The following is a 72,089-nucleotide window of genomic DNA, read 5'->3' as shown; positions in this document are numbered from 1 at the left end:
TGACTAGGGGGTTCCTGCTCTCTGGGACCAGAAACTATGCACATCCTGGTCGGAGGTGTCATGCCTCCTCCCCCAGGATGGGCTAGTGTTTGAAGAGGGAAATTCAAAAAGCTGCCACCTTTATAGTGTGACCCCCAACCTCTGCTGCTAGCAGCAGATGGCAGCTCCTGGTTCACCCCCCCCCCCACTTAAGGTGGGGAAATCTAGCAGGAATATTCTAAAAGATAGGAGGTGTGCCCACCTCTGCTAACCCCACCCTTGAAGTTGGGGAAGTGAGGTGAAGAACAACTTTCAGTCCCCGCCATCTTGAAGAAGAGACCCCTCCAATCAGAGATAGGACTATACTCCGTCCCATAGGAGGGTGGCATAACAGAGTGTGTAGTCACCACAGGTAAGGTGGCCATTGCCCCTACCTGCTACTCCTCTAAGACACCTCGTACATTTAGCATATAGGTGGCTCCTACAGACCTGGAGGTCAGATCTGTGATGACCTAAGAAGAGAAAAGACACCCTGCAGCAGAAGCCAGAACATGACAACTGGGTTGGCCCCAACCCTCCCACCTGTCTTGCAACAATGACCTCAAAAACCCATGAGGACTGTTCCCTTTAATAAAGACTCCATTTTCCTGAGGACAGTGGATCTGTTGAGAAAAATCCAGATGTGGTGGATCCGCGTCTCCAGCCCACTCTGCACCTGAAACCCAGGGCCCGAGTCTGAGTGGCTCACCTGTGCAGTAAAGTCTCCCCGGTGATAGTGACCTCATATCTAGCTTTGGTTGACCTTTCCTGCCCTCCATGAAGGCGTCTGCAGTGTGAATCCAGAGGCTTCCATCGACCGCGACCTGCTCCGTTAAGAAGACTCTGATGTCGAAAGGCACCTCTGCAACTGAAGCCCCTGGGCCTTGGTGAGCTGAATCAACTGTTTCCCTATGACCCCCTACATCCCAACTTACCCCCCATGTTCCTCATCTTCCTCCTGCAACCTCTGGTACCATGCCTGCAGCTTCTTTACGGTCAAGAAGATCCTCATTAAAAAGCATTGGGGGCCCGATATCGAATTTGCACCCTTTACCCAACTGCCCCTGTGCTGCTGGTGGTACATGTTTGAGACTGCCTTGTGGCTGCCCCCTGTGTTTAACCTAACCCCCAAAGCTTGGTCCCTGCAACCGATCTACATATCACTAAGCAGTGTGGCAAAAGGCACCCCCTGTCTCCTTTGGTAAGGCATTGGGCCAAACTTTAATTTTGACCTCAGCATTCTGGCGCCCCTATGCCGCTGATGGTGCTGTCTTGGTACTTCCCTGGCCCTGGTCCTTGCTGGATTTGTGCCTCAAATACTGAAATTATAAGCTTGATACTTACTGGTTTAATCGCAATATTGTTTTCCCTGTAGGATAACATTGGACAATGTGAAAAAGTTTCTAAGTGTCTATTTTTTAAAGTGAAAGATATTTTTAATTAAAAGCGTACGTACCTTATTAAGAAGACCTGGTCTTCCAATAAAGTACAACCAAAGTATAATTTTATAAAATTGGTCTGGATCTCCTTCTTGAGTCATATGTCCATTATTGATCATGTGTGAGCAATAAGTACCTTACACTCCTCGAAGTTAGGCCTAGGGTTGCTCGCCAACACTACCACTAATAGAGCACTTTGGGTTTTATATTAAGCCCTGTATATTTCTGGGAAAACCCTGAACTCTGTGCATAGTATTAATACCTAGTGGCAACATCCTATACAGAGCCAGGTTCCTACTGGCTGTTTGTGCATTCACTCTAGTCAGTCACAAAAGGGAGCTGAGGTGTGCCCTGCCTACCTGATTGTTAGAATGCACTGTTTCCCTCGAGACCAGTGTCTCTCCAGGGCACTCCAAAAAATAGTTCCACTGGGCCACTGGCATGAACATTATGAATTCAATAATGTGAAGATTTGAAATAAAAAAGAATAAGTTTAATTACAAAAGAGAACTTCGATTAACTTTTTTCTTTGAATAAATCAAAGAACTATTTTTGGAGTGCCCTGGAGGGACACTGGTCTCGAGGGAAACAGTGCATTCTAACGTATCTCTTCACCCCAAGTACAGGGGGCGTTGCTCCACGGGCACCACCTAACCGTATGGACATCTAGGTAACATTCCACACTGGTGTGCGATTCCTACAAGCCGCAATTGGATAGTTCCTGCCTACCTGATTGCCCATCACCAAGCTGATGGAACTTCCTGAGCCAGAGTGGTGGGAAGAGTTGTCACCAACACCTTATTTGGGATGTTCCTGTCCTCTCACAATGCTGTTTCCACCCCCTTGTAGTGTGTCTGGAGCTAGGACAAGGCAAGGCAGGATCTGCGCACTAGAAAGACTATCCTTTGAAGCATGACTATTTCAAATGCCAAAAGGGGTATAAGTGTTGGACCTGTAAACCCACATTTTAGAACACTTCTGAACTGGGGACTCTGCCAAGAAGAAGAGCTGAAGAAGTGTCAGGAGTAGGTTTGCCCCTTTGCTGTGTTGATTTGCTGGGTTGGTCTGCAGTTGCTGCTTCTGTCTTTGAGCAGTGAAAGAACTGTACTCCATGTTCTCCAAGGGCTTGTGTGTGCTTGACTCCTATTGGAAGTCGCAGGGCCATGAAATATTTCATCTGCATCCCCCCTGAACTCCTCTGCAATGAGTACTGACCTGACAAGTGGCGCCCTCTGAAGTTCTGAGACCTTGGAGGTGGGTTTGCTGCTTTAAGAGCTGAAAATTCACGCATTGTACTTCAGCTCTGTTTTTCCCGCCTCAAGTTCGACGCATCGGCTGTTCCTGGTTTGAAGAACCGCCGCAGCCTGTGTCCAGAGCACCGTGTCTCTGACGTCTGATACTCTCACTCCGACTCTGACTCAGGCCCTGCTGTGCAACTGGAGACTTCAACGCGTCGCCTGTGTGCGGCTAGAAGAATCGACGCAGAGCCTGTTGTGTCGCCGCCACATCGGCCTAAGCGCATCTAGATTATGTGCGCATTGTACCTGAGTGCCAAGTTTGCAACGCATTACCCCACAGAAAGGAAGTGCATTTGGAATTTGATGCATCACTTCTCCTCGCAGTAAGGACTCGCCTAACACTTCTCTAGGGTGCAGAAGAACTGACGCCTCCATTTCCCTGGGTCTCAAGATTAGATGCATTGCTTGTGTTTTATGACACTTCTCTCTTTTGCAGCTGTTTTTTATTTTGGATTTTGACGCATCAAAAATACGTTGTGCTAAAATCAATGCATTCATAGAGTTCTATGGACTGAATTGCTTAGATATTTAACAAGTGATATCTTGAATTTTGCATGTTGGATCTTTGTATTTTTGGTCTTGTTTTGTTTAGATTAGGATTGGTTATTTTCCTAAACTGGCGTGGTGTCCATTTGTAGTGTATTCACTGTGTTACTGTGTGTTTTATGTACAAATGCTCTACACATTGCCTCTTAGATAGGTCACACTACTCATGCCAAGCTACCAAGGGGGTGAGCAGGGCCTATGTTGGGTGTGTAACTCTGTTACCATGACTAGAAAGAAGGGTCCCTACTTGGACAGGCTGCATACCACTGCCAACTAGAGACCCCCATTCCTAACAGTTGGCCTCCTGATCAGAGCCTCATGGACAGAAAAGGCCCAAACCACCTTGAACCCAGAATGTGAACTCTGTCTGCCCAAAGTCCCACTACCCCCTAAGTAGTGCCATTCCAGTCCTGGACCTTGGAAGTGGGCCGGAAAGGTGCTCTGCTGGCCCAGCTGTGCTCCAGTGGGAAGAACTGACACTGATTGTTGCATCTCTTTGCAGCACCACCACAGCATGATGCATCCCCAATGCATAGCATTGCACCCTAACCTGCAGCCTCGGAAACACCACTGTGCGAAACATCCTCAACTCAGTCCCTCTCATCGAAAGCCCCAAGACGATGACATCCTCATTGACGATGCAGGACTCTGCATGGCAGGCCCGCAGCTTCTTCTTCATTTTTACTTTGTTACTGTTTGAAGTGTTGCATAAATACTTGCCTCTAAATTAAACCTGACTGTTTTTATGCCAAGCTATCAGAAGGTTAAGCACAGGTAAATTAGGGGTTTGCTTATGTTTCAACCTGCTAGATATTGTGGTTGCTGCTTGAGTAGAGTTTCACCCCCTCAACCAGTAACCCGATTTCCTACACTATCCTTTTCAATTCTTTCATTTTACTGCTCCGATTATAAGCCAGCTCCTCTTTCATGCAAATCTCTTTCTTACAGATGTTTTCTCTTTCAATTCTAATCCCAATCCAAGAGAAATGTTCACAGTCAGCAAATGGTTTAGAAGACAGTGACAGAATAGATGCTGGCCTCAGGTGGGAAACCATATACATGCCTTGAAGAAAGTGGACATATTTCACTTTCTTGTACAGATATTTGGAGTCAACTGCTACCTAGCATCCTACATCAACCAATAGCCTTGTACTTGAGTCAATATTCAAAAGGCTCCTCCTTTTGAAAAATGTTAAACAGTATACAAAGCAAGATGCCCCTAAAAGTGAATAACCAACAGACTGCACAATACAGATCGTAAACACCTATCCTTAAATAACTATCTCCTGACAAAAATGTTGACCTGTATTTCATTTGAAAATGTAGCCAAACTCCGTTCCCACATACTTACATAACTCAATTTATTTACTATCTGAATGTTAGTGCTAGCATATTTGGGAGCCTCTACTTGCTAGTGGGGATTACACGCAAATCGATCTTTTTCTTTTTTGTAGGGGAAAGTCGGGGTTTTACTATTCTTTGTGGGGAAGATTTAATAATACTTAGGCTTTCCTGTTTTCAGTTTCTATTTTTGGTAAATTCTGGTGGTTTTTTTTCTCCAGTTTTTTCAATACCTTAAAAAGACAGTGTTCATCAGTAGTTACACATTTTTGCGCCATTAAAAAGTACAGAAACAGTGTTTTCCGGTGTTCATGGAATTTTTATTTAATTCTAATTATTGCTTGCTTCCTGCACAGATAGTGCATGTGTCTAGATAGCGTGTGCACAGGGTATATGGGGTCCAAATACATTTTACTGCACCAGAATAGACTACAAAGTCAATAGCATTCTTCATTAACTCTGAAGATTGTAAAGATGCTTTCAGCATACCATCTAGCAAGTGACAAGGATCTCCTTCAGGGAAGCACTTATCAATCAATCAATCAATCAATCAATCATAACACTTGTATAGCGCGCTACTCACCCGGAAGGGTCTCAAGGCGCTTGGGGAAGGGGTCCGCTACTGCTCGAACAGCCAGGTTTTGAGTTGTCTCCTGAAGGCGAGGTGGTCCTGGGTCAGCCGAAGGTGGATGGGGAGGGAGTTCCATGTCTTGGCCGCCAGGTAGGAGAAGGATCTGCCTCCGGCGGTGGCTCTTCGGATGCGTGGTACGACGGCAAGGGCGAGGCTGGCAGACCGTAGCTGGCGGGTGGGCGTGTGGAAGGTCAGGCGGTCATTGAGGTACTTGGGGCCAGGTCTTGGAGAGACTTGTGTGCGTGGGTGAGGAGCCTGAACGTGATCCTCTTGTTGACGGGGAGCCAGTGCAGGTCCCTCAGGTGGCCGGAGATGTGGATGCGTCGGGGGATCTCCAGGATGAATGGGGCGGAGGCGTTCTGGATGCATTGGAGTCTTTTCTGTAGCTTGGCTGTGGTTCCGGCGTAGAGGGTATTTCCGTAGTCCAGTTGGCTGGTGACGAGGGCCTGGGTGACCGTCTTCCTGGTTTTGGGCGGGATCCATCGGAAGATCTTGTGGAGCATGCGGAGGGTGTGAAAGCATGAAGCGGAGACAACGTTGACTTGTCTGGTCATCGAGAGGGAGGAGTCCAGGATGAAGCCCAGGTTGCGTGCGTGGTCTGTAGGCTTTGGGGTGGTGCCCAGGGCTGGGGGCCACCAGGAGTCACCCAGGCGGAGGATGATGGTCCCAGGATGAGGACTTCCGTCTTGTCTGAGTTCAGTTTCAGGCGGCTGTTCTTCATCCACTCGGCGACGTCTTTCATCCCTTCATGGAGGCTGGTTCTGGCGGTGTCGGGGTCTCTGGTGAGGGAGAGGATCAGCTGGGTGTCGTCGGCGTAGGAGATGATATTGAGGTTGTGTTGGCGTGCGATGGTGGCGAGAGGTCTCATGTAGATGTTGAAGAGGGTGGGGCTGAGTGATGATCCTTGCGGGACGCCGCAGATGACTTTGGTTGCCTCGGATCGAAACGGGGGGAGGCGGACTCTCTGTGTTCTTCCGGCGAGGAACGAGATGATCCACTTCAGTGCCTTCTCTTGGATGCCGGTGTTGCTGAGGCGTTGGACTAGGGTGCGGTGGCAGACAGTGTCGAACGCTGTGGAGAGGTCCAAGAGGATGAGTGCCGCTGTTTCCCCGTTGTCGAGAAGGGCTTGAATGTCGTCGGTGGCTGCGATGAGGGCGGTCTCGGTGCTGTGGTTGGCTCTGAAACCGGACTGCGAGGGGTCGAGGGATCCATTCGTCTCGAGGAAGGCGGCAAGTTGTCTGTTGGCGATCTTCTCGATGACTTTGGCAGGAAAAGGGAGGAGCGAGATGGGGCGGAAGTTTTTGAGGTCGGTGGGGTCCGCTGTTGGTTTCTTCAGTAGGACGCTGAGCTCGGCATGCTTCCAGCTCTCCAGGAAGGTGGCGGTGTCGAAGGAGGTGTTGATGACGTCTCGGAGTTGGGGTGCGATGGTGAAGTCGGCCTTGTTGAAGACGTGGTGGGGGCAGGGGGCATTCGGAGATCCGGAGTGGATGGTGTTCATCGCGCGGGCTGTGTCTTCGGTGGTCACCGTGGTCCAGGTGCGGAGGGTGGCGGTGGGGTGCGTTGGTTCGACGGTTGGGTGCGTGGATGGTGCGCCGAAGCTGTTGTGGATGTCGGCAATCTTGCGGTGGAAGAATGAGGCGAGGGAGTCGCAGAGATCTTGTGAAGGGGTGATGTCGTTGTTGCCGGTGCTGGGGTTGGAGAACTCCTTGACGATGCTGAAGAGTTCCTTGCTGTCGTGGGCATTGTTGTTCAGTCAATCCTTCAGTGATTTCTTCTTGGTGGTGCGGATGAGCTGGTGGTGCCTGCGGGTTGCGTGTTTGAGGGTAGTCATGTTGTCAGTGGTCCGGTCGAGGAGCCAGGCTTTCTCAAGGGTGCGGCAGGTCTTCTTGGAGTCCTTGAGTTCGTCGGTGAACCAGGGGGCCTTCTTGCTTCTGGGTTTGCTGGGAGGGTTCTTCAGTGGTGCAAGGTTGTCGGCGCAGGCTGTCAGCCACTGCGCGAAGTTGCGGCTGCTTCGTTGGGGTCAAGTGTGCTGGCAGGTGGGTTCTGGCTGGGGGAGGTGGTGAGCTGGTCGGCGGTGATCTTGCTCCGGCTTCTGTGAGGGACCTGTTGCGGGTGGGTGGTGGTTTTTCTGAAGCTGAAGTGGACGCAGCTGTGGTCGGTCCAGTGAAGTCCGGTGGAGTGGCTGAAGGCGATGTGCTTGCTGGATGAGAAGACGGGATCAAGCGTGTGGCCGGCGTAGTGGGTGGGGGTGTTGACCAGTTGCTTGAGTCCGAGGTTGGTGAGGTTGTCCAGCAGGGTGACGGTGTTGCGGTCCTTGTTTTTCTCCAGGTGGAAGTTGAGGTCCCCTAGGAGGATGTAGTCGGTGGAGGGGCGGGCGTGTGGGCTGATGAAATCCGTGATGTCTTTGCTGAATTGTGTGCATGGTCCCGGGGGTCTGTAGATGAGGGTGCCTCTGAGGGTCGTCTTTGGGTCAGTGTGAATCTGGAAGTGGAGGTGTTCGGCGGCGGCGTAGGTGTTGTCGGCGTCGGCCGTGATGTGGATGGTGTTCTTGTGGACGATGGCGATGCCTCCTCCGGTCTGGTTAACGCGGTCCCTCCTGATGATCTTGTATCCATCCGTGATGGCGATGGCGATGTCGGGGGCTGAGGAGGCGTTCATTCATGTTTCAGTGAGGAAGGCTGTGTCTGGTGAGGTTGTGTCGAGGAGGTTCCAGAGTTCGATGGCGTGTCTGTGGACGGAGCGGGTGTTGAGCAGGATGCACTTGAGGTCGCTGCTGAAGTTTGGTTTGGCGGGCGCGGTGCCTGTTCCGAGGCAGGTGAACTTGCAGGTTGTGCAGGTGAGGGGTTTGTGGAAGCGTTTTGGGGCGGCCCGGCAGCAGGTGGGCTTCCGGCCGGTATTGAGTGCGTTGAGGGCCGCAGCGTCGTAGGTTTGTCGGGTTGTCTTGCGTTGGTGGGGGCCAGGGGTCCTGGCGCTGGGCGCGGTCCAGGCGCGGACGGGCGCAGACAGGCTTGCCTTTGACGCGCCTTAGGCGCACAATCGGCGCGCCCGCTGCGCATGACCGCTGCGCGTACGCGCTGTTGCCATTTATGGCTAAGTGGGAGGCAGGAGCAGCTGGGAGGCGGGAGCGGGGAGGACACGAAAACGAAAAGGCAGCGTGGCTGCGTGGACATCGGCGGGAAGCGGGGAGCGGGGCGGGCAGGGCACAGGGGGACTGTAGTAAACAAAATACAATAGGCTAATTCAACAATGTGCACAGGGGACAACAGCAGTGATAACAAAAAAAGGCAATGAAAAGAAATAAGGAAAAGAAATAAACACACGCAAACACGACGGAGGGGCAGGGATCAGCGAGGCAAGCAGCTAGGGCGGAGAGGCAGGCACAACGAGGCTGCGAGCAGCAGTGAGGGGCGAGGGGCACACACACAGCTGGTGGCTGTGCCGCGCGGGGGTGTCCTGAGAACAGGTCACACTCACCGGCGCCGCGCGGTCGCCATTTATGGACAAGTGGGAGGGAGGAGCAGCTGGGAGGCGGGAGCGGGGAGGACACAAAACGAAAAGGGGGCATGGCCGCGTGGACGGCGGCGGGAAGCGGGGAGCGGGGCGGGCAGGGCACAGGGGGACTGTAGTAAACAAAATACAATAGGCTAATTCAATAACGTGCACAGGGGACAACAGCAGTGATAACAAAAAAAGGCATTGAAAAGAAATAAGAAAAAGAAATAAACACACGCAAACACGGCGGAGGGGCAGGGATCAGCGAGGCAGGCAGCCAGGGTGGAGAGGCAGGCACAACGAGGGTGCGAGCAGCATCGAGGGGCACACACACAGCTGGTGGCCGTGCGGCGCGGGGGTGTCCTGAGAACAGGTCACTTATCAGGTATCGATTTTGACAGGCCATCATACAACGTTTTCATATACGTAGCTGAATTACTGCAAATACAAACAATATCACTCCAATCTTTATTGAACTTGGTAGGAACTTTTTTTAGCAGCGTTCCAAGTGACACTGCATTCCATGTTTACCAAACGTCTGGTGTCATGTTTTCACCACCATCTCAAATGTGTTAGTGACAACATTCTTTTCACAAACACCTTTTTTATTTCGTCTTGCATTGAATGTTTCAAGCCTGGGGTGTTTGGCAATTCACTTATAATCAATACTGACTCGCTAGAAAAGGGGACTGATGTATAAAAGGATTTCACCCATTCTCCATCTGTAGGTAAATGTGAGGGTACATATTAGGAAAGATTCTTATGAAGCCAGCCATTTTACCTATCAGTGAAATCAAATGTAGCCAAAATATCAAATAGGATTTTGATATTTCCCGATTCTCTACAGTTTATAAAATAACTAAATAAGACTAAAAGCATGCTTCTAAACACTGCATCTTTAGACCAAAGACCACAAAACTGAAAAAAGCAGAAGGAAGAAGAGACAATGTTTTAGTGACATCCCTAACAACAAAATACAAGCAGAATAATGTTAGCCGAGTCTTTCTTTATTCTACCTTGTATAACAAAGTTACATTGCATTGGCCCCTTCAGGAAGAAATAAAAATGACTCTCACTCATCTTTTTCTTTCTTTGAATGGCAATTGGTTTGTGGTTGCAAAGGTGTTTTTTCAGTGTTTATATGTTTACACCAGTGATGGATATTTTCCTTTCGATGGGGTTTTATCAGTTATTATAGGTTTAAACCTAAAACCAGATAGCCTATTAATACTTAACATTGGGTGTGCATCACACAACTAGAGCAAAAAGATGCTTGAGGACTTCCTGATTTGTGTTGGAAAGAAGCCCTAAAGTAATACTAAGAAATTATTTTCCTTTGTGTTACTTTACGCTATAATGCTTCATAGGGCCATTTATGGGTGAATAATGAAGATTCCCATGCAAAAACAACAGTTAATGGACAGAATGCAAAACAATTTCATACATTCACCCCAGTACAGGGATCTGGGTCTAAATCCATTGTTTTTTTGTTCACCATGCCATTTCAGTTTGAGCCCAGCCATATGCAAATCAGTCTCAACCCTGTGCCCCATGGGAACAGTCCAGCCTGAACTGCCAAGCCAGGTCCTCCCTGGACTGGAAACAAGCATCCTAGGACCAGTTTTGGGATTTCAGCCCTAATCAGCCAGGCTAGATTGATTCCAGTGGCAAGGAGAGCACGGGACTCACTTCTGAGCATACCCGTCCCACTCAGGGTGACTAACGCAAAAACAACAGTTGATGGACAGAATGCAGAACAATGTCATACATTCACCCCAGTACAGAGATCTGGGCCTAAATCCATTGTTTTTTTGCTCACCATGCCATTTCAGTTTGAGCCCAGCCATAAGCAAATCAGCCTTGACCCGGGGTCCCAGGGGAACAGTCCAGCCCGAACTGCCAAGGCAGGTCCTCCCTGGACTGGAAACAAGCATCCTTGGACCGGTTTCGGGCTTTCAGCCCTAATCAGCCAGGCTAGATTAATTCCAGTGGCAAGGAGAGCACGGGACTCACTTCTGAGCATACCCGTCCCACTCAGGGTGACTAACGCAAAAACAACAGTTGATGGACAGAATGCAGAACAATGTCATACATTCACCCCAGTACAGAGACCTGGGCCTAAATCCATCATTTTTTTGCTCACCATGCCATTTCAGTTTGAACCCAGCCATATGCAAATAGGTCTTGACCCTGTGCCTCATGGGAACAGGCCAGCCCGAACTGCCAAGTCAGGTCCTCCCTGGACTGGAAAAAAGCATCCTAGGACCAGTTTCGGGCTTTCAGCCCTCATCAGCCAGGATAGCTTGATTCCAGTGGCATGGAGAGCACGGGACTCACGTCTAAGCATACCCGTCCCACTGAGGGTGACAAATGCGAAAACAACAGTTGATGGACAGAATGCAAAACAATGTCATGCATTCACCCCAGCCCTCACCAGCCAGGATAGCTTGATTCCAGTGGCATGGAGAGCACGGGACTCACGTCTGAGCATACCCATCCCACTCGGGGTGACAAATGCAAAAACAACAGTTGATGGACAGAATGCAAAACAATGTCATACCTTCACCCCAGTACAGAGATCTGGGCCTAAATCCATTGTTTTTTTTGTTCACCATGCCATTCCAGTTTGAACCCAGCCATAAGCAAATCAGTCTTGACCCTGTGTCCCATGGGAACAGTCCAGCCCGAACTGCCAAGCCAGGTCCTCCCTGAACTGCAAACAAGCATCCTTGGAGCGGTTTAGGGATTTTAGCCCTCATCAGCCAGGCTAGCTTGATTCCAGTGGCATGGAGAGCATGGGACTCACGTCTGAGCATACCCGTCCCCCTCAGGGTGACAAACGCAAAAACAACAGTTGAGGGATAGAATGCAGAACAATGTCATACATTCACCCCAGTACAGAGACCTGGGCCTAAATCCATTGTTTGTTTGCTCACCATGGGCCAGATGTATCAAGATTCCTTTTTGCGAATCCTAAATAGCGATTTTTTGCGAATCGCTATTTAGAATTCGCAAAACGGAATGTATGTACAAAATTGCTATTTTTTAGCGATTCCTTATTATTCTTTTTTTGCGAATTCACATTTTGCGAATTTGCAAATAAAGAATCATTTCCAATGGATTCCTATGGGCCAGGAGGCTCATAGGAATGATAGTGCAATAATTTTCATATTGCGAATTTGCAATTTGAGAATTATTTCAACGGTGCAGGGGTGTCTCAAAGACACCCTGCTGCACCCCTGAAATTTACATGTGTGTGCATGTGGCACACATACATGCCCTATGTGCATGTATGTGTGTCACATGCCACCCTCACAAATGCCAAATAGGGCATTTTTAGGAGAAATCGCAAATTACCACCAACTACAAGTTGGTGGTAATTTGCGCTTTCTTAACACAAAATCGCAATTTCCAAATGGTTCATACATGTCATTTAAGGAATCGCAAAATTTGTGATTCCTTAAATGCTATGGCAAAATAAGGAATCGCAAATGATTGCGATTCCTTAAATTGCAATTTTTTCATACATATGAAAAAATGCAATACGGCCGTTTGCGAGTCGCAAAGGCCGAAATTCTGCAAATTTTGGCCTTTGCGAGTCGCAAAAGCCTTGATACCTCTGGCCCCATGCCATTTCAGTTTGAACCCAGCCATAAGCAAATAAGTCTTGACCCTGTGTCCCATGGGAACAGTCCAGCCCAAACTGCCAAGCCAGGTCCTCCCTGGACTGCAAACAAGCATCCTTGGATCCGGTTTCGGGATTTCAGCCCTCATCAGCCAGGATAGCTTGATTCCAGTGGCATGGAGAGCATGGGACTCACGTCTGAGCATACCTGTCCCACTCAGGGTGACAAACGCAAAAACAACAGTTGATGGATAGAATGCAGAACAATGTCATACATTCACCCCGGTAGAGATATCAGGGCCTAAATCCATTGTTTGTTTGCTCACAATGCCATTCCAGTTTGAACCCACCCATATACAAATCAGTCTTGACCCTGTGCCCCATGGGAACAGTCCAGACCGAACTGCCAAGCTAGGTCGTCCCTGGACTGGAAACAAGCATCCTAGGACCGGCTTCGGGCTTTCAGCCCTCATCAGCCAGGATAGCTTGATTCCAGTGGCATGGAGAGCACAGGACTAACGTCGGAGCAAACCTGCTAGGGACTATGGTAGCTGTTCGAGTTGGGGTTCACCCCCCTGAACCAGTAACCCAACTTCCTGCACTATCCTTTTCAATTCTTTCCTTTGACTGCTCTGATTTTAAGCCTGCTCCTCTTTCATGCACATCTCTTTCTCACAGATATTTTCTCTTTCAATTCTAAATCCAATCCAAGAGAAATGTTCACAGTCAGCAATAGGTTTAGAATACAGTCACAGAATAGACGCTGGCCTCCGGTGGGAAACCAGATACATGCCTTGAAGAAAGAGGATAAGTTCACTTTCTTGCACAGATATTTGGAGTCAACTGCCACCTAGCATCCTACTCGAACAAATAGCCTTGTACTTGAGTCAATATTCAAAAGGCTTCTCCTTTTGAAATTTTTTAAACAGTATACTAAGCGAGATGTCCCAAAAAGTGAATAACCAACAGACTGCACAATACAGATTGTAAAAACCTATCCTTATTAACTATCCTCGACAAACATGTTTACCTGTATTTCATCTGTAAATCTAGCCAAACTCAGTTCCCACATACTTGCACAGCTAAATTTATTTACTATTTAAAAGTTAGTGCTAGCATATTTGGGAGCCTCTACTTGCTAGTGGAGTTTACACGCAAGTCAATCTTTTTCTTTTTTGGGGGGGAATGTCGGGGTTTTACTAGACTTTGTGGGGAAGATTTACTAATACTTTACATTGGGTGTGCATCACACAACTAGAGCAAAAAGTTGCTTTAGGACTTTCAGATTTGTGTTGGATAGAAGCCTTAAAGTAATACTAAGAAATGCTTTTGCTTTGTATTACTTTACGCCATATTGTTTCATAGGGCGATTTATGGGTGAATAATGAAGATTCCATGCATAGACCCATGGATTTTGAGGCAAATCACTATCTACTAAAATGTTAGATGGGACTTTGTGCCAAAAATGAATGCCTAATTGAGGTAGGCATAACGTTTTCCTTTCTTAAAATGTTTTAAACTTTGTACAAAAAAGTGTTAAACTATTTTTAAATATAGTATTTTGTACTGGAAGCGTCCACTATCACTACAAAAGCTATGCTTGCTATCATGTGCACAGCCTTGTATTATGATATCGATTTTTGTTTTTGATTTTGTGTTGTATTTCTATCTAGGACCCTAATTCGATATTCCCGATTCATGCCCTTATGTGGTTATAACTAATAATATCCTTATAAAGGAAAAGGAATCATATCCCTATTCAGTAATAGCCCATGCAGTCCAAAACACAGCACGGCTACTCCCATAGACTCCTAGAAAGCACAACGCGTTCTTTAAACAAACCAAGCCTCCAGCAGCCTGGGAAAACCCCCTGCTCTTGTTTTGATTTGCACAAGAACTCCTAGAGTTCAGAAAGAACTGTTAGTTCTTAGTGACGTCTTATGTCCAGCCTTACGTCAAAACCGGCACCTTTCAGGTATAAATATACCAACGTTGCCTTAAGCAAACACACTGTGGTTGGGAGCAGAGCGACGTTCTACTTGCCTGGGAGCCCAGCTGTTATGAGAGCTGACGGAGACCGCCCCTCCCCTTGACGCACTGAGAGAGACGCTGTCTTTTTCTCCAGCCGAGAAAATCCAGCTCCCATGTTCCCAAGTCACCCTCGCGGGTTGCTGGGAGATCGAGTCCTGAGAAGCGAGATACAAGACCTCCTCCATTCTATAACCAAGGTACGGAACTGATTACAACCTTAGAGAGAATTCTTGATTCCGAAACTTGGCAAAACTTAACTTAACTTAAAACTGCAACTTACTTACTCCTTCCCACGTATTAGGCTTAGGTCAGGTACACTGGGGTAGGCGTATCCTAGAAGCACCAGTTGAGTTCATTAGTCAATGTTTTTATGTATGTATATATTTTATCCATTTTAAAGTATCATATAGCTTTTACAGTATAATTTCATAATACTACTGACTGAGTGAAATAGCTGTCTATTGTTTCACACAACTCTGACGATACACTCTTTATTCTGGGGGAGCAAAGTCGTCATGTTTATGCGGTTGTCAGAGGCTAATCCCTTCTTGTCTAAATCAGGACGGTTAACCATTTCCTGAACATCTGAGAACGTTTCTAGTGACCTCTGAGCTAGCTGGCAAAACTAATTAAGTCTAACATAGTCAGTAGAGTTCTAGATGACCTCAGTCCTACGTCTACACTGCTGTTTATGTTATTCCAATGCGCAGAGCCTATTGGGAATATAGGAACTACACTACATTTAGACCTCCATCGGGGTGACTACAGACATAGGCACATGTTCCAGCCTGGTTACTTAGGCCTCACGTACAATGATTCAAAATAATACATCTTTAAACCTTAAATGGCTACTAATGAAGAATCACAGTTTGTGTTTCATTATTTGGAATATGCTAAAATGGTTTCAGTGAAAGTGGTCACAATCTGCGCACTGACTTCTATCAAATGCATTGGTATTTGTGAACTGACCTATGTACTAATTCGTTAGTTCTCAAAATACTGAATTGTAATGGGTCACAATTAGACCTACCTCATTATTACATATCAGGAAAGTTGAACGCAGTCACAGGGCTGGTGGCGTGCTTGGGTCAGCAGACCACCATGTCTTTGATTGCGTTTAAATAGAGCAATCATTTTTTTTGTAAAGGCAGCCCGTTTTAGTTGAAGGAAAATGATATGTATTTACAAATGAAAAGTTACACAAACCTTTTTTTAGGACCACTTCCTATTCACAAGTTCACAAAGGAGGAGGGGTCACTGTTTGCGAATGGCACACCACTTCCTTCCAGTTGGTGCTATAATGTTAATGTTTTGCAATAGGATTTTGGTCGCAACACATTCATACATCACTAATCGGTGTTTGGAAAGGGCGCCCTAAACATGCCCCTTCAAAATAACAACTGGCTAGTCTTTGCTTAACCGATTGAATGATTTGGAAAACCTTTTCCAAATTGTTAATTGTGTTTAAGGCACTTCAATAAGTGTTTTAGCGATTGCAAACCCTCAGATTTAGCATTAAAACACTTACGGCCAAATGTACAAAAAGTCAGCTTGCTAATTTGTTATGATTCGTAATTAGGAAATCACAAACAGCTATGTACTACTGTTTCTCAGACACTGTTTGCAATTCCCAATGGGTAGCAAATGGACCTGTCTTATAAATATTCATGAGGCAGGTCACAATTTGCAAACCACTTGGAATGGATGCAATCACAGGGATGGTGGCAGACCACCATGTCTGTGATTGTTTTTTAAATAAACCAATATTTTTTTGTAATGCATTCCGGGCTGCATTAGAAAAGCTAAAAATGCGAAGTTTTCTTTACACGTTTTAAGTGCAGGCAATGCTCCCACCCACATTCACATAGGGGAAGGGGTCCTGTTTGCAAATGAGTTACCGCCCCTCTACTACAGTCGGTAAATTATGAATGTTTTGGGACCATATTCTGGTTGCAAAACATTCATACACATCAGTGCTATAGGTATTTGGAAGGGATGCCCTAAACACGCCCCTTCCTAATACTGAATCGCAAAAGCAAAATGCGATTTGGTAATAAGTTACTGAGTTATATTATGTCTTTTGTACATTGGAAAACAAATTTTACTGGTCGCAAATGGCATGATGGGCCATTCCAACTGGTAGAAGGCTTCGTACATCTGGCCCATAGTGCTCGATGTCTTTAGTTGCAGTTTGTGTAGACACTCTTCTTTTCATCTACCTTTAATTCCCACGTCCAAGAATATTGCTGGAAGCTTTTGTCGCAAAGAGAAGAAAACACTTATCTAAAGGAGAACTTTCTCTTGTTTATTTTTGTCAAGGTTAAAAAAAACAAAAAAATGCACTGAACAATAAACTCCATCATGACAGATGTGCTCTTACATTAGAATCGTGCTTCAAGATAACATCGTTCATAGCTCAGGAAAGTCTGAATGCGATGCAAACTGTACATATCTTGTTTATTTTTAATTTACCCACTTTTATGACATTTATACAAAATATATAATTTTGATTAGCAGCTCAACTGGTAACTTCACATTATTCTAAATCATACATAAAAGAGTGTACATGTACAGACACTGAGGCAAGATCAGTATATACAGTTTCGACAAATAGGTACAGCTAATCGTAGATAGTGATACATTGAAGGTTCACTCACGGCCAAAAAGTCAGTTATTTGTTTTCTGGATAAACAATCATTTCGGGCAAGACCCACATTTCAGATATCTTTCCGGAGAAACACTATAGTCGAATCTCTTCTGTTGAAGCTGCTGACTGCTATTGCAATGTCAATACTGCTGGAAAAAGGATACTGAATGGCGATCCTTTTAACAAATAGGTAACCACACTGTGGAGGCGGACCTTGCAATATTGTGGTAGCAAAAAAAATGAGCAGTTTTTTTTTTATTTCTTGGGCACAAGACTTTTATTTTTTTCCCTCTGATATGGTTAGAAATCTAACAAAAGTAGAAATGTACAGCTGAATAAAAATATGTATAATAAAATATTGCACATTAAGAAATCAGGACATAGGTTAAGGCTCTTGAATTATATTATTCAAAAGCGAAAAACAGTCCCATGCATACAAAAAGTATTACAAAGCAAGCTTGCTTGGTCATGTAATTTGTACAATAGAAAACATGAAATGCCTTAAAAATACATTCACGTAGTTTGCAATACATAAACGATTCACTGTGTTGTAAAATGAATGGCTGCGAAGTGAGAGGATGCCACGTAGTTTTTCAAGTTTTAATTGGCAATGTTTATTCCTGGATGTAAGCACGGTTCACAAAATGTCTGTAGTCTGTGTGGGTAACGAGGAACTTAGTTATGCCACAATTCTAAAGCACCAAACTCTTCTTAATGAGCATGGCTTGCAGGCTCATTGGCTACTGCGGAAATGAGAGAAACTCTGTAGATGTATTCCTTGATTACTAGAGCTTCCATGTTGATACATGAACAACAAGGACTTAAGTCACATGCCACTGCGCAACCTCGAGAAATGCATATACTTTTAGAAAAAAAATAAGTTAGGACATAACAATGCAGCGGCGAAGGCTTCCGTGAAGTTCACCATATTTTACAAATCCCTCTGCATACATTTGTGCTCCTTTGCTTCAGTGTTGTGCCCCCTTTTTACTTTGCAAAGCATGCTCTAGCATTTGCTTTTGTCTTCCCACACAGGTCACTTTTCCCACAGCCTTATCTCTGACTTCCTGCCTCCAACGCAAATCTTCTCTCACTCTTCTTCACACATCCCATTGGGACTCTGACCATACAGCTACACCAGTTTTTGTAATAGTTTATTGGGAGCAATATCATATCCACAAGATGTTCAATATGAATGTGAACATGATAAATGTAAAATATAATGATAATCAGAGATGTAAGAAGGAGAGCGGAAGGTCGGCAGAGAGGGGGGTATAAAGCCGCATTTGAATACCTTAAAACATCAGAAAACTACAGAAAATATGCTTTTCATTGAATGTGGGAGACAAACAGCGGTCTTATTTTAAGCTAAGGCTCAGCCCCCTGAGTGCTAAAATCAGAACTACCCTCAGTGGTAAGTAGTGGAAGCAGCGCTGGGTCTCATAGGGTAGGTTGATCTGATCAGCAAAGTAACCCTCACAGGAAATGCATGTAGGGGTTGTGTACACAGGTATCCAAAAGTACAATAAGTAACAAAAGATTTGTAATTTGCACATCAAGTTCAAGTAATAGAGAAAATTGTGAGAAAATGGAAAAAACTATGGAATGGACAACAAATGCTGCTACAAAAAGAAGGGAACCCCTCATGAAACTGTGCAGAAAAAAACACTTCATTAAAGTATGCTGCTGGCTGTCATCTTCCTTTGGGATGCTGTAGATCACAGAGACACATTTATGTATGTGTCATGGAATCTAGTATGCCTGCATTTAAGTTACAAATAAGTTAGTTTTGTACACCCCTGCTGGCAGATTAATGATAGGGCACCCCTAAAGTATGGTAAGCTGCTCTAGACCGTAAGCAAAATGTGCATAGAACATTCAGTGACTATGATCTGTGTAAAAGGCCTCAGACCACAACGGAGATCACAATCTGGGAGTAGAAACAAAAGTGAAAGAACTGTAATATGTTAGTGGGCGATGGAATTTTCCACATATGTCAGATAGAAAATAGCCAGGAGGTTGAATCATCTTAAATGATTTTGTGTACATTCTCAGTTGGAAACCTGCTCCAGTGGTAGACCAAAGAGTGAAGTTAATAGGTTAATAATTTAGTCTAACGTCTGTTTATGTGTTGTCCTAATACTGTTAACCAGGTTGGAGCATCCATAAGGCAAGCTATCTACTAGGGAAGCCATCTATTAGTTGCATCAAACTCCAACAAAAGACCTCAAACCCAAAGTTTTTTATTGTATGCTGCACACAAAATTCTACTTTACCTGGAACAATAAACATTAAATACCGCTAAAGACTGTTAAACATCGGATTCTGTAGTCATATTAAACAGTTTTCTTTGGAGTGATCTGAATATATGAACTACACACAGCATGTCACTCACAATTACAGTATATGGACAATAATGAAGCACATTGGCTGAAAAGAGGCAGACAGATGCAATAGGAAAAGAGAGATAACAAAGAAACAGAAAATGTGACATTAGAAACAAGAGAAATATCAAAAAAAAAGGCTGGAATAAGAAAGTGACAATAAATACCCAAGGGACTTGATTAAAAGCATAGGCCGTTTGAAGATTAACAAGAGATAAATATGGTAAATGAAGAAAAAAACAAGTAAAGGACAATGGGCCCGATTCACAGAACTAACTTACGGCAAAATCCTAAACTTACTACTTTTGGTATTCAGTGAAGGCATTTAGTAGTCTTAAATTAGGATTTTGTCTTAAATTATGATTTTGTCCTAAATTATGATTTTGTCTTAAGTTAGGATTTTGTCCTGAATTAGGATTTTGTCTTAAATTAGGATTTTGTCTTAAAATAAACTTAAATCAACTTAAGATTGTCTTAAATTTAATTTAAGACAAAATCCTAATTTAAGACAAAATGATTTCATTTAAAAAAAGTCTTTATTGCGATTATTCATCTTAAAAGGCAGAGAATAAAATAAAATACACAATGCATATGGGCACGGCCCTAATTACAGTATAAAAACTGTCGAAACAAATTTGCCTTTTGTAATAAAAATATAAATACCTATATTTACATTTTAAAACAATTCATTAAGACAGAATCAAATGTATCACACGCACAAGACTTTTCATTTAAATACAATCAACATAAGATAAAAATCAATACCTTCCTATTTCATACCATGCCATACTCAGGAATATCTATAGCTAGCTATAAGGACCCCCTGTTTTTCTCCTGAAGGGCCCAGGACCAACTGCAACCCCTAGGCGACCCCTATAACTGCAATGTCATTACAACCAGTTTTTAATAGCCATTTGGCAACCAGTGCAGAACTGGTACCCAAAGATCTACACAAGGGTTTAAGCCACATATTTCGAGGTTGCTGATAGGCAGGACAAACGTAAAGGAGATGACCAATGTCTTCGATATGATCAGGACAAAACGGACATTTATCTCCCGTGCCTGTTATCTATTTACATGTGAACTTCCTAAGTGGGAGTGACTCCACTCGGAACTGGTGATAAAGCTTGCGATCTCTAGGCTTCGTTATTAGATCCCAATAGCTTTCCATACAGGGTTAATCTTTAAGCTCACAAAACTCTCTAGACAGGGATGAGCTAGTCACAGCGGAGTAGCTCCTGATTTTAATGAGGTTCAAGTAAGCAGTTCTATAAATTACTTTAGATGGAAATTCTGCAGACGCTGGACTATCCCACAAATCCCTTATCCCCATGTCAATGAGCAAATATTTAATACTAGATAACCATGTGATTTTGTTCGAACAGTCCAGTCCCATGACTTCTGTCAGGCCCCTTGCAAATAAATGTAATTCTGGCGTGATCCAGAGCCTTCTCCAGAAGGCCAGCATCCTATACCGTGCAATATCCTCTATTGCATGGCAACCAAGGTCCAACAGAACAGGAGGGGGATACACGGAGTGGATTTGGGGAGGCCCACAATTGATCTTAGAAATTTGTTCTGGGCTAATGCTAGATCATATAAGTTACATGCACCCCATATCTCAGCCCGGTACAAAATTGCGGGAATAATTTTAGGAGTCCATTTTGACAACATGAACTATCGGCTTGGTATGTGACTGCCTATGTTCCTTTATCAATGCTCCTGCTAGCTGAGAGTGTTTTAACGCCAGTAACTTTAATTGTGGAGACCAGCTCAATTTATCGCCAAAGGTAACCCCCAAGTAGGTGAAGACGTTAGTATGCTTCAAGAGTTTTCCACTCATGAAAACTCTTGATGTTATGGGTCTAGCCCCATGGAGAACCATAAACGTAGTCTTCTCTAGATTGACCACCAATTCATGATTGCAGCAGAACTCCTCAAAACGAGACAGAGCCAACTGTAGCCCCTGTCTCGTTTTGGATAATATCAGGGTGTCATCCGCAAACATGAGCAGGAGCACCCTTTGGCCAGCTAGCATAGGCGCGTCCGTAGGGAGGTTGTCGAAGTACTGCACCACCCCATTTATAAAAAGTGAAAATAGGGTGGGAGCCAGGACGCACCCTTGGCGGACGCCCTTCCCCACTGCAAATTTCTTTGTGACCTCCCCTGGTTTCCCCCAGTGGACCAGGGCATAATTGAAACTGTGAAGTCTTACCTCAAGGGAAACTAGTTCCTTGGGCATCCCCAGTCCTAGCAAAACGTCCCACAGTTTGGATCTTGGAACTAGGTCGAAAGCAGCGAAGATCATACCTTTTCCCACCAATAAAGCATGACAAATCTAAAGACTTGGTCCAGGGTCCCCATATGGGCCCGGAACCCTGCCTGTAGTGGGGTGAGGATGTCCTCTTCAAGCATCCAACACTGGATCCTGCGCAATATAACTTTTGCTACGATTTTCTGCAGGGCATCGATAAGGCTTATAGGCCTGTAGTTAGCCGGCACGGAGCGATCGCCCTTCTTATGAATCGGAATGATTTCTGCCCCGCACCATGATGCGGGAATTGGAGCTCCCCCAGCTAAAGGGTTCATTCGGTTTGTAATGTATGGGATCCAGAGATCGGGGTCCTGCTTAAATAAATCTGCTAGGATACAATCTGGCCCAGGAGCCTTGCCACGTGGGATAATCTTCAAAACTGCCTCAACCTCTTTGGTGCTAAATAACAAGGGGGTTTGTAAGATAATGTGCGGGGCATGGGCATCACTTTCTGTGCCCTTCTGAAATTGGGCTTCAAAAAAGGCAACCCACTGCTTGTGTTCCACATTGTTATTTGGGATAATAGACCTTTGCCCATTTCCCCATTTTATCAAATCCCAAAACTGGGTCATGTTCCTACCTTGGCATGCTAGCAGCAGGTCCTGCCAGCGCCCCTCATCCCAATCTCTCTTTGCCTTTCTTAGGGTAGATTTGTAAGCTACTCTAGACAGTTGGATAATACAGTGGTTCCTTGATTTAATGGCTACCACTAAAGCCTTGTGAGCAAGCCTACACGATTCGTTGTACCATGAGTTGGATTTAAGGTTGGAGATCTTCCTTATTGGCTTGGTATTATTAAAAAAGTTTTTCAACCCAGTAAAAAGCTCATTGTGGATCCCTGCTAATTTGTCATTAAGAACCTCTTGTGTTCCACATTCATTAAGTTCCTTTAATGACCCTGAGACTAGTGAAAGATTCCTAGCCTCTTCCTTTCATCAAGGGCCACCTTGGCCCATCGGACCCTTCTCAGATCGTTAGCCAAGATTACTTGGATAGGACAGGTATCAGCCTCCATAGAAAGCGTACTACAAAAGCTCCTGTCATTCAGAGTGAGGACCAAAGGATTATGGTCACTTCCGGGGCGACTTTGAACTTCCATGTCGAAAACTAGAGACCATATCTCCACTTTCACTAGAATGTAGTCTATGCGGCTTTGAGATCGCCCATTATCAAAGGTCGCCGCACCACTGGCGTCGGACGGTGTCCTTCCGTTAACCGCCCTGAGATCCCATTCCAGACACAACCCTTTAACTTGGAGGGCCACCTAAGTCCATTTTTTAATAGGCTGGAGGTCCAACTGTGGCACACCCCAGAGCGCATCCACCCCGTAACTGAGCCTACCATCTTCCTCGTCCAGGGGCTCAAAGCAGGTATTAAAATCTCCTGCAATTAATAAATTTGCATTATGTGCTCCTTCTACTAGATAAGTCCCTAGGGCAGCAATAACCTGTGAGCACTTACCACCCGGTTGGCCCCTTGAATAAACATTAAACAAGAGTAAGTCAAGGTCCTTTGTAGATGTAACTCTAATGACCAGAATGTCTGGACTATCAAGGTAGATCTCCTCTACGGTTATCCCCTCAATTTGCCTTACCCAACAGGTTAACCCCCCCATTGGTGTCTCTCTAAGGCCCCTAGTTGCTGGTTTGGTTTAATTTAAATAACCAGCGTGAAACACGGGGACAATTGACCAAGTTTCTTGGAATGCCCAGATGTCAACACCTTCAATATAAGATGACCAGTCGGCTGAAACAGCCTTTGACTCCAGCCCCGCTATGTTCCAAGAAGATATAGCCATGGGAGTCTTCTGGGGGCAGAGTCAAAACGCCCAGAGGTGGCTACTTTTGCCAATAAGAGTTTATCGGCACCAATGCCACGGGAATTTGGGAGGGGGTAGGTGCTTTACACACTGCTGGAATAAGGGGGTCAGACGACATAGTGACCTCTGCCAATTCCTCAATACCTCCGTTCGCTAAACCCCCCTGTGCGTCCACCCCCAGTCAATCAATTTCTTCAATTGTAGAAAAAACCTCAAAGCGGTTATTAAGCTGGATGGAGAAGTCAGGCCTGAGGCAGTCACCCTCTAGGGCACGGGCATCCCTCAGTCTAGAAAAAGCGATTTGCTTGTAAAAGAAACCAAGGGAAAGAATACCAATGGCAGCCCTATCTAGTGGGTCGTGACCAACCATCTCAAGGATGCGACGGACCAGACCTGGAGACCTGAAGCTCAAAACCACACAGTCTCCTGGCATGGTTTTTGTGGCATGTCCGACCCACTCAATACGTCTTACCATTTTAAACTCTTGAAATAAGGCATCCCCTAAACCAGTCTTTTTATTTAAGAAATGGAGGGCCTTATTTTTAAGGGTTGACCAGTGCTCGTATGAGCCCTGGGTAAGGGGGGGAACATTCGCTAATATTACTGTGTAGGGAATTGCTTCAGATGGTAAGTGGAGGTGGGGGCCTCTCTGTCCAGCCATCATTTCCATTATTTTCCTGCCTCCGGGATCCCTCTGTCTCTTGTGGCCTTCGATCGGGCAAAATCTTGTCAGCACTTGTGCCCAGAGTGGGTGTGCTTCTGGTCCTCCCTTCTTGGTGCTCCCCTCCCGCCAGTATCTGGGCATTCGCCTTTACACCACCCTGGTCCCTGTGAATTTCCCCAAGTCTAACTGGAATAGTGCCTGTTAAGGCCTGGTTACTAGGATATGCCGGGGTCACTTGGGGCGGTCGTGCCAGTGCCACTTCAATCTTTGATAATCTAATATCAACCAAGTCTAATCTTTTTAGAATCGGCTCAAGAAAGGCTGCCAAATGCTCTTTTAATAAAGTACAAATGTCACCTTTACTCAGCGGAGGATTATTAGTAACCGTGGGAGGGTTAGCTGTGGATTTAGTATTTGGATTACCAAAGACAAATACCCCGCCTATACCGCTGGGTACTGTAGGCGATTTTTGTATCTTGGCGCCTCGCCCCTTTCTTTTTTTATTTGGGGGATCTTTATTAGTGGCACCCAACGCCTTCATCCCTCTTGTTGTTACCATGGCTGGACTACTCACATTACTCCGAGACTGAAGTGTAGGCTGTTCTGGACTACTGGGGAACACACTTGGTGATCTGGGCAAAGAATGGATAGTAGAAGCAACTGCATCTGGGGTTATATGGGTGATGGGGCGCTGGGCACATAGTAATGATCCCCTCCTTAAGAGAGTGGGATCAAGGGAGAGTCTACGTTCGGTAGCCTCAATCTCATGGATTAATACTGATTCTGCTCTTACAAGTAAGGCATCAAGTGTACCCACCACCCTGTCCCCCACTTTCCTTTTGTCCATAGTAGAAGAAGATGAATAGGAATTAATTCAATCAAAATTTAATGTCCTGCTATCACGCCCCCTGCAGCCAAGTGTGGCAGTCCAAATTTAAAGAGTCTTACTGTTCAGAAGTTGAAATGTCAGAGGGGTGGCCCAGCCCAGCCTCGTCTGGCCTTGTCCCGGGCTTAACCCGGTGCGACACGCACGCGATCCCGTGACGCGGGGGCTCAGCTCAAATTTATGCGCCTCCGGGCGAGGTAACGACGGTGGCGGCTTCCGCCGCAAAGGCTCTCTGGACTTGTAGTCCCCCCTCTCCACGCTGGCCACGCTGTATTGGTGAGAGACTGCGGCAGCGGGGGGGACCAAGGTGACCAGCGGCAGGGCAAGAAGGGCAGCAGCAACAGGGTGGGTGGCCCCACAAGCAAGTTTTCCTTTGAGTGAAATTATGACAAAATCATAATTTAGGACAAAATCATAATTTAGGAAAAAATCCTAATTTAAGACAATATCCTTATTTCGGACAAAATACTAATTTAAGGCAAAATACTAATTTATGACAAAATCCTAATTTAAGACAACTAAATGCCTTTTCTGAATACCAAAAGTAGTAAGTTTAGGATTTTGTCGTAAGTTAGTTCTGTGAATCGGACCCAATGATAGACTTCGTAAGGGGTTTATAGGGCCTTAGTATAACAGTAGCTAAACACATCATTGGCAATTATCACAAGATCCTGCCTTCTTGCAGTTTAACCTTGATTCATTCTTGCATGGCGATACCATTCTATTATTATGTTGCTCTACAATACAACAGACATTATGTTTTGTGGTGAAATTGCCTGATTTTCATTTGTTTATTTATACTTATGACAAGTAACTAATTACTTTATTATTAGGATAAGCTACACTTTTGTTTTTGGAAATATGATAATAATCACATGAGTAAACTGTGCATTATCAACACAGTTTGGTACAATAATCTGCATTTCCCACTTTTTTTAACTGTTGGATTATTTTCACACTGGAGCACCTATGGCTAACACACTTTTTCAACCATTGTACCACACTCTTAATCAGATGTCAAGTTATAATTGTGAGTTCTGCATGCCTATTTTATAGGAACTGAATTGTTATTAATCATGTGATTTATGTTGCGTTAATTTATACAATATAATGGGAGACTACTTATTGTGCACTACTGAAATGACATGGCTTTTTTCCCCTTTTTTATTTTTAATGATTGTAAATGTATAAACATTTGGAGATAACATCATCTGAATTAAATAATATGTAACCCATAACTTAATATGATATCAAATATAATATTCATGTTACGTAAGCTGATTTGAGCTGTAGTGAGAGATATTGAAATTTTAGAAACATTCGGACTATCATTTATACACTTCCATCTATTTTATATCCATTTATTTATTCTGTTTCTCATACAATACTCAGGTTGCCTGATGATTACTTACAGCTGTTAAAGGAAAAGGAAATTCAGGGTACATACTGAGTAATGTTACTGTGGGAACTGTTTTAATGGTGACTGTGGATGATGAATCTTTTGAAACAACAATACATGAAAATAGAACTTTAAATATTAAGCAACAAAAATATCAAAGCAAAAATACTGATGAACAAAATACTGACATGGTAAGTAGAAAGTGGCACATATAGGTTTACTATGCTTAACTCTCTGTCCCTATATATAAAGAATTCAGGAGAAGAGTAACCAAATACCAGGATCGGGGTTGTATTTTAGTTGGTGCACTGATAACTAGTTAACCACATTGGAAAAGCAGGATTTAATAGTTCTTCCTTCTGAATCGTTCCCCTTCTCGCATGTAAAGAGCGATTATTCCGCATATTATTTCACATATAACTGAGAATTAACAATCAGGAGCAATGGTAAAGCTCATATGTAATACTTTTAGTTGGAAGAAACAGCTCTTTGATAAATTCTGTATTTGACCTGAGCAAGGAAGCCTATTAGCAAATATCATGCCAAGAATGTTCATTTGATCCACCACTGGATATTACACTGGATTCAAATATTGTCATGCATCCAGTGAGATGCTGAGGCCAAACATGATGATAAATTCTTTTGATTAGTCCTCTTCTTCCTATTCAATCTTAGGATCATTTGTGTGGAGTATTTGTACATTGTCTCCAAATGAGTGATTTGATTACTTTAATCAGAAGGGTCACATAGATATTAAATAAGACTGGGTCTAGCGAGTGCTTCTTCCCAAATAGTGATCTAGATTTGAGAGATTGAAGGTGACATAAAGACTGCCGGACTGTAATACTGTGCATATGACATAAGCCAGTGAAGTTCTTTGCCAATAATGCCAATGTATTGAAACTGTTATGATAGCAGAGTATGAGACGCTGTGCCTTCAGTTAAATTTTCTAATTTTAGAGGTAGTACATTGAAAAATGTAGTCTTACATGCATGAATATTTTGAATCTGTGGCAGGAGCATTGGTGGCACACTTAAACTCATCATATGTCCCATCAGTCTTCTCAAAGAAGATTGAAAGTAATTGGATGCAAAATGTTTGTGATGTCATCATAGGCTTTTTTCAAACTTCAGGATCCACAGGTTCTGATATAATTTTAAATAATTCCTGAGAGCTCTTTTTGCCTGCTAGTATCCTATTCAAATAGCATTGTGATTTCACAGCTTTGCAATCTGCATCGTGTACGCATCAAAGACTATTGGATCTTTATGTCTTGCCGCTGACTTTACGTTGGAGAGTCCATATTTTTGAAAATAATTTTTTAACGGAAAATTGCATTATTTTACCTTTGTAGTTTGGTTTTAGCCTTTTGTTTCAAGAAACAAAGGGCTTTTCTAAAGATTCACATTTCTGAGCTCATGAAATTGTCACTGTTCTGAACCAGAACTTCTGGCTGCAGTTCCAAGGCTCAGACATCGCTTAGGCCCATATGTAAAACTGTCTTCAGCATATTTTTTGACCAGAGTGATATCAGAGCCTCGTAATTGAAGCCTGAGTATTTGGTGTACACCAACATGGATGCCTAGGTGGATGAAGAAGAAAGCCTTGTGGGTGGATGTATGAAAGCCCTCTTCAGAAAGTGGGTTACCCACCAAAGGCGGGTGAGTTTATAAGTATGCATCTTTGTCCTTTGCTTCTGCCTTGTGAAATTTCATACAAAGATATCTGACAACATTCTTATGACCAACCTACAGAAAGTGGAGCTCCTCCTGATTTTTAAATCCAAAAAATAAATAGTTTCTCAACTAGCTTAGTGAGAAAGGTTTTTTGTCATCACTTTCTCCTAGAGTGAAATCTCTGGACTCCACATTAGTTCAAACTCTATTTGACTCCTAAGTTTATCAAAATAGCTAAATCTTCCAGCTTTCACCTCCAAGCTCTCAAAAGAACACAAAACCTTCTCTCATCTGAATCCCTGAGAAGAGCAGCTCATTGTTTAGTTACTGCTCATCTGGGAAGTGCCCTGTAATTCCAATGTGCTCCTATAAATACTGTCCTCCATGCAACACCAGATTTGTATCATGCACAAGAACATTTGAAGACATGTCCTCAGTTCTAATCAGCCTGCACTGTGCACAGAGCATTCAGTGACTTCAAAATCTTCCGCCTTGTGTAGAAAACCGTTCAGCAAATTCAAGCACCCTTTCTGGACATTTGACTCACAATCACAGGTGGACAAAAAAGACTCAAAAACAGTTTATATGTTGACTCCTGGAGATTCAAAACCTCAGTAGCTCAAAAACGAATCTTTCACGTGTTTTAATTGCCTCTTGGAACTCTTTTCCCAGAATTAAACGTTGGTATTATGTCTAGTTTCCCTTACTATTGTGGATTCTTTTTAATTCTTTGCAGCGCTTTAATGAAAAAGGTGATACAAAAGCGCTATGTAAGATTAATAATTAAAAGTAAATTAGTAAGTAATCTAGAAGTGAGGTGGCAGTGAACATCAGGTTCATCCTAGGAGGCAGTTACAAAAAGGATCAACAATGACCTTAGCCTGTTATGTACATGACATGTAAACCGGAAAGAAATGTTAATAGGAAGAAGTAACGTAAGGGCATATTACCAACAACTAGCGATATTTATCGCTAAATGGGCTTAGCGAGTTTTTTTTATCACCAAGCATCGCCGGATATTATCGCAGAGATAACTTGCTATTAGCAACATTTATCTCTAAAGCGATAAAATATCCGGCGATAGCGGCGAAATTCGTGAATATTGCTGAGATTACAGCGATATTAACAAAAATGGAAGGGAGTTAGAGGAACTGTAGCTAGGCTCGCCCTCCAAATACTAAGTTAAACAAATGGTCTCTGTTTCCAGATACCTAAGAGCCTTGCTAGATTTTTCAGATAACAACCGACACACACTGGGGTCGATTGTGGAAATATGATATTGTGTACAAAAAAGGGAGAAATGCTCCTCTTTTAGGTGTCCCCTCACTCACCAGGGTTGCCCCACGGTGACATGCTTCATCATTGGGGCCATCCCAGTCCTCTACGGGCTGGGGCGTGCTGCGACTTGCGACAGTTACGTAGGAGCACTTTATTAGACTATGTGTGGTGCATGTGTATTTGAGGAGTGGACTATGTGATGTGTGTTAAAAATACCTGCCCAGTAGGTTTACAATAAACTTTATTCTTGCCTCTAGGTGGTAATATTAAAAACGGGGTGGAAAGATAGGCTGCCCTAAACGTAATGTGTCCAGATGTACCTATCAACTCCTATCGTCGACATGTTTCGTGCATACCCCAAGCACTTCTTCGGGACTACACAGGGACCAGCCCTGTGTTCGCCACTCCTTAGCAAATATTTCCATCGCTACGCCTGCGTTGATAATAGGCGAAAGCGATGTTAGCGACTGTTTTTAGTCGCTAACAGGTTGGATATGCCCACTTTGCATGTTATTAGCGATAAATATCGCTGACATGCAAAGCGGGCCCCAAACCGGTTGCTATCACCTTAAACTGATGTTAGCGACAGCTTGCTAATAGGGCGATAAAATTATAGCCGCTTAGCGGCCGAAAACGGCCGCTAAAGTGGCGATAATTTCATTTTGCCCGCCTTGATAATTTGCCCCTCAGTCCTTTAGCCACGCCTCAGCTTACTTTGTCCTAAAATACTTTAATACATGTGTTTACGACCCAGTTAAAGACGGTTCCCTTTTTAAAATTATTTGAAACAAATTCATTTACGTAATTCTTATGTGTCTTTACATAGTGGAAAAGAGAAACATGAAACAATTTAGGAATGGGAGCTTCCAAATTAGTTTAGATGTCAGCGTGTTGTGGTAACTGAAATTTTCAGAAGATTTCTGAGGCTAGTGGTTTTCATTATCTTTCAAACCCTTCAGGGATTCTGCAAATAGGAATGAGCTGCCCTTGCTGGGAAAAATTAGTAAATTAATCCAAAAACTCTCTTTTAAGGAAGAGATATTTTGGACCTGATTATAAATAGGGCCGAATTAGCTGGGGAATTTACCACTCGGGGTCTAAAACATTAGCCCAGGGTCGGGCATTTCCATTAAATGGTAAATACCCCCTATTCCGTGTTCTCATCTTTTTCCAAGAAGTTCCCCCCAATAAAATCTGGCTGGTTTGACTTGCCTGAATCTATCACTGAAAACTGTGATGGTGGTAACAAAAATATCATGATACAACTGGTAATTCGGATTGCACAGGGATTAGTATTTAACCCTTACCTTATAATAAGTACCCATTTCAGGGGGGTTGGGAGATGGGGGCATTCAGATATAAACTAATTGGTTCTTGAGGAAAGAGGATGAGATGGGAATGGAATGCACAAGGAACTCACAGACCCCCTAGTCATCCCAGAAGAGAATGACAGTGTGTTCTAGTTGGACGGTTGCCTTACTAACACCTGATGTAACATGCTTCGCCTGAAAATATATGACAACATAAACATACTCATTCTTGCTGTGATATGTCCACCAGCATTATGACACAACATAGATCGATCAGAAGTCCACATATTGGTTAATATTCGGACAGTCACAGTATGCGGAGGAAAATTTGATAGAAACAAGATTGAACACTGTTTTTGAAGAGGACAAACATTATAGAATAATAACTGTCACATTCCAAGGGTGTTATCATCAATCGTTCAGTACATTTCCTAAACTTTCTCTGTAAGCGAACCAGGGGCCATGTCCGTGAAAAGGTGCGCTGCTTCAAAGCACTCAAAATCTGGTTTGCATGTGTTTGAACTGTCTTAAGTACATATATGTAATTTTTTCGAGGCAATGCATGAACTGCAGCAACTCAACTCGGAAAACATGGAGAATCGTGGCTCAGTGGTTAGAGGCGGCAGACCCGGAAGCTGAGATCGCCCGTGGACCAGGGTTCGATTCCCCGCCTCGGCGGGTCTCGGGCTCAAAATTCCACGGAGTTGACAATTCTCGCTCTGGTGCCTACTCGACTCACGGGGTCACACTCTGCGACTCTGGGCAATAGCTTGCTTAATCTCCACTACGGCCCCTCGCGGCGGGATGCCTGGCTTTCACCTTGTGGATACCCGGCTGGGGTATCTCACAGGGGAATACCAGGATGGGTTCCCTAAGCAAGCGCCTTGAGACCCCTGGGTTAAAGTGTTGCGCTATATAAATCGAAACACATTTACATTTACATTTGATTACCTCTCGCTGTTTCAGCCATGGGCCATTGCTTGTAATAATTCAGAGAAAGACAGAATTATATGCATGCACTTTAGACAGGGCAAACACATAAAAACAGGCCCTCGGCACACCTGTTAATAATGAGACACCACAAGACAACACAATGTCACATGTTTTGCTGATGACTGAGCGCCCATACTTTCTATCTCATTCAAGTCATTGCCTCTTATGGACCCCAACCAAACCTTGACTTGAAAATGATCATTAGAATATTCATCCCACTGTGGCACACGCTCCACGTGTGCACAGGCATTGCATTGAAAACACTGTGCCTTTCCATTTAGTGAGCATGTTGTCATGGCATGATATAAATAGTAGCTGTAGCATCTTTGTACAGCATGTAACATTCCTTTAAAAATGGCGCCAACTTTGTAAAACACTGAGGATCAAAACTTGATGCAAGAAACAAAAGCTCGTTAACTTACTTAGCAAATGTTTTTTCCCCGACTAGATAAAAAAAACAGTAAAAGTTCCTCTATCTAAAGTGAACAAAGGTATTTACAGTTGTAAAAATCTTAACATCTGAGATGTTTCTTGCTTGACATGTCATTCCAAATTCTGTGCATTTCCTCCGGGCCTATCTGGTGCACTGTTATCACTCTCCGATACCTGCACAAGCTGTACGCCATCTTCCAGTGGTTGAAGCCGCTGTTTTGAAATGGGTGAATGCCAAGCTTACGAAGGCAAAGTCCCACGTACACATCTTCCAGATGAAGAAGTCTAGTGTGTAGGGATGTTTTGTAAATAAGTTCTGCTACATCGGCGGAGAAAATGTAGCCTGTGCCTGAACAAAATGGCGGGTAATTGCTGTCAGGGTACAAGTCTCTAGGCATGTACCATTTACTTCGAACATCCCTTATTGGTCCTCCATTGATCACATACCCAGTGAAGTATCTTCTTCTTGGTTTTGTGGTTGGCTTGAGCAATTTATAAATGAGGTTGTCCATATTTACAAAAATGTCACTGTCTGTTTTCATGACATATTTTGCTTTTGAGCAGAATGTGGCCACCCACCTCATGCCCATTAACGTTTTGAGGGTAAGATTGTGATAAGAATCAATGAAGTCCTCCACTACGATATCATGAAATATTTGACTTTCTTGCTCCACCATCTGATTCAGGACAGGGTCTGTATTTTTGCCCAGAAGGAACAAGGTGACAATCTCAATTCCTTTGAAGTTACTTTCGTCTCCCCAGGTTTCCCGGATCGCTTGTCTTGCATCAAATTCTTTGTGGGTTGTGCTTATCAAGATCACCAAGAAAGGAGGGGTCTTCTCACATTTATCCGGCTCATTGATGAGGAACTCAAAAGAATGTGGGTTTATGGGTCGAGTTCTAATATTTCCAAAAGAAACATTCTTCCGCACAATTGCTATGCTACCAAATGACCGGTGGCCGGTGTAGGATGAAGAGGGCCGGGTTACGCTCAGGTACCAAAGAGCACTTGCCCAGCAAACAACCGTCAACACATACAAGCAAGAGACCTTAGAAGGCATTGTCAGAGCCGATCTTCTAAGCCATATGCTGACAGAGTCACCTGCTGATGATGGGCATTTCCACCTCGAACCATAGAGGCATATTACAAAAGTTTCTTAAAGTTCGACATTGGCAGGTGTCTGTCAGAATGTTCATGGATCATCACCTAGGCATTAACCCTTTTTCTTCTTCTTCCAAATATGTCTGCTGTCTTGCACGACATCTCCTTCTGCAAAATACAGAAAAAATACATGTTATATAATATTACAAGAAGACCTTATTTAATTGAATTATTTTTTTCTTGTAAAACATAAGAGGCTACTCAATTTTCTTCTAAAATGTTAAGCTAATGCCCTCATTAAAGCACATTTTTCAAATTACACTTAGTCAGATATTGTATCAAAAAACCTGGAAGAAAATAAGAATTTGATTAACGTCTTGCTCAGCACATACATTATCAGGGCTGGGTTTAGGGCAGTGCAACTGGTGCTGCCTCACTGGGTGCTGACCTGGGGAGGAGGGTGCTGACCTTTGGGGAGGGCGCTGTGTTTAGCAATAACTTACTATTTAAAAACACCTTTAGTAGAGTTCCTTGTGCTCTAGTTTTCAGGCAGCATTAAAAATGCCAAGATAAACTCGCGCACACGTGATTTACCTAATTGTGGCATTAGTGGTGGCCAAGAGGGATGTGGCTCGGGCCTGGGGTGCTCCTATACCCCCGAGCCTAGATGAATGGAGGAGGGGTATGGACATCTACATGGCAGGGGAGAGGGTCACATATAGAGCTAGAGGTTGCCCCAAGAAGTTTAGTAGAGTGTGGGGGAAATGGAGACGATACTATGGTCTAGACGGGGGGCTCTGATAGGGAGGGGAATGTCCTTCCTGCTGTCCCGACACTTGAGGGGGAGATATGGATGACTATGTGTGACACAGCGTTGGGAGGTACATCTCTGTATCCACAAGAAGTGTTATGTTCTGTGAACCTCTGGGGAGGGTGGGAGGTAGGTGGGGGTGGGGCAGGGTATGGTGAACGATCTTATGTGACATGCTTGATATGTTTATATGCTTCTAAAAATGCAAATACAAATTATTTAAACAAAAATCAAAATGCCAAGATAACTCTTGCTCCTGCTACAGAGAGATCAGAGTTTTGTCTAGGGACAGTTTTGACTCACCATATAGTAGCGCACGGAGTTAATATGACTGTTTCAAAGAATGGTAAGCATGTAGATCACAGATCTGTATTTTATGTGGATAGCTGAGTAGATTACTGCTTTTATCACAGAGATCCTTTTGTTACAGCAGTTCATAAGATACAACCCTAATATAGAACAGTGACTGTGCAGAACTGTCATCAAAGAACTGCATGCAAACTGCATAACATAGGTTAGTTTTTTTTTTTTAATTCTTTTTATTAACAGCTTTTTACAAATTATTTTTCCCCCCTTGCACCGGGGGAGAGGAACAGTTTACTATATCAATTCAATCGTATTTCCACACAGAGAAAGTAAAAACAGTATATAAAATAAAAATAAAAAAGAAGAACACCTTATACTACAATGCACATAGAAGGACATATACATCATGGGGAGCTTAGGTTTAGAAGTTGTTCAATCCAACCGTGTGGGGCACATGAGAATTACCAAAAAATCATATAACACATCATATAACACATTATTTCTTGTAAGACACCTGAGACTCCTCCCTCCTGCCCTAATACACTTTTACAAGCCTATACATCACATATACAATATATACATTATACTTCTTCTATTTACATAACAATAAATCATACATCACATTATTTCTTGTTGATCACTTGTGTCCCTCCCTCATAACCCAATAATCTTTACAGCCTTATATACATTATATACATTATATTTCTTCCTTCCATTTTATTATTGGCTCCCATATTTTCAATCCTAGCTTCCTCCCATTCTTTCCCTTTCTAGAGTATATTGCCTTTTCCAAACTGTATATACTTAGAACCTTAGCTAACCATTGCTGAAATACTGGTGCTGACTGCTCAAGCCAAGCTGAGGCAATACATAATCTAAAAACTGCCATAGCAACAAAGATAAAGTAGCTACCCTCTCCATACTCATTGCCCGAATCTACTCCCAATAACACAATCGTAGGAGTTAAGTTGACAGTTAATTTCAATGCCCTTTGAAGAAACTTTTCTATTTCATTCAGTATTGTTGATAGACATGGACATATTGCAAAAATATGAATTATATCTGCCTCTAGACTTCTACATCTAGGGCAATTTATGCCAGTAGTCGCCCCCCAATGTGCAAGTTTTGCTGGAGTATAATATAGCCGGTATATAGTTTTATAATGCTGAGCCTGCAATGATGCAGAGCACAGAATATTGTTTCCTAGTTCTACTGACATATTAAAACATTCCATTTCTATATCCAATTTAGCCGACCAGCTTTCCCCCCACTTAACCATATCATCCGGTTTTGATTCGATTAACTCTGCATAAAACCTTTTAATAGTGCAGTCTAGTCCATTATGTATCGCCTCAAGTATATGATTTTTCTCAAATCCTCTCAGGCCCCCCCTTTTGTTTTGCAAAAAACTTCTTACTTGTAAATATTTAAAAAAATGCCTTGTTGCCAAATCATATTTCTCCTGTAATTGCACAAATTGTTTCATCCCCTGTGCACCCATCAAGTCCCCCACTTTTATTATCCCCTTCCGGTACCATTCTATATACACTAGATCAGAAAATATATCTTCAGGGAATACTGTATTATCTTTTACTCTCGTATATCTATTAATTTTCCCCAGACCATATTTCTTAGTAAAAGCCTTCCAAATATTATACACTCCCAAAATGGTCTTGAATCGTGTTCTTTTAAAGTAAGCTGTGTCAAAGTGTTTCAAAAATATATTTTTAACCTCTTCCCCCATCAATAAACCATATATTGCTAATGAACCTAAATCACCTTCTCCTTCTACTTCTGCTCCACCTATCAATCCAGCCATATATTGTAAAGCTGCAGCCCAGTAATAAGATTTGAGATCCGGTAAAGCCCACCCTCCTCTCTCTCTTGGGAGTACCATATATCTTGCTGCTCTCCTAGTTTTACTTTTAGACCAGATAAATCTATTGATCATTCCTTCGATCTTTTTGAACCAGAGGTTATCAAACCATAACGGGATTGTCTTGAAAATATATTAAAAATTCGGTAATATTAACATTTTAATGATATTTACTCTACCGACTATTGTAAGGTGTAAATTGTTAAGTCTATCTAAATCTTTCCCCACCTTTCTTATGATAGGATCTATGTTTAATTCTACTAATTTTCCTAACTCTGCAGTGATCGTTATGCCCAAATATATTCCTGTCTGCACCACTCTTGAATCTTGACACACTGCCTTACTATTTTTTATGATTTGTGTTTTCCCAGTATTTAAGGAGTATCCTGACACTTTTCCAAATTTTATAGCCTCCAGTTCCACATATCTAATAGCCTCTGTGGGTATTGGTGTTACAACAGCCACGTCATCGGCATAAGCAAGTATCTTACAATCCCCCGTAGGTGTGGCAACTGGAGGTATATTCCCATTTACTTCCATTCTGCGTATTAGTGGATCCAGATATATAGCAAAAAGTAGCGGGGAACACGGACATCCCTGTCTAGTACCCCTGTTGATTTTCACTTCCTCAGTTGTTCCCGAATTTATTCTTATCATAGCCACTGGATCTCTATACGAAGTCTTTATTGCCGTAAGGAAGCCATTTCCAAAACCCATCCTTTCTAAGACATTCCACAAATACGCCCAGGATACACGGTCAAATGCTTTCTCAGCATCTAACAATAAGACCGAAAATGGTTCCCCAGTAACTTCCATTTTATCAATAAGGGTTATTAATTTCCTTGTGTGGTGCGTAGTTCCTCGTCCAGGTATAAATCCGTGCTGACTAATAGTAACTAGTGATGTTATTACGCTAGCGAATCTTATTGCCAGTGCTTTTGAATAGATCTTTGTGTCAGTGTTCATTAGCGTAATTGGTCTGTACGATCCCGGATCTATGGGTGGCTTTCCTTTCTTTAAAATGACAACTATTTCTGCCCCGGACCAAGAGTTTGGTACTGATAATCCCGTCTGTGCCTGTTGCATAGTGCATGCCATATCCTTCCCTAACTCCTCCCAGAACACCTTATAGAATTCTAGCGGAATCTTGTCCGGCCCAGCTGCTTTGCCAGATGGAAGATTCTTCAAAGCACTTCCTATCTCCTGTTGATCTAGTGGGTTATCTAGCCTCTTTCTCTCTGATTCATCCAACTCAGCCCCTTCGTAATCATTCAAATAGGCCGCTATCTCTTCAGGATCTTTTACATAGTTTTCTTCGTATAGGTTCATATAAAATTTCCTAAAGACTTCTCTGATTTGTTGCACACTTGTTACCACCTTTCCTGAACTGTCTTTTATTGCCTTTATCTCCCCAAGCGATACTTTTTGTCTTGCTCTGATTGCGAGCATTTTACCAACTCGTTCACTCAACTCATAACAATTTTCTCTATTAACCACATATTGTTTTGCTGCCTTCGCTGTTATATATTCTTCTGCTTCCATTCGCAGTTTTGCTAGTTTCATAAAGGCGGGATTTAATACACCTCCATTACTATTGGGTGGATCTGGACTCTTGCTCACTTCTTCCTCTGCTGAAAGTATCTCCCTCTTTAAGGCATCACTTCTCTCTTTCTCCTGCTTCCTTCTCCTAGCTCCAAAACGTATAGTCTCTCCCCTCACCCCAGCCTTAAAACTATCCCATACCATCCCTACAGTTGCTGTGTCTCTATTTATTGTCAGGAATTCTGTTATCCAACTCTTCATATGCTGGATATATGCCTCATCTTCCAGCAGTGCTCTTTCAAAGGTCCACACCGAAACCCCCCTTGCCACTACCAATCCCTTTAAGGTAACAATTAAAGGATTATGATCCGCCAATAATCTTGGCAGTCTCTCAATACATGCACCATCAAGACCCTGACTACTGACCAAAAAATAGTCTAATCTTGCACTTACTTTATGCGGTGCTGAATAGTACGTATATCCATCCTCTCCTGACTTAAGAGTATCCCAAACGTCCAATAACCCATTATTCCTGGCTAAGGAACAAACTGCCTGAAACACTCTTCTTTTCCTTCCTTTGTATTTAACTGGGGGTCCTAACCCCAATCCCAGGCCACCTACGCCATTGATGTTAAAATCCCCTCCTATTACTACATATGGGGCCCAAGTTGCCAACTCAATATCAACCTGTTCAAAGATTTCCGCATCGTCTCCTGTAGAACCATATATAGAACCGAGATTTACCCATTGTTCTCCTACCAGGCATTCTATCAGAGCCCATCTCCCCCAGGCATCCTCCCATTTTTTCCTGGTAGTAATGTCTCTCTGTCTTGCCATTACTGCCACCCCCCTATTCCTAGCCCCCTGTCTTGAATACGCTAATACAGTAAGTCCTAATTGTTCAAGTAGATGGACTGGATGTGTGTTTCTTGCAGTATTAGAAAGTCTAGTCTAAGACTCTTAATCAAAATAGCCACCTTCTGCCTCTTTAATCTATCATTTAGCCCACAGACGTTCCACGTCATTATTCGAGTATTCATCCAGGGTTCTTAAGTAGATCAACATTTCTTATACCAATGCGCAACTCATTACTTATACATAATGGACTAACAGCCATATAAAACTCGTACATTTTCCTTGTTCTACTGGTCCTTATCTTCCGGGTTACTTCCTTTATTCCTCTACAATAATTCTAATTTTTTTGCTGTTCCTCACCCCTCCCCCACCCCTGCCCCCCCTGAGTCCCCACCCTGACTGCCCCCCCCCTACAGGCAAATAGGTCCATAGGACCTATGTGTGACAGCTGTGACTGTGTGGGACCACCGTGCCCCCCACTCCCCCTTTCTTAATAGCAACCTGTACAAACAAGGTGATAACATCCTATATATATACAAATTTCTTGAATTACTTTACTCTAATCTTTTGTACTCTTATCCATTTTATATACATTTATGGCTTCTTACTTCCTTTCGCAACCAAAGCTACTGCTCGTTCTCTATCAGTCTGTGTCTGAGACTGTGGGTTATTCTCTTTCAGCCATGTCAGAAACTCATATGCTTTAATTTCAGAATAAAAAATGTTAAACTGACCATCCCTTACCACTTTCAGCCTGCTAGGAAACATCAGATACGTCTCACATCCCATTTTTTGAAATGGTGCAATCAACTCCCGTAGTCTCCACCTCCTTTCTACAGTTGTATGGCAGAAGTCAGGCCTAGCAAAAAACTCAACATCTTTATATCTACACTTAGTCTGTGGTTTTGCCTTCGCCATTATCTCCTCTCTCAATAGGTAATTTCCGACATATATAAGTATTGCTCTAGGTTTATTTGAAACATCCCCCTTTCTCTGTGTAAATGGAAATCTATGTGCACGCTGTATCTCTGATTCCCAATCCCAGCCTTTTATATCGGGAAGTGCACCCTTAAGTAGCTCTATAACATAGGATCTCACATCCTGCCCCTCTCTACCCTCCGCAATACCCAAAAGTCTGATATTGTTTCTGCGTTGTCTGTTCTCAAATTCTTCCAATTTCCATAACACATCTGTTGTAGTCTTCTCTTGCTCCTGCCTAAATTCCTGCCATCTCTTCATTTCATCTTCCAACACCCCAGTTCTTTCTTCTACCTCTGTAACTCTCCCTGACAAATCTGCATATAATTTATTTACTTTACGAAGAGATCCTTGTATCTTTTTGCTTTCCTGCCTAGCTCTGCGGCTTTCCACTCTCGCCTCGGTTTGTATCTGCTTCAACATTGAAAACATCATTTCGAACCCCTTTGGTGATGATTGCCCTTGAGATTGACTCTGATTCTGGCTCTGACTTTGACTTTGACTCTGCCTAGGTCTTTGTTCCACACTTTGCTCTAATATTCCTAAAGTACCCATGTTTTTATCTGCTGACCCCCCAATGGTCTCTTGGTACATCTGTGACGTAGCCGAGTAGTCCCAATCAAGTCTCTTTGCAATATCGGCATTTATAGGACTTACAATGCTTTTTGATTTCCTTCGTTTTTTTGTCAAGATTTTGGATTTGCGCTTGGGCTGATCCTTCTCCAGATTCTGATGTGGCTACTGTCTCTGTTACTATTCCTGACATTGTTTGATCGCTCTCTGTCTCCACAGCACTAGAGGAGGTTTCAGATTCCCCCTCCCCCAGCTCTTCTTCTCCGACCACCACCTCCTCCTCTTCCTCATTCTCATCCTCCTCACCCTCATTTACAGAAAAAAAACATTCATCAGATGGAGAGCCTGGAATTACCAAAGGGCCATCAGTATCTACAATCGCCATATCTTTCACTACTATCATAGAGCCAAAATTATTAAGTTCTTGATTAGTCTCTCCCGTAGTAGCTTCCAGATTTTGGACCACAGCTTCATCCGGGATATCAGCTCTCTGTTTCTCTGTTAACACCTCTGTCAATACCTCTGTTAATACAGTAATCTTGCCGGTGCCTGCAGACACAGTACCCTCCACGTCCTGACAGTTATCATTGCCAGCATTATTTACCGCCCTTTTTTCCTGCAGAGCCAGTGCTAATTCAGCTCGAGCTATACTGTTCGTTTGCCTTAGATTCACAGTCTGTTTCTCCCCCCCGTGAATCAGTCTCTTTCCCGATCTTCCCTTGCTCTACATCCTCCGCCTGCTGCTCCTGCAGCGTTACCCCTCCTGGCAGCTCTACTTCCGCATGTCCCGCCCCTTGCTCGTTCACTGCACCGGTTGACTCAATGTTTGCCTCGTTGCTTACCGATACTGGGTCTGTAGCTACGAACCCGTCTTGGACCGAATGTTGGGCTGCAAGAGCGGCGAGGGCGGCGGCGGTTGACTCACTCACAGCAAGGTCTGCAGAGGACGGCGTGGCTGCTGATATCCCACGTGTGCCGGCAACAGGTAAGAACGCCTCGTACACCGTGGGCTGTCTCATAGTTGCCTGCTCAGAAGTTTTACTCCCTGCATAGCATTTCTTGGTGGATACCGCCTTACTTTTTTCTTTTTTCTTCCTTTTTTCCGTCGTATTGTCAGTTGCATCGCTTCTGCCAGCGCTCTTTCCTTGTTCAGCAATATGCAGATTATCCTGTTCTTCCTGACTCCGCAGCAGTTTCTTCGCTCTGAGATTAGCCGCCGGAGCATCCGAATCGCTCCAGGCAGCTCTCTCTTTCTCCTCTCTCACATTCTTAGCAATCTTCGGGGCCATCATCCCCCAGAAGCTGGACGATGTGGCTACCGCTCTTTGATAGCGCAGTCGAGTCCAACCAGTAACCTTAACTATCAGCTGACTTGTGCGAGTCAATGTCCACGCCAGCGCTGATCTCACCATCAGGGAGGTTAGTTCTTTTCCATGCAGCTTGTATTCAGTTGCAGTTGAAATAAAATCCTCCTTATTTTCCTGTACAAATATGTACACCATATCCTCATTCCTCTCAAGTACATCAAAGAAATTTGTCTGCCGGATAACATACACGTATCATCCTTTCTCACAAAACAGCTTCAGGGAGCGAGGGGAGAACACGTCCTCTCCCTACAGTCTGTCAGCGGCCATCTTGCCCTCTGTCACTACATAGGTTAGTTTGTTATGTTATTTTCCCCCTAATGTTTCATTATCTAGTCCTAATGTTACTGAAAAGGGTTTATTTGGGTAGAAATACATTCTTATTAGTAAAGTCAGTCTTTACCAGTGTTTTAAAACAAATTAAATGTATGTGAAAGAGTGTCTATGGAGAAGTGAGGGGTACCTTTGCCAGGTGGTAGTGAGGGAATCTGAAAAGGTGGTCATGTGGGAGGTGGGGTAAAAATGATTGTCGCACGGGGCGCCAACAATGCTAAAGCCTGACCTGTACATTACTGTCATAAAATACCTAGCAAAGATGTGCTAGTTTTGAGCCTTTGATTGGAATGCATTTACTTTATAATGTGTAGTAATTTAAATGCTCCTCAAATTATAAAGGAAAACTTTATTCATAAAATATAACCTTGTAATTATTCCCGTACATTATCTGAAACATATTTTGTTTTTACGAAAAAATGGCATACATCATTTCTGAATACACTGTTGGAAAGAAAACTGAAGATAGCATGCAAATAAAGTATGAGGTCCAGAACATGCACCAATATCGATGTGTAAGAGGTTTAAGTGCGGTGTCCTTGTATCAGTTCTCATTCAATACTATTACAGAACTAACCGCGGGTACTGTATTAGCTGCATGCTATCATTTTGTGCTCCTGACAGTTATCGTGGAAAAGTGATTCAACTTTGAGGAGTCTTACAAACACCCACCCTTTTTAGTTTGGCTGGGGTCTTCTTGCATCCAAGTAGACTAGGCAGCCCCACATATTGTGTTTGGATAAAGTTCTATAAAGGCCCAGTTTGACTTTAAGAAGTTACAAAGTCTGTGATTGTACTCCCTTGGGGATTCACAGATCTTCCATTAAACTCTTGTTGCTTCCAATCAAATCCCAATTCCCTTCTACCTTCTGCACCCTCCTGAAGAATTCCACTGACCCAGTGGGAGCATGCTCTGGGAGTACAAGTATTCGCAAGTTTACACATATCTTGTGCCATTAATCAGATGACCTGCTACTTATGGTAAAGAACTGTGGTGCAACAGCAAATCCAGGGGCATATTTACAAGGAGCAAGTGCCACCACAGAATCATTTTTGTGACGCACTAGTGGCACAATCAGTGCCCCACACTACTCCATATTTACAAACAGATGCATTGGACCCAATTTGTCATCTTATAGAGGCCAACATCACATTACACCAGAACCAGGTATAATGCAGTTGCATAATACAGGCCCCAGCAGCCCCTGCAGTGCAGGGCCCCCCAAATCTCCAGGGGCCCCCTCAGCACAATACTCTGACCAGGGAGCTCAGAGGAGGCCTCTCTACGAATCTTACAGGGGTCCGCTCAAGTTTTGTTACGCCAGTTGTATAATGTATACAGGGTCGAAGTTCCCACATTAAAAGCAACCTAGAACTGAGTCCGTGAAATTTAGACCTTTTCACTGCATCACTCTATGACTTGTCTGCTTTCTTCACCCAGGCATAAGGATTGACACAGGGGTTTTAACATAGGACTCGCCTCTGTGTTCTGATGCATTGCTGTAGTTGGGTCAGTCTTATGACCAACTTCAGCTATGCTTCTCTTTAGTGCCAAAAGATGCATCAAAATCTCGGACTCATTGGTGAATCCAACTAATTAGCCAGCCTTGCACCATGGATCACTGTATAGTAAATACTGAGCATCCATGGCATCAGTAGGCCATATGCGTGAGGCACAAGAAATCTGACGTATCACTGCCGATGCTTCAGTTCTTATAAATATGCCACATAGTTTGTTACCGAAGGAAGGAACAGATGTAAGGCTTCTTCTATAATGCTGCCATGGCTGAAAATGACGGAATTTGGCAGATATGCAGCAATTCAGCTATGTTGCTGGACATGCTTTTTTATGTAATAGGCATACTGATCTATTCTGGAATACTTGATATGTTTTTCTTCACCTGATCTATTTCAGCATGCAAATTTAATTTTGTCTAAAAGGTATGTGTAAATCAATATTTAGAGTCTGTGAAATTTTAAGAATCTTTAAATATCTTCACTCATTGAAATTGGAGCAATTCAGTTTGATGTTGAAAGTGTTTCTTTAACCAAAGGCTTTTTTTAACCGACACATATTTCTCTTCAGGGAATTAGCCAATAAACTTTTTTATAAGTCAACATTCAAGATCACAGTCAAGAGTTGTTGAAGGTTTTTTCCAGACTAATAAATAATCAGTCTTATTGGTCATTCTGTGTAGTTTGACTGGTCAGGTTTCACAATGTAAAGACTGCAGTGTCTGCGTGCAGTCTCTACAGCCATGTCGACCAGACAAGTGCACCGTCTTGCCAGGCCCTAATCTTCCCTTTTATTACTTGTGAGTCCTCTCTAAGGTAGGTCCAAGGTACCCCTGTGGGCAGGGTGCAGTGTATGTCAAAGGTAAGACATGTCCTGGTGTGTGTGGCATGTCCCGATAGTGAAATACAGTGTAATTTTTTTGACTATGAAAAGACTATCTGTCCCATAGGGTAGATTGGGATTTTATTTATAACACCTTATAAGTATAACTTTCCACTGGGACAAGGTGGGAAGATGGATTTTAGTATACCTGAACTTAGACTATAAAAATGCATCTTTTAGTAAAGATGATTTTTATATTGTGTGTTTAAAATCCTACTATGGAAAGTGGGTATTTTTTTTCGTAGCCATCCTGGGTGCCTCTGCTGGTTTATGGATTGAGTGTCTGGCTTTAGAGTAACATGGGCTGGAGATGTGCACTCTCTCAGACAGTCACTGGGGGTGTTGATGTAAGTCCTGCATTCCCTAAATGAGTCAGGGCTGGGCTGAATAGATCTGGGCTGCATTTAGAGTAGTTGGAGGAGATTACACACCCCGCACCTGAATAGGCCTGGTCTGCCTTACACCATGCTGTCTCCACCTCCTGCCAGGCAGCTGGAGCGGAGAGAAAAAACACTCTCTGCCACAAGAGACCCCAGAACTATAGATTACTTCTGGATTCAAGAGGAACCTCTGCCAAGGAGAAGACCTGAGAAGTACTGCCCCTTTACTGTGTGATGTGTGGGGTTGGCCTGCAGTGGATGTTTCTGTCAAGGAGAGGACCAAGACTTTGCTGTGTGCAGTATATCCTGCTTGAAGAAGATCTCCAAGGGCTTGGTGTAGAACTTCCCTCCTGTTCCGAAGTCTCAGGGACAAAAATCCTCAATTTCCTCTGTCCTCATGCAGCTGCAACTGCTGTTTCAGCTGCCACAGAGGGAAATAGCAACGTGTGATGCTGCGACCTGCAACAAAGCAGAGAGCACCGCTCGTGCTTCTCAATACACACCGCTCTGACTCGCACCGTAGCCCCGACCTCCTCGACACCGGTGCTTAAACATCACGGTGTTGACACTAGACATGGGTGACTTTCTGAATGCAATGACACTGCACCATCGTAAGGAACCGCTGCCTCACGGCCTCCGCAACATCCCCTCCCCAGTAACAGTAAGGAACCGACGCCTCACCGCCACTGCATCGCAGTAAAGAACCAAGGCCTCACCTCCCCTGGGGTCATAAGGAACTGATGCATGACCTCCCCTGTGGTCATCTTGAACCGACGCCACCCGGCCCCAATGAAGCATCACCTCCCTGACGCTGTACACTATCTTTGCTTTTATTGTTTGACAAAGTACTTTTCTGTGTGACTCCACAGCTGCGCACCTCGAGTTCGGCGAGGTACTTTGGATTTTCATCTGTCACGACGGCGTGATAGATCCAGGTGGAGTTATTTGTTGCGACAACCTTTATTTGTGTGTATAACCTATTTTTAAGGAAATCTTGGTGTATGTATTGTGGATTTTTGTTATTTTGGTCTTCTTTGGTTTAGATAAAGATTACTTATTTTTCTAAGCTGGTGTGGTGTCCATTTGTAGTGTTTTCACTGTATTACTGTATGTGTGCACACATGCTTCACACACTGCCTCTGAGATAAGCCTGCCTACTTGTGCCAAGCTACCAAGGTGGTGAGCAAGGGTTGTCTAATGGTGTAACTCCCATAGCCTGACTAGAAGCACGGGTCCTCACTTGGACAAAGGTGCAGACCATTGCCAACTAGAGACCCCCATTTTTAACACTTCCATTATACCCATAACCAAATAATCAATGAACAGCAGTGCCAGTCATTTGATCAGTTTGAAGACCATTTTCAATAAAAATATTTAGATTCTATCGTAAAAATCTGAGTAGTGATATCTAAGTGTTCATATATAGGATGAGATATGAACATAAGCACTTCTATTCTTTCTGTTGTATAGATGATATCCGTAGCAGGGGTGACCTTTATGAGATCGTTCGATGCAGACAGAGGCAATCCATATTACAGTGAGGCCTCTTTGAAATGACTATTATTCTTCAGACCTCAAGTGCCATTGGAGAAGGTAACCTTGGCCTCAAGTAAAAAGCCAGTTTGTGATCAGAACTCCTTTTATTTGCAACATCATAGGGTTTTCAAGTACAAAAGGTCTTTTATTTATGAACAAGAAGCCTTTTGTGAGTTGTAAAATTCTGTGTAATGTGTACAAAGGCTTTTGCAACTCTGTCTGAAACTCAAATAGAAGGGCGAGTGAAAGGGCTATCTCTCCTATTTACGAGTTGGAGAGGAATGTATTAATGGTTTGCGACTGCAATTGCGACTCCTCAAGCGGGTTAGTATCTGTTTTGTAAAAGGAGAAGGGGTCCACTTTGAACCCTTTTCCTTTTGTGAATCTTGAAAAATGATTCAGGGAGAGTTGGCTGTAATCCTGTGGACCACTGCCAACAGCCACTAAAACTATTTTTTTTAAACCAAAGCTCTTTTTTTTATATGCAATCCTGTTTCTTTCAGGAAAACAGGCTGCATTTGAAGAAAGTTTTCTTTATGTAAATACAATTTCATACATGGAGGTCTGCTGACAGTTGTAGGCCACCATCCCTGTGATAGTGGATAATCGCAGGTGGTAACAAATTGCGGACTACCTAATGAATATTATTATGGGAAGTTGCTCTGAGTCCACCTGCAATTCGGTATTTTGTGAACAGACCTGTTTGGAGTTAGGTCAGTTCGCAAATTCAGAACCTGTTAGCAAAAAGTCGGTGTGCAATTTGCAACCGCTTTTTGTGCATCAATTTTAAGTGCATGTCGCACCCTGTGCACAGTTTGCAGACCACTCAGGTGTGATAAATATATTTGTCACTGAGGGTAAAATTCAATTTTCAGACCCAACCAAAGAGCCAAGGAATTTTGGGGCATATTACCAAGCAATAGCGATAATTATCGCTATTGCCTGGTTAGAGACAAAAATTTACCGCTGAGCTGCGGCGATTTGTATCGCAGATAAACCTTGCTATTACCAAGGTTTATCGCAAATGCGATAAAAATCGGCCGCAATGCATGAATATCGCTGAAAAGTCAGCGATATTCATGCATTACCGAGCTAATGCTCTTAGCCATGTTATCCACCTCCCATTGGATAACATGGCTAAGAACTGCTCAGGGCAGGTGTTAACTTTTGGAGATATTCACACTTAGCGCGAATATCTCCAAAAGTTGGTAATAGAAGATAGCGATGTTAGCGATTGTTTCCAGTCGCTAACATCTTGGCACGCCCACTTTGCATGTCATTAGTGATAAATATCACTGACAAGCAAAGTGGGGCCCAAGATGGTCGCTATCTCCCACTAGCTGTCGCTAACTGGTGTTAGCGACAGCTTGGTAATAGGGAGATAATTTTATCTCCGCTTTCTTGGCTTTTAAAGCCAAAAAAGCGGAGATAAAGCCCCTTGATAATATGCCCCTTTGTTTGTAAAGTGCATTCAGCATTTGAAAGATTGTTGCACTGGTCCTTCGATGCCTTTTGCTAAGTCCTTTGAAAAGTCTAAACTCAATTCACAAAGACTTTTCCCTGCCAGTTTCCTCAATTAAATTGACATTTAGAACCTGATTTAGAGTACGGAAGCCAGGTTACTCAGCCACAACAGGAGGACAATCGTGTATTCCCTACTCCAAGTACATTATATCCTTTGCACTTCTAATTAGGCCGATGGAATATTCACCATGTGATGATGTAAACCAACTGCCAAACTCAAAATGATGCATGTATAGAAATGGCATAATTTATTAGTATACATTTTTGCTTAATGTTCCAGAAACGTGAGCTGACATTTAATATTACACTCCCATGATGAACTCTTAGGTGCAAGATAGTCCCCATACAGAGATTGGACTCTTTGGGAAGAAAATACCTTTAAGAGAAGATGAATAGTAACAAAGTTTGTGAGTAATTATAATACACAACACATCTATCGTATTCTGAGCAAAAATTATTTAAATAATTTTGGGGTTGCAGAGCACTTTCAAAAATGCAATTAAAAAAACATTTTTTTAGGTGGAGAGAACACGATTTGATCAGGTTGTATTTCAGAATATTGTTGATGACAATATGGTATAACAAAAATATTGAGACATAAATATCATTTACACATTGATCATCCGATTGGGTGTAGATTTTCTATAATTTACTTCATCAGGGTGATGTTTTTGTAAACAATATTCAGTCCACGTTACCATATCTTTCTTCAACACTAAAGTACAAGTTCAGAAAAACAGTCGGATTAGTGAGTATGTGTGTGCAATGGACTTTTAAAAGAGGTAGCACTTAAATCATATGAGAATGAAGAAATTACATCTTATATCCACAGTAATTATGTCTGTACAGATTTTTAAATTCATGGGGTGCATTAACAACCTGCTAGGTCAAGCAATTTAAAAGGAAGGAGGACAGCAAGAAAATAAATTGGTGAATCTCAGTGCTTCACAGACGTTGACTAGCTTAGCTTAGCTCAGGACAATCTAAACTTATAGCTGAGCTTCTAATGAAGAATGAATTAAAAAATAAGGAAGCACAGCTACTCAAGCACAGCCAGTGTTCTAAGAATGATACTGATTTGACTGAACGTTGATGCCTCTCCCAAAAATTCCTTTTCATTGATACCCAAAGAGGAAGGCTGTTATTGTACTGAGACAAAAGAAATAACAGAGGCATTCATGTCATTCTGCAAGACCCTGACACTAGGAGGTCCATTAGGATGGCGGGCGGATCGCCCCCGCCAGGCCGGCGTTAGCCACTGCGGCCTGGCTGGGGCGATCCGCCCGCCATCCTTGCAGGAATGACCCCCCACCATATTATTATGGCTGGGTGGTCCGCGGCGGATGGAAAGACCGTCTGCCGCATTTCCGCCCCGGTCGCCTTGCGACCGGGCCGGAAAAGGCTGCATTATGGTGGCGGTGTCTGTTTGACACCGCCAGCCATATTACAATGTGCACCGGGTAATGCCTTTCTGTGGCATGCAAAGTCTACCTGCGGGGGCCCGTTGCAGCCCTCCAAGGACTCCGTGGGGGGTAGGGGGTGCACATGGGAGTACCTATGGTACCCTCCAACATTTTAAAGAACAACGTGGCAGGCGCCGCGCGGTGCCTGTCACGTTGTGCTTTGAAATGCACAACATGTATTCTTAGCATTGCGGCGGGCGGTGCATTCATCACCGCACGCTGCAATGTTAAAAATACAGGATGCCCTCCCTCCCCCCCACGGTTGCGGGTGCATTCTAATTTCCCCCACGGGACCCCCACCCTTATGGCGGGCGGTCCCTTTCTACGATGGGATGGCGGGCGGACAAAGTCCACCCGTCATCCTAATGGGCCCCTAGGTTTGGCATACGAATCTTGATAAGATATCTGTACTATTTGGGAGAATCTGAGCCACGCAGCTTATCAACTAAGAAATTAGGGAACGTAATATAGAAAGTATCTAATAGTAACCCAGAGGAAGAGGATGTATTTTTCATTTGTATAAGATTGTTTTTCAATGAGACAGGAGCATTGATGATAGAAGTTGTTCAGAATGCACTCCCAACTGCCCATACTCTTGCTCCTCTACGTTTATCTCATTGTTCAATATGACAACCTTTATAAAGCAGGGTTGTACAATGGTACAACGCATGCACTTACTTTGCATGCCTTTGACTCACATTTTTTACTTGAATATTTTTACCACAAATATGTATTTAAAACGCATGCCAACACCAGGCATTGCTTTTAGATTTAAAAAAGTATATTTATGCGGGGAGACGCCCCACTCCCCTATCCTTACTTAAATGCATTGTATTGGCATGCGTTTTAAATACATATTCAGGGTAAAAACATGTGCGTAAAAAAATGTGTGGTAAAGGCACAACAAGGTAAAAACCTCGTTGTAAAGGCTGTTTTCCCTTTATAAAACACAAGTATATATTTGCCAAAATACTAGCAGTGGGTTTGCCCCTTCATTGTCTTAATTGATGTTGACTGAACAGCATAGTGTGCATCCTTGCTAAAGACAAAACAAAACACACTAAGCTCACGTCTGTTTAGTATTGTAACCAACATTAACAATCACCACTCATTGATTTGTTTGATGCCAAGAAGGTATTTGAGAAGTCAACTTGGAGTTTCTCTCTGCTTTGCTAGATAGGTTCACTGCCCATTATGTAAGCATGATTAGAAGGTCTTCTTGCTTTAAAGAGGCACCCACCAAGCTGTCACTCTCAATATCCTTTCTTGCCTTATATTTGGACCTTTAATCCAAAGAATAAAGTTATACCCAATTCTCTTTTTTGTTAACATATTTGTTTTCTGCATTTTTACTGGGCAACATATCTAGGCCCAAAAGCACTAAAACAGAGTTCAAATTCGTAGACCTGGTGTTACTACTAGCCTAGCTAAAGATTTACAGAAACTGGAGCTCTTCATCTACTTTAAAGTGGAAAGAGGAATAACAGGATCAAACACATTGGTGGAGGCTGAAATTACTGCACCTGGGTCATAAGTTAGAAAATTGGCACCTCGGGAGGAGCGCGGATGAGATGTTAGGGCAGTTCCCCAATGGAAAGTCTCACCCACTCTAGAATACATGTGCTGGCAATTGCTGTAAAGATAGGTCTATTAGATAAAGAACAAAACAATTGGTGGCGGGAGCATTGCGTGTTTGACAATATGGACAAAACGCAGCTACGGCCGAAGCAGACAAGAGGATTTGCATAATGGGCAGGTAAGCCCCCTGGGAACATGCAGTGAGAGTCAACTGAGACTAGAACTGATAGTAAACGAGTACAGGGCTGGAAGTGTGAGGGAGACATTTTGGTAATATGCACGTTCATTTAAAATGTCAAAAAGCATAATTGAGAAAAACAGAATTATTTTCTGCATTATGGTATTTGCAGTTGATATAGCGATTTTTACATAACATACAAAAGTCACCTAATACTGAATAGCCTGCAGAAGACTTTGAGGCACAACTAAGATATAAGCTTAACATTTCAACGACACAAACAATTGCAACAAAGCTTTTCCACTTATACTTTCCAATGCATGATTCATGGCTACATATCACAGTAAGGGCTATATTGTAGCCTGCATTGTGGATATTATTTTCAATATGTATTATGGGAGATTATCACACGCCTTTGAAAATGCGGTTAAATATCACACTCAACCCTAGGTCACGTGAACCTAGTTAAAATGAATATTCTTCAAAATGTCTTTATTTGTTTTAAGTAATCCTGTTTCTATAGTCTCCTCTCATTCTTAACAAAACTTCGAGCAGCTACCACAGGCTTAGGGAAAGAAACATAACAGGAGGTGAGTAAAGATGTTGTAGGCTCAAACCTACATGTGGCGGTCTAGGTGTGCCAATCTTTGAAGGGTAATTTAAGGCGGGGAACAACCATTACATTGCAGTCATTACAACACATTACCTTTACAACACGGTTGTAACAAGGCAAATGCTGTTACAACGCATGACCATCACAAAACAATTTTTTAGCACGCATAGGCCTTTACAACACATGCCTTTACTACAAATTGTGTTGTAAAGACATGAATGGTAAAGGGATATGAGTTTCAAAAGTAAGTATTAGGCAAGTTTGGGTTTTTAGGTTTTAGGGTGGGTATGGGTTTTGGGGTGGCAAGGTAAATTTTAGGGTGTATGGCGGGTATGATTTTTGGGGTGGCATGGACAATTTTAGGGTTTGAGGTGGGTATGGTTAATTTTAGGGTCTAGGGTGGGTTTGGGTTTTGGGGTGGCAAGGGTAATTTTAGCGTGTAGGGTGTGTATGGGTTTTGTGTTTGCAAGGGTATTTTTAGGGTTTAGGGCGGGTGAGGGTTTTGGGGTGGCAAGGGTAATTTTAGGGTGGGTATGGGTTTTGAAGTGGCAAGGGTATTATTAGGAATTAGGGTGTGTTCTAATTTGGGGAGGAAAGGGTAATTTTAGGGCCTAGGGTGGCTATGGCTTTTGGGGTGGTAGAGGTAAATTTAGGGTTTAGGGGGTATGGGTTTTGGGGTGGCAAGGGTAATTTGGGGATTTAGGGTGGGTACGGTTTTTGGGGTGCAAGGGTAACCTTTAGGGTTTTTTGGTGGGTGTGGGTTTTGGGGTGCAGGGGTAATTTTAGGGTTTAGGGTAGCTGTGGGTTTTGGTGTGGCAAGGGTAATTATAGGGTTTAGGGTGGGTAGAGATTTTCGGATTGTGGTTCCTGCTTGGACAGGGTGCAGACCTCTGTCAACTAGAAACCCAATTTATAAAAATGGCCTGCATTCAAACCATTTATACTCTCTTTAAATCAATTTTGTTCAATAATTTCAGAAACATAGGTAGAACGTTCAGGAAAATTAAAGAAAGGCCACATGTATAACATATCTAATAAACAACAGTTGTGTGTTAGCAAAAACAGGTTTAACAAAGCTAGTTGTATGTCAGCACCAAAAACAGTGTCATGCTTCTGTGTGGCACACGGTGGCCTTCATCAGTGATGGAATACATACTAGTTTGCTCCTGTGGCCTTTGTTCATTGTAATTTTGAAAAGGTTTGTTTATTAATATTATCACAGGGGTGCCGGGTCTGTGTGCCTTTGTTCTATTGAATTCAGTTGTGGTTGCTGCTTTTCCGTCTATGTAGTGAGAGTTGCCACTAGTCGGTCTCAAAGCATTATCACTGCCCTCCCTCAATTGCATCACTGCACATTTTTTGTGGAAGTAGTTACATTGGTATTGGTAGTTTTGTTGTCACCCTATTAAAATCATTCCAGTCTTCTGCTTTTCTGGTAAAGAGCAATGTTGTTTTTTATGTCCCTTATTAACTTGCTTATGCTTCTATACTGTTGGGCTAATGTGCGCTGTTACATGATTATGCTTTGTGTGTTACACAGATATTTTTCAGTGGCACTTTTATTTGCTCTGTGCCTAGTTATGGGCCGTATGTGACATGGAATGGGTGCTGAATTTCATCAAATAGTCATGAAACAAATGAAAAGTTGTTTGCATTACATTCATTAATGACTTGTTTACAAGACAGGCGAATGTACGTATAAAGATACTGGGTGGAAAAAATTCTCTTTGTGCATTTCTCCATCTATTAGAAGATAACCCCCACAAAAATACATATGCATACACAGATTTGCCAGACATAATTTTGTCAGAAATTCCCAATTCCATGGGGTTAAACACAGGCATTTTAGATCGGAAGAGTGATCATGAGAAGAGGAGAATGTTGCTTGTTTCAAGATTACTTAGAAGGGGGTTGGGCAGGTGACTGTGGATGGTGCTGGAGTGCACTGCTCCGGAGGCAAATTTACCATCCAGATTTTCCTGCCAGTAAAATATTGAAAGAGACATTTCCTACCCGGGGATACTCTTCGGTTCAACCCTTAATCAGGACACAGTAGTACACCATTAAAAACAGCAATATGTGAAATGTGGTTTGCAGTTAGATAATAAACATATTGCATACAGAACAGTGTAAAACTGAAACTCGTGAAATGGGTTCGGATGTACTAAGGGGCATATGTACAAGCCCCTATTGCCACGGGAACGTCACTTTATGTGAAGTTCCCGTGGCGATTTGGGCTTTGCCTTATATACAAGGCAGTGTTAAGCCCCTTAACATGGCTTAACGTGGCCTTGTAAATAAGGCCCCCTTTCACGCAGTGCTTAGTGTGAAAGGGGTGAGCAGTGGGTGTTGCGGTGGAAGTTCCAAAGCAAAAATGCTTGGATTTTTTATGTACAGGAAGGCCCCCCTAAGTACCCTTCTTTATCAATGGTCTGTGATTGTAATTCTGTTTGCAGACTATTGAAAAGTTATTGGCTACCAAGTTGGGGTGGTATCTCATTTGCAAAGGGAAAGAGGTCACCTTTGGGTCCCTCCCACTTTGCAAATTGGGTGGCTGCTTCAAGGGGAGTAGGCAGTGGTCTCTTAGACCACTGCCAACTCTTAAAGAAACTTTTAGATAAATAAAATGTTTTCTTTTTTAAAAGTTTTCCCATTGCCCTTAAGGAAAATGGGCTGCTTTAAAAAAAGTTTACTACATTATAAAAAATTACAGGTATGGTGAACTGCTAACCCTTGCAGGCCATCATCTATGTGATTGTGGCCAATCTTAGTGAATTGCAAGTTGCAACCTGTTTAATTAATAATCATTAGGTGGATCAGTCTTCGACTCACTATGATTCCATTTTTTGTGAACTGATTTATTAATATAGGTCATTTCACACAATTAAATAGGATTCTCAAATCGTTGGTGCACAGTTTGCATTCACTTTACATGACTCCAGTCTTAGTAGGCCTGGAGTGGAGTTCCTAATGTGCATTTTTTAGAACAGCATTTTTGATAATTTACATTCCATCATCCCGTACATTCATCTGTTTACTAAATCTGGCAACATAAAAAAGTGCACTAAAACCAGTGTAATCCAATATATAAAAAAATAATTTTTAAAATATGCCTAGTCCATCAATTGCCTTTTTACCAAGATGCTAAATGTTCTACTTTAGCTATTTATGAGAACATAAAAAGGGCAATTCCATTTGGTTAGCAAATTCTATTGGCAGACGTTTGTCTAATCCATCATCTCTGAATGCGTTGCATGCTTTCCTGTAATAGGAATTATTTTTCCAATAATAAATCCGAGTGCAGCCTGCGGCATAGAAATTATGCACGATAACAAGACCTGGGAAGGAGCAAATATTGATGGTACATTTGTTACTGCTCTGTGTACAGCATCCAAGTATCTGATTTGCAAAACGTGTACGTTCATCACTGCAGAAAATTTACAGTGTTCTACTTAGTTGAAAATAGAAAAAAGACTGCTGTAGAATTGACTGACATTATTCAAGAAAATGTAACAGCTAATCCACTATGAGATATTTGAAGCTCAGTTCTATGGACTAGCCACTACCGCATGGGATATTATGGCCAAACAGCTCAGTTAAAGGCTCGCATGTGACATCTGAGAAGACCTGCCATTCATGAGTATGAGTCTGGGCAAGGCCCCTCAAATCGTGATTCTCCTTAGATTGTGAAACTAAGTATGGAAAGGGGCGACCATTCGGTCCCCCCGGACGTATGGTGGAGTACCCCGATCCCCCCGGGAGGCCATCTTGGGCGGGAGGCGAGTCTCGGCTGGTATGCCCGAAGCGGTGTAGCCGGGGCGTGCCTTTTCCCGCCCTGGAGTGGGTTGTCCTAGACACTGACGCGGCCAGCCACGCCCAGGGAGGCAGGCGGAGGCGGGTTTACGCCCGCCCGAAGACGGATAAAAGGAGCAACAAGCCAAGAAAGCATCCTCTTGTTCCTGTGCTCTGAAGCTGCACCTCCCCGCTGCACGTGAGCTCGAGACGGAACGAAGAGCCAATTTTGAGCGTTGTAATTTTGTTTTTGTTTTACAGATATCTTCGTGTGAGAATGCCGGGCAAGAAGGTCGGAAAGTGGGTCGGGACCGATCAGATGCTCCGCATGCTCATAAAGGAGGTAGCCGAGTTGAAGAAGCAGATGGCGGTAAAGAACGGGGAGGGAGGACCGAAGCGAATCGTCGGACCAGCATTGCCGGGAGTAGTCCCTAGCGGGAGAGGCAAGAGGTCCAAGAGGGGGGCACTTGGGGGGGAGGACCCGGTTCCCGATACACCGATAGAGGAGCCTATCCCGGTTCCGAAGGAGGGGCATCCGATCCCCGGGGTAGTCACCCCCGTGAATGGAGAGGATATGCCTCCCGAGTTGGCGGCACAACTGGCAGCGTGGTTGGGAAAAGATAGTGAGGGCACCACGGCTGACGACGCCAGGGCAGTAATGAGACAACTGCGGGAATCTAGAGAGGCTGCGAAGGCACCATCTTCTGTTCCCCCACAGGTTCCGGTGGCTGAGATTGCAGCAGGCGCGAGTTCGGCAGCAAGTACAGCACCTAGTTCAGGTAAGCGGCTACTGCCGATTGCGGGGGAGGGGTCTGTACCCTCACGAAGGGAGAAAGTGGCCCAGCATGTACCATGTGAAATTAAGGAAAAGATTTGGGCCGATAAGTATGTGAACATGTTTTCTTTGCTTACTGACCATTACGAGATGGAGCATGTGAAGGGCCAAAAAGAGCTTATGCATCCGAGTGTTTGGCGCGCAAAAATGGCCGCCTTTAAGGTCGACGAAAACATAGGTACTTGGGGCAGAGAGTTTGGCATTTTTACCTCCATTATGGGTGAGCGAAGGCCTGAATTGTTGACGGAGTTGCCTATTTACCAGACACGTATCATGGAGTATTCTCTAGCATACGAGGGCAATCAGTGGTTTTGTTATGACAATATTTTTAGGAAGGCTAAGGAGCACGACCCAGCTCTAACATGGGATTGTTATGACTCCATTTCTTGGCAAAAAATGGAGAATTCAGGCATGTTAAAAGTACCATTGTCGGGGAGTCACGGGGGTGAGTCTTCCCGCCAATCCTCTGGGACACCCTTTCGGACGGGTGCAGGTAACGAGCACCACTCGAAGTCGAGTGGCAACACAGGTAAAAGGGGGATTTGTTGGAATTTTAACAGGGGAAAATGTACGAGGCCCCAGGGGTCATGCAAGTTTAGACATGAATGTGGGGGGTGTGGACAGTCCTCCCATCCTGAGACCATGTGCAGAGCCAAAACGGGTGTTAACGGTGGTAGGGGGAGCGCCAAACAGGTCTGAAATAGTCCGAGGGGCGCCTTTACCTACCCCGATTGATACCATGGCAATGATTCCTTGGCTCAACGAATACCCGGATCATGTCTCCGCTGGGGTGTTGCGAGACGGTTTTTCATATGGTTTCCGCATTCCAGCGGGGGATTTTCGGGGTGAAGCAAGTTGTAAGAACCAACTGTCGGTCCTGCAGCATACGGCGGTGGTACGGGTAAAGGTGGGGAAAGAGGTGACTCGAGGGCGTGTTGCCGGTCCATTCGATTTTCCACCGGTTGCTAACTTTGCAACCGTTCGCTAACTTTGTTTGTTCCCCATTAGGGGTGGTCCCCAAGAAGGACCCGGGTGAATTTAGGCTAATACATAACTTGTCAGCCCCACGAGGTCTTTCCGTGAATGATGCGATAGACCCGGAAGTGTGTTCGGTGCGGTACGCATCTTTCGATGAGGCCGTCGCCATGTTGAATCGCCTGGGGCGCTGATGGCAAAATCAGACATCGAGTCAGCGTTCCGGTTGCTCCCGGTACACCCAGACGATCAGCGTCTTCTTGGTTTCATGTTTCAGGGTCGCTATTATATGGATAGATGTATGCTAATGGGATGCTCTATATCTTGTGCTTATTTTGAAAAGTTCAGTTGTTTTCTACAATGGGTATTTACAAGAAAAACGGGTTTTCAGCAGGTTATGCATTATCTCGATAACTTTCTGTTCCTGGGGGCAGCTGGGGATCCAGAATGTGGACAGGCTTTAAACGAATTTTGTGTCTTAATGAATCATTTTGGTGTGCCATTGGCACCAGGTAAGACTGTGGGTCCCTCGACTTCACTCGAGTTTCTGGGGATCGAGCTCGACTCGGAGGAAGGTTGTTTTCGGTTACCCAAAGAAAAAGTGTTAAAATTCAGGGCATCCCTTGAAACATGTATTCGAGTGGCTAAGGTAAACCTGCATCAATTGCAACAAATGGTGGGCCAGTTGAATTTTGCCCTCAGAGTAATGCCAATGGCCCGCCCCTTTTCCCGCTCGATTGCACAAGCCATGGTCGGCCTTAAGGAGGGACACCACCGCACGAGGCTCTCGGCAGAGATTCGCCAGGACATGCGCATTTGGCTGGCATTCTTGGCGGATTTCAATGGTCGAATTGTCTGGAACAAACCGGCGGTGTCCTCCGAGGAGCTGGGGCTGTGGACAGATTCGGCGGGGAGTATAGGTTTTGGCGCCATATTCGGTACGCAATGGTCGGCTCAAAAATGGCCGTCATGGTGGCACGAGTGCGGGCTGACGAGTAACATTGCTTTTCTCGAACTCTTCCCTATTTTGGTGGCCCTGAAAACATGGCCTGAGGGGTTCCGGGATCACTCTGTGGTGTTCTGGTCTAATAACATGACCGTGGTTGAGTGTATCAATAGTCAGGCAGCACGTTGCAAATGGATTCTGAGACTGCTCAAGGACATTGTGTTATTGTGTATGCAGTTAAATGTGCTCTTTAGGGCGCGACATGTCCCGGGGGTGTTGAATCAAGCGGCTGATGCGCTTTCTCGTTTCCGTATGCAGGCCTTCTGGGGTTTTCTGCCCACAGCGGACCGGGTGGCGGCACCCTTTCCCGAAGCTCTCTGGTCTCTCGGTGCCCTGAACTACAAAACCTCGTGGGAGAGAGTTTAGCACCCAGGACAAGGAAGGCATATGAAGGGGCGTTTCGTTCCTATTGGTCCTTTTTGGGTTCTGCTAGGGGGGAGCTTTGGGGCCAGGAAGAGCTTGTCGTAAAATTTTTGCTGTCTCTACATCGGGCAGGCAAATCAGTAGCTACGGCCCAGAGACATCGGGCCGCCATTTCCTTTATGGCAAGGGCTCATGGGATCCAGGACCCGACAGCGTCTTTCGTGGTGCAGAAAGCGCTACGTGGCTGGCAGCGCCTGGAGGGTCGCAGAGTAGATGAGAGACACCCGATAGGTCTGGATAGGTTGGCCCTGTTATTTTCTGTACTCCCTGCGACATGTTCATCCCAGTATGAAACAGTGTTATTCCGAGCCGCGTTTGCGCTAGCATTCCATGGGGCTATGCGGGTAAGCGAACTGGTGGCGAAGAACAAGCAGGATACGGTGGGGGGTCTGTGCCGAGAGCACATTCAGGTTAAGGTGGAGACGATGACTGTCTCGTTTGTCAGGTCCAAGACCGATCAGGGTGCGATTGGGGACTGCATAGTCGTACATAGGATTCCCGGGTCTCCCATGTGCCCTGTTGTTTGCGTAGAGGAATATTTGGCGCAGAGGGTGGCATCATGGGGGGGGACCTTGTTGAGACACGCTGACGCCACCCCACTGACGAGGTTTCAGTTCCAGCGGGTGCTTGCGATGTCAATTTCGGCCGCGGGCTTGAACCCCGGCGAGTTCGGAACCCATTCCTTTCGGATAGGGGCTGCTACTGAGGCTACAGCCAGGGGTCTGAGTGTGGAAAAAGTGAAACGTTTGGGGCGTTGGTCCTCGAATTGTTACAAAAAGTATGTGCGGTTGCACATGTTGTGAAGCTGTAATGATGTACTCACGCTTCTTGTTTTTGTTTGGTTTACAGTTTCGCAAGCTTACGAGGCGGGGCGGACTGTGCAGTCGACCCGACACCTGGGAACCAGCGGTCAGACATCACCGGCTGCGGGAAAAGAGGTGTGGGTCGTGGGCCACTCATACGTGAGGCGTGCCGCGGACGTATTCAAAGCAGGTGACATGATTCACATGGCTGGGGAATACGGGTACAGGGTGACCTTCTACGGAAGGGGCGGGCTCTGTATTGACCAGTTTCAATCCTTTTTCGAGGGTTTGTTAGGGCGGACAAGGTCACCGCCGTCTATAATCATAGTCCATCTTGGGGGCAACGATTTGGTGGCCACTGGTAGACGACTTCTTCTCGAGGCAATGCTCTCCACAGTAAGTTGGTTGGCGAGAAGAGTTCCAGGGTGCACAATTGCATGGTCCCATATGATTCCACGGAAAGTGTGGCGGGGGGCGAATTCGGTTTCTGCTCTGAATCACTCAGTGAAGAAAGTAAATAACAAATTGGGTAGATTGTTTCGTTCAAGTACACTGCATTCTATTCCGCATGGTTGTATTAAGGGGGACAGTATGTACCTGGGAGATGGGGTCCATTTGTCCCGGGTGGGGAATGAGTTACTCATAGGAGACCTCATAGCTTGGCTAAAGAGTTTAAAACATGACCTTTAGGCAGGAGTTGTTGTGGGGGGTCCGGATAGCCGGTCAACTATCCGGCCTGTGGCGGTAAGGTCATGATCGGTGAGCAGTAATTGGAAGATCCCTATGGGGGGGCGTCACCCATTACGGATGGGAGCGCTCGGGGGAGGTGGCCATTGGCCCCTCAACGGGGAGGCGGTCCCTTCTAAGGATGGGCCGCCGAAAGGAAAGGAAAGGCGGTCAAGGCCCCTTCCTGGATAGGAGGGGCTACGGGCCCCTCCTGGGGAATTTCCCGGGGCCAGGACACCTGCGACGGCAGATGTGGTAAGTTGTGTGGGGTGGGGAGGGGGTTTACGCTACCTTCTAGACACCTCACACGAGTCCTCGGACGACCTTTAAATGGCGTCGAGTTCATTGGGACCCCCGTCAAGTCAAGGGAAATTGGTAGATGCACTTGAGGTACGCCTCTGTGCGGTCGCCCCTCACAAGTGGGGGGGTATTTCTGGTTTAGGGATCTGACACCGGTTACGACCTTGCCGTTGGCCCTTAAAAGTTAGGATGTACAATTTCAAGTTAAATGTTTTGTAGGATGTTAGTTCGGCTAGGAGAACCTTTGTATTAGAAATATGTTAAGGTTAGCCAAACATCGTAATGTCGAAATGAAATTGTACATAATATGAAACTGTTATTTTAATGTTTTGATTTTGTTTCATATTTTAATAAATACGGCCGGGAGGGTCACTCCCTCCCGCCTTCCAAAAGTTCAGAACCGTTTCCGGTTTCCCATCCTTGGAGATTGTGTCGAGAGGGGGTGGCGGGTATCCCAGCCATATGGAAAGGGGCGACCATTCGGTCCCCCCGAACGTATGGTGGAGTACCCCGATCCCCCCGGGAGGCCATCTTGGGCGGGAGGCGAGTCTCGGCTGGTATGCCCGAAGCGGTGTAGCCGGGGCGTGCCTTTTCCCGCCCTGGAGTGGGTTGTCCTAGACACTGACGCGGCCAGCCACGCCCAGGGAGGCAGGCGGAGGCGGGTTTACGCCGGCCCAAAGACGGATAAAAGGAGCAACAAGCCAAGAAAGCATCCTCTTGTTCCTGTGCTCTGAAGCTGCACCTCCCTGCTGCACGTGAGCTCGAGACGGAACGAAGAGCCAATTTTGACCCACCCACCAGCCCCTGAGGACAGCCAGTTGTTTTAAATAAAGTTTTGATGTGGTAACTCTATTTCTTACAGGTTGTGATGATTGTCGTGTTATTTTGAGTATGCAATAAAGAATGGTCATTTACAGTATGTTTTTTCGAATAAAGTGATTCTGCACTAGTGTTGATCAGTAATCATACGTGAAATAGTTATGGTTGTTTTGTAATTAGTAATTTTAGTTAAATTGTCGTATTTATTTTGGTCGGGCGGTAAGGTCATGATCGGTGAGCAGTAATTGGAAGATCCCTATGGGGGGGCGTCACCCATTACGGATGGGAGCGCTCGGGGGAGGTGGCCATTGGCCCCTCAACGGGGAGGCGGTCCCTTCTAAGGATGGGCCGCCGAAAGGAAAGGAAAGGCGGTCAAGGCCCCTTCCTGGATAGGAGGGGCTACGGGCCCCTCCTGGGGAATTTCCCGGGGCCAGGACACCTGCGACAGCAGATGTGGTAAGTTGTGTGGGGTGGGGAGGGGGTTTACGCTACCTTCTAGACACCTCACACGAGCCCTCGGACGACCTTTAAATGGCGTCGAGTTCATTGGGGCCCCCGTCAAGTCAAGGGAAATTGGTAGATGCACTTGAGGTACGCCTCTGTGCGGTCGCCCCTCACAAGTGGGGGGGTATTTCTGGTTTAGGGATCTGACACCGGTTACGACCTTGCCGTTGGCCCTTAAAAGTTAGGATGTACAATTTCAAGTTAAATGTTTTGTAGGATGTTAGTTCGGCTAGGAGAACCTTTGTATTAGAAATATGTTAAGGTTAGCCAAACATCGTAATGTCGAAATGAAATTGTACATAATATGAAACTGTTATTTTAATGTTTTGATTTTGTTTCATATTTTAATAAATACGGCCGGGAGGGTCACTCCCTCCCGCCTTCCAAAAGTTCAGAACCGTTTCCGGTTTCCCATCCTTGGGGATTGTGTCGAGAGGGGGTGGCGGGTATCCCAGCCATATGAGTGTGTGAACCGTGGGAGACGGTGGGGATATACGAATTTGGTTGGCGCACTGCATCCCCAAATAAGATGCAGTGCATGCAACGAAATTCGTTTTATTTATTTATATGTTTACTTACCTGTAATCCTCCGTAATCCATAGATTACTGCCCCCCACCCTGCCCTTCCCGCTCCCCACGTCACCGCCCGGTAGCTACTCCCACCACTGACCGCTACTGGCCAAGGTACAATATCCCCTCACCCAAATGTTTATGTGGAAACTGATTTTGAACACATCACTTAATTCCCCATCATGTGCTGTCACCTGAGGAGCAAGCTCTGTGGGGGTCTCTCTGACTTCTTTGCTTTGTAAATTATTTAATGATGGTCAGTGACATTTTGATCCTCTCGTAAAATCCTTCTGTGTGTCTAGCCAGGTGATTAAATAGAGTATGGGAAGGCAGAAGATGTTATCTTATGATAATGGTGCTTCTGGTTTGGCTGACGAGAAAAAAAGTAATTTTAGGAGAGGCTAGCCACCTCATCTACTGCAATTCAATATTTAGCACAAAAACACAGGTCTTGGATTCCAAGCAGAGTTTGCCCCTGCAGAATGATTTCAGATAGTCATGTTCTGCCACTGTGTTTAATCTTCGGTGTTTTTGGAAATATTGCAAACAGAAAATCACACCTTTATATCTTATAACTATATACTATACCATATACGTGTGTATACCGAGAGTCTTATATAAGGTAAGATATGGGCATTTTTATATATTATAAAATAATCTTGCTTCATATTTAATAAAAATATTGACTGTATAAACAGAGAGCATGATAAACTGGCACATTTTAGGTAAGTTATGGCACTGCCATAGGGCATGGGGCTTTTCATGTTTCATTTAAAAAAGAATATTACTTTTAATATTTGTCACTCAATTAGTGATATATTCATATGTTCCTAATCGAAGCACTGAGTATGTTGAAAATTACTATGTTCATTTAAGAGTTTTCTAAAATATTTCATTACATTTGAAGTCTGATTTACATCTTTTCATGGTTTGGCTTGTGCTTTGGCTCTTGGAGACAAACCAGACCCTGGTTCTTCTCTAGCCAAGGTTGTCTCTGTCCCCGCCAGAAATTCATGTCTCCTATGCCCTAAAAACTAAGAATTGGTTATGGTGACAAATTTTATTCGTAATGCTTAAAAATAGCAAAAGTGCAGTAGCACTGTGTAGTTACAGATTACATTATCTTACTCTGTGGCACTCAGTACAAGGGAAACATCAAAAGATTAAGAATTGTGCATGAATATGTCATTTCAGGGCTTTTTTGACAGTGCACGTATTACCTGAAAAACCTGACAAAATGTGCACATAAGAAAAACATGTCTGGACTAGGGAACCAAAATCAGTTCTGGCAAAAATTCCAAAACCAAAAATTTGCGATTCTTTTTTTTGCCATAGCATTTAAGGAATCGCAATTTTGCGATTCCTTAAATACTATGTATGTATACTATGTATGTAGCATTTTTCATTTGCGAATTTTGGTTAAGAAATTGCAACTTACCACCAACTTGTAGTTGATGTTAATTTGCGAATTCTTTTAAAAATGCACAATTGGGCATTTTTGAAGGTGGCATGTGACGCACACACATGCCCATAGGGCATGTATGTGTGCCATATGCACACACATGTACATTTCAGGGGTGCAGCAGGGTGTCCTTGAGACACCCCTGCACCCTTGAAATTATTCTCAATTTGCGATTAGCAAATTGCGAATCGCAAATTGAGATTAATTTCACAATCATTCCTATGGGCCTCTTGGCCCATAGGAATGAATGGGAAATTATTCCTTATTTGCGAATTCGCAAATTGCAGATTCTCAATTAAGGAAGATTAAGAAATCGCTAAAAAATAGCGATTTTTTACTTACATCCCATTTTGCGATTTCTGAATACCGATTCCTTAAAAATCGCTATTTAGAAATCGCAAAGGGGTATGTTGATATATCTACCCCTAGATGTCTAAGTTGTAAATGTAAATGTACAGGAATTTATATAGCGCAAATCACCAACCGGTTTCTAAGCGCTTGCTTAGGGAACCCGTCCTGGTATTCCCCTGTGAGATAACACCGGCAGGGTATCCGCAAGGTGAAAGCCAGGCATCCCGCCGCGAGGGGCTGAGGTTCCGTGACGATTTGAACCCGTGTTTTCAATATTGTCGGAAATACATAATATTGGTATCAGCGAACCGCAAATGATCCATTTAGCATATCCTGGTGTTTTCGCTACGATACGAGCAAGAGCACTCCTGTTATGAACACATTTCTGATCTACCCACGGCATCCATCTTAGATCATGGCCGCCATTTTGTGTTTCTTGCCCTCACATATGCAATAACCTCTGATCACTTCATTTCGATTAAGGACACGTAGCCTTAGCCGGAGATTCACCTTTTTCATGACACGTGCACCTTAAAACAGATCACGCTGTAGCTACATGACTCGACAAAGGCTGCCTTCTCTGCCCGAGGCCAGCCCACCTGAACTGGTTCTCGTGTCCATTGTCCCGATCATGATTAGGCGGCCGAAGCCGGTAGCCTTGCCCATTTACAACCCACAAACATCTCTTATCCCGCTTTCCTATCTTCTGCACCTGGCTCTGCTCCTTTCCTTCTGGGCCTTTATTAGGGGGAGGTAACGAAATTTACGATGAGGCGGTCCGGCTCTTGAATGCAATATTGACAAGGGATTGTGATGAACTAGTGGGAACCCCTCTCCGTAGATGTTTTGTATCAGATTTTATCAACGGTTCCTGTGTACGCCAAATATTTATTGTTTGTGACACAAAGGTTTTGGGAATGTACCAACATGTGAAGAATTCGCCTGAAGGCCAAAAATCAGTATATAAGGAGCAACCCTCTTTGTACAATTTGAACAGGCTCCTAGACACTGCCCATGCGTAGTTTCTGTGACTTCTGTGTCCCTGCAGTAATAAACCTTTGGTCTTTGACGCCACCATCGAGAAGCCCGTGTTTCTGTTCATTTGCGCACCAAGGCAGGTGGAACTCCGGGGTCTTTGGGTGTTGTTCCCTGACACCTCTGGACGGAACCAAAAAGTCCAGAACTCCAATTGGCGCCCAACGTGGGGCGACGTCATTCGGTACCGGTCCAAAAGCCTGAAGAGTTCGAGAAGCTTCGTGTGAAGATTCCTGAGGGAGGCGCCCCACTTCATCGATCCCGGCATATCGCAAAAGTGGCCCGAAGTTCTCTTCCACGAGGGTTCCCGTTCAGGACGGCTGCAGTGGGCCGTTGCCTTGACCGTCGCCCTGTCTTGGACCCGAGGTGCAGCCCTTAGTACAGCGAAATGTGACGGGTTTCTCCTTGGTGACGTCTTCAGTGCCTCAGTTAAGTATTTAGTGGTCGCTAGTTGGTTACTTCGTAAGGGTTGTTATAATCTTTTTTTGGTTCTTAGTTTGGTTTGGTTTCGTAGGATTATCATTGGTTGTTCTGGTCACGATAATCTATTTGGTTCAGTTTGGGTATCGATACATTAGTTTGGTTTTGGTAGGCCTTAAAAGTTCTTGGTTCAAGTGCACATATTTGTTTTGTGTTTTGTTTGTTTTGTGTTCCAGACTGAAAATGGTAAGTCGGAGAAATTGTATGTTGTCGTGCTTCGGTTGCAACAGTGACTCACGGTTGGAGGACTCGTGTCTGGTTCCTCCGATTGGGACTCCCCTATATGACTTATATTGTAAACATGGTGTGGGTCCTATATCCTATAATGAGGTGTGGGTCCGCTACACCAAGAAAGACGGTGTCCTTAGTTGGCCACTGCATGGTAGTTTTGAACCCGAAATTCTTGATAATTTAGAAGCGAAATTGTTTAGGAAGAAAGCCCGGCCGGCAATGTTTGATTCTTTCCGTTACTGGCGAAAAGAATCCAAACAGAGAGAAATGAAGAAATTTAAGAAAGAACAGAAAGAAAAAGAAGAGTTGACTTTAGAGCAAGCAACTAAACAGTTGCATGATAACGAGTGTGAGAAGGCTATAGAGGTGGCCATTAGAGAGCATAATTTGGCGATCGACAAGTGCTACCCTGCCTTGCCATCGAAAACGGCTAAGATACTAGAGGATTCGGAAAACGATCCTCTGTTGTCTTATCTGTTACGGTCACCTCCACCGTATGCACAAGGTGCTACGGCTCCACCTGTACCAAATGTCCAATTGCCGGTTGCTGGACAACCTGGTATTCCTGCTCCTGCCCCTCAGAATCAAGTTCCTGTACCTCCTGTGGTTAATGTGACTGTTCCTACGGCTCCTCCTCCTCCTCCTGGATTGCCGACTTCTATACCTGTATCTGTCTCGCCTACACCTACTACTTCACAAACTATTTTTCTCGATACTCCTACTGCCTCGCTATCTCTTCCTACTTCCACTGTGTTTTCTACGTCTGCGAGTGTGTTGACTCCACTTTCTGTACGTCGAAGAATCACTGATTCTGTGTCTAACATGCTGTCTCCTTTCTATAAAACTTTAATTAAGACTCCTACTTCTGACTCTGTTCAGAGACGTAGTCAGCATCCAAGCATTGAAGAACGGGGAATTTTAGATTCCACGGCTCTCAGATGGATTTCGAAGAGTAGGAGATATAGTACGAGAGATGTACTAGAAACATTTATGCAGTGGAAGGAACCAACGCAACGGTACGTCTTTGACGAGATGTGCTCGTTGTTACGTGAGGAGATGGAGGAAGATGATATTGAATCGAATTTAGAAGACTTAATTAAGGTTCAGAAAGAGTTTGCTGCTGGTATGATAGTGGGTGAAAATATAGAAGAAGCGATGGAACTGATCTTAAGTTTTAGGAATGATCCATCTCTTCGTTCACCGAGAGATTTAGAGAAAGGTAAGATGAAACTGAGTCGCCAATATCCAATGAGGGAGGTTCCTCCGATTTGGCGTGAAGCTGTGCAAGCTGATGCTGTTGCTGGTATTGTAGCCGCTCCGGCGCAATTCCAGAGAGTGTGGATACACATTCCGTGGAAGCGAGCTGAAGTGCTAGCAGTGAAACAGGCCTTACCAGATCCGCGTAAGAATCCTGCTGGATATTACAAGGAACTAACACAGACAGTTGAGGCTTGTATAATGAACTTAGCAGACATTGATATGTTATTTGGAAATGTAGTTCCTCAACCAGTTTGGGCTAAAATTCGTAGAGAGGATCATCAAGTAGCCTTAGGTGGTGATTGGGCAGCTATCACTGCAGCGGATGGTCAGCAAACGGGTGGTGCAAAACCTGAACCCCTAATTGCTAATCTTCCGGGTAGGATAATTGACTTAATGAAGACTCTGATGCCCGCATTGCGTGTTAATTGGGACAAGTTATCCGCATGCAAGCAAAAGAAAGACGAAAGTGTCTCCGACTTCTTCACGAGGTTCGAAGAGACTTTTGTAGATCATAGTGGTCAGGATATGAGCACTGAAGGAGGACAGAGACTGTTGATAAATTTGTGCATAATTTGTTACCTGAATTATGTAATAAATTAAAGGATTCAGAGAGTGCGTGGGCTGTTTCTACAACTGCGCAAATACTAGCAACTGCACAATATTATGAAAATAGGGATAAAGAGGAAAAAGAGAAATCAGACAAGAAAACGAAAGATTTAAAGACTAAAGTTCTGTTGCAGCAGGCGTATCCGCCTCGCACAAATCAGACTAATATGCAACAGGGTTCGTATCAGAGGACAGATTATAGTTCAACGAGGCCTCAATATCAGTGGAACCAGTGTGCGTATTGTAAGAAAGAGGGTCACTACAAGAATGAATGTCCGGTCTTAGCGCAAAATAATGCAGCAGCAGCTCAGAGAGGTCGTGGTGGTTTTGTACAGAATTCTAGAGGTCGAGGGCGAGGTGCTATGCCTCCACAGACGAATGATCGTCCTTCCAATCACTTTGATCAAAGAAATGGACAGCCAGCCCATCAAAATAGATCTCAACAATATCTTGTTGAAGACTATTGTGAAGTGGATGAGGGATTTCAGCAAAATGGGTACTAGGACAGCCATGGACAGAGAGAGGGAGTAGTATCAGTTCCAGTAGATCAGAGTGGGCCTTATGTCGCAGTAGCAACATCAGGTGTAGTTGAACCGTTTCTGTTGGATACTGGTGCCGCAAAAAGTTCTATCATTCATGCGAAACTCCCTGGCGCACCTTTGTCTGGCTCAACAAATGTTTCTGTAGGTTTTTCAGGCGCCCCTGTTTACAACCCCATATCTGGTCCTTTGTCTATTTCTGTTGGACCGTGTCAATTGAAAGCACCACTGATTCTGACGACGGGTTGTAATGAAAACCTGCTTGGTTTAGACTTGTTAAAACGACTATATGCGACATTGTACTGTTCTCCTGAAGGGGTACAGCTTACATTGGGTAAAAGAATCACCTCTCCGATGTACTTGTCAATAGATGCACTTCCACCAGAGCTGCGTTTACTCCCTGATTCTCTTTGGGCGACTGGTCCTAATGATGTAGGCCTTTTAGAAATACCACCATATGTAGTAACTTTGAAAGCAAATGTGAGATTCCCAAGAATTCCGCAATACAAAATATCTAGTGAAGGTGAACGTGCACTTTTATTGATTGTGCAAGATTTGATTAAGAAAGGTGTGGTTGAAGAAACTAGAGGAAATGTTTGTAATAGTCCTGTATTACCGATTTTGAAACGAACTGATCCCACAAAGCCTCCAGTATACAGGTTTGTCATCGACCTCAGAGAAGTTAATAAGATTGTGGTCCCACAGTTTCCTGTGGTTCCAGACATTACTGCCTTGTTAACATTGATACCTGCTACAGCCACTTGGTTCTCAGTCATTGACTTAAAGAATGCCTTTTTCAGCATTCCGATAGCTGAGGAAAGCAGAGATATTTTTGGCTTCTGTCTAGGAGGTCGCAGTTTCAGATTTAAACGCGCTCCACAGGGCTACTGTGAGAGCCCATCTATTTACAGCCAAGCATTAAAAAGTCAGTTAGATTCCTTTGTCCTTCCTCCAGGTTCTGCTCTAGTACAATATGTAGATGATCTTCTAGTGGCTGCCGATGACAAGGAAACTTGCAAAGCAGCTACAGTTTCATTATTACATCACTTGTCTAATTTGAATCACAAGGTATCACCTTCTAAAATGCAATACTGCTGCCAAGAAGTGACCTACCTAGGTCATCTCTTGTCAAAGGAGGGAAGGAAGTTGACCCCAGAGAGAATAAAAGCAATTACGCAAATGAGTGTTCCACGCACACAGAGAGAAGTACGTGCCTTTTTAGGTATTACCTCTTACTGTAGACAGTGGATCCCAAATTTTTCTCTTTTAGCGAAACCATTGGTAGCTTTGACTGGGAAAAATGTTCCGAGTCCGGTGCCATGGTCTGATGAATGTCAAGAGAGTTTTTCTGAGTTACGAAAAGCACTGTGTTCAGCTCCTGTATTGGGTACACCCGATTACAGTAAGCCATTCACGCTCTACGTTCACGAGAGAGAAGGTTGCGCGTTGAGTGTTCTGACACAGAAATTTGGTGATAAACAACGCCCTTGTGCGTATTTTTCATCAACATTGGATCCGGTAGCTAGAGCGTTACCTAGTTGTTTGAGAGCTACAGCGGCAGCTGCGGCTTCCATTCGACAATCTGCTGGTTTGGTGATGAACAACATGCTAGTGGTCATGGTTCCTCATGCGGTGGACACACTCATGAATCGAACGAAGACACAACACCTTACTAGTGCGAGACTATCTGGTTACGAGTTGACATTACTAGCGAGTCATATTCAGATTAAAAGATGTAATGTATTGAATCCAGCAACTCTGTTGCCGGCTAATCAAGAGTCGAGTGATTCCGAGCCACATGATTGTTGTTTTAAAACGGAGGAAGAGACAAAAGGACGAATTGACTTGAAGGATACTCCATTACTAGATCCGGATGGTACATTGTATGTGGATGGGTCATGTTTTAAACTAGAGAATGGTGATGTGACGGCTGCCTACGCAGTAACGACTTTGAAGACGATTGTGGAGACTGCAAGAGTGAATCAGAATTCTGCCCAAGCTGCAGAATTAATAGCTTTAACCAGAGCGTGTGCTTTAGCTAAGGGAAAGAGAGTGAATGTTTTTACAGATAGTCAGTACGCATTTGGCGTGGCCCATAGTTTTGGCCGTTTGTGGAGAGAAAGAGGGTTCATTACGTCCCATGGGACTAAGATTCAACATGGTCAGCTAGTTAACGACCTGTTGGAGTCTCTAACCTTGCCGACTGAAGTTGCGATTGTGAAGTGCAGCGCTCATAAAGCAATCACGGATGATGTTGGTCGTGGGAATGCTTTTGCTGATGAAACCGCTAAACAGACAGCTAGAGACATGATGAGCAGAATGTATGTTGCTACGTCTGCAAGATGGATTGTTGAATCTGGAATGTGTGAGGATACAATGGAAAGTGTGAAAGAGATTCAGAAAGAGGCAACTGAGGAAGAGAAACGTGTATGGAGAGAGAGTACGGGCAAGTTGGATCCAAATGGGTGTTGGATTGATTTGACAGAACAGCAGCGTTGGATGTTGCCTGATGCGTATGTGCTTGCAGTGGTGACAATGGCGCATGGAGTAGCGCATATAAGTTCTAAAGGGATCTGTAAGATGTTGGCTCCAGTCTGGAAGAATGATGGAATCAGTAAGTGTGCAGAGAGAGTGGTGAAAAATTGTATGGTATGCCTGATGCATAATCCTGGCAAGGGAACTCCAACTCCTGCTGGTCACTTCGCTCCTCCTTCCTGCCCCTTTGAAGTAATTCAGTTAGACTTCATTCACATGGATCGCTGTAATAACTTGAAATATGTCCTGGTGGTAGTCTGTGCTTTTTCCAGGTGGATAGAAGCATACCCACTGAAGGACAACACTGCCCTATCAACTGCCAAAATTCTACTTAAAGAATATTTCCCTAGGTATGGAATGCCACGGATTGTATGGTCAGATAACGGAAGTGAGTTTATAGGGAAAGTTATGCAGAGTGTGTGTGCCGGCCTAGGTTTGAAACAAAAGTTCCACAGTGCAAACCACCCCCAGTCAGCTGGTTTAGTGGAGGGTTACAATGGTACCCTCAAACTGAAATTAGCTAAAATACAGGCATCCACAGGTTTAGCCTGGCCAGACGCACTTCCTTTGGCTTTGTTATCAACGAGAGCAACTGTACATTCTAGAGTGGGGCTTAGCCCTTACGAAATAGTCTTTGGCCGCCCGGCAAATATCTGGGGTGTGCCAAGGCCTAAGGAATTTTGTTCTCTAGAATATCCTATGTTGATAGACTATCTTTACGACTTGACTGCTAAATTGAGTCTTATTCATCAACAGGTTTTCGATGCTTTACCAAAGCCTCCGGAGAGTCCAGGGCATCAGCTGAAACCCGGAGAACACGTGGTTATCAGGAACTTCGCGAGGACAAAGAATCTTCAGCCCCGCTACGTCAGTCCTTTCCAGGTCCTTCTTACAACGAGGACAGCAGTTCGTGTGGCTGGACGCAAGCACTGGGTGCACGCGTCCCATGTTAAGCGTGTCCCTTTGCCGCTTCCTTACGACGACTGGGTGAAGAAGGGAATTGGTTCCTCCGAATTTGAAAGCACTCCGAAGTTCATCCCTTTCAGCGATGCCGAATTAATCACTGACACTCCAAGCTCTGACTCTCCTTCAGAAAAGACTCTTTTGAACACTGAACATTTGTCTCCAGCATCAGAAGAAACTCTGCCATCTGCGAACTTGAACACTGCAACAGCTACCAGTGATACGCTATTTGCTGATCAG

The 72,089-nt window shown here is 44.1% G+C and overlaps 1 protein-coding gene across 1 annotated transcript; it reads right to left on the bottom strand.

Annotated features, from left to right (window-relative positions):
* Positions 1-31,754: 31,754 nt before the first annotated feature.
* B3GALT1 (beta-1,3-galactosyltransferase 1) lies at positions 31,755-33,416 on the bottom strand. Its single transcript, XM_086958761.1, has one exon. It carries the CDS (start codon positions 33,283-33,285, stop codon positions 32,305-32,307), a length of 981 nt encoding a protein of 326 aa, XP_086814887.1. The 5' UTR covers positions 33,286-33,416; the 3' UTR covers positions 31,755-32,304.
* Positions 33,417-72,089: the final 38,673 nt, after the last annotated feature.

This window comes from Lissotriton vulgaris, chromosome 2_1, assembly GCF_964263255.1.
Source record: "Lissotriton vulgaris chromosome 2_1, aLisVul1.2, whole genome shotgun sequence".
NCBI lineage: Eukaryota > Metazoa > Chordata > Amphibia > Caudata > Salamandridae > Lissotriton > Lissotriton vulgaris.
Note: the sequence above shows the minus strand (reverse complement) of the source record. Positions and strands in the feature narration are given on the sequence as shown.

Excerpts from the sequence above, each read along its gene's own strand:
- B3GALT1 (XM_086958761.1), bottom strand. The coding sequence starts at position 33,285 with ATGCCTTCTAAGGTCTCTTGCTTGTATGTGTTGACGGTTGTTTGCTGG.